The sequence below is a fragment of the Protopterus annectens genome, chromosome 16.part0, assembly GCF_019279795.1.
Source record: "Protopterus annectens isolate FY-2018-M chromosome 16.part0, PAN1.0, whole genome shotgun sequence".
NCBI classification, from domain to species: Eukaryota; Metazoa; Chordata; order Ceratodontiformes; family Protopteridae; genus Protopterus; species Protopterus annectens.
The window spans coordinates 34,117,219-34,189,307 of record NC_056750.1 but is presented as its reverse complement, the minus strand read 5'-3'; positions in this window follow the sequence as shown (position 1 = coordinate 34,189,307).

Below are 72,089 nucleotides of genomic sequence, written 5' to 3'. Positions count from 1 at the left end.
TGGTGGAAATAATAAAGGGAGGTTAGGGAAACTGAAGGACAATTACTGCTACTCCTACTGGCCTAAATTACCCCACTGAACCCCCTTACTCATATATGCTAGCCCTGTCCCTAACCCAAACCCTAACCTAAGCACTGCTTTGCCCCTGCACCCCCTGATTTGGGGTACTGTGCCCCCCTGTTATTTATTTATATTAACGCTTTCCTCCTTATTTCATTAATAGGCACTATGATTTCCCAGTTTTCTAAGAAAAATTCCAGTAAATCACACATTTGGAATCTCTTGAGTATTGAAAAAAATAATGTAGTTTTCATGAAAATTGACATTTTAGACTATAGTAATCAACCATCACAAACTGTATTTACTGCTTATGATACTGTCATGGGGCTGCACTTGGGGTCTGTTTTAATTTTGTATATATTGTAGCAGAAAACTATAATGAAATTGTAGTAATGTTCAGAAAGGGCATAATTCCTGGATTCACCTCATGAAAACTGAATTTCAGTTTCTGGAAACCATTAATCAGTGATCCTGCTCAGAAATTTGGTTAAAAACTGCATTATTACTTTGTAAATTAAATCATGCATGTGTACTGTTTATACACTTTCTTTAGATGTACTTATATCTATAGTTTATGTAGTCTTTGTATCTTTTGTCTCTTATGATTTTGTAACTTGAACACTCGTTGTTTCTTTGGAACATGGGCAAGGTGCTGAAATTGGTCATTTGGTAAAAAACATGAATAAAATAAGTAACAGGAAGATGATTGTATCTAACTGTCAGGGGAATTCTGTAAGGTACTGCGTTTGTGATTTTTTCGTACAAACTACTTGTAATGTTCTTTTATGATAGTACTTTAGTGTTGATTACAAATGGATCGTATTTATGCCTAGCACCCTGTTTGGGTCCAATAGAAGAAGTGGTCTATGACTGTGAGGCATAAATAAAAGGGATCCCTTGAGTTGGGCAGTGTGGAATATGACTGAGAAGCACATAGTCTTGACACATAAACATGATTCCTTCCTTCACAGTACAAACCCAGCTCCAATATCTGGATCTTTAATTTAACAAGTACCATTCTAATTACAGCCCAGTGCAATAGAGTATCTTTGATTTCTTTTGGGGAAGGAGTATTCACACACTGATAATTTAAGATATTATAAAAATAACTTTTGTTTTGCCTTAAATAAGCAGGGCAAAAATGCATGTAATCAAACTACAAAAATTTAAGTCAACAAAACAGCTTTTTAGGAAATAAAAACATATGCACATGCACTTTTATGGTGTCATAATGTAATATTATATTGTTTAGATGAATCAAATGAATATACAGAGATTTAAGGAGCAAGTCAGAAGTATTCCTTACCTATTAAGAAGCTTGTTCCACATATTTAATGTCTCTTTTGACGCTTTTGCATCCGTAACAAGTCATCACTTTTATCTATGAATTAAAAGAGTGGATTATTATGGAATGGACACCTGTTTTGTAAGGCGCTGGTGTCAGTTAATTGGTCATTAGAAACAGACTGCATGCTAAATGGATGGCTGTTGCATAAGGCACTGGTGTCAGTTAATTGGTCATTAGAAACGCACTGCATGCCTTTGCTAAAAGTATTTCGATTCCAGACTTGTGTACTTAGATACTAACAATCGGCTTGTTTATCTACTTAGATACTAACAATTGGACTGTTTGTGTACTTAGATACTAATAATCAGCCTATTTGTATGCTTAGATACTAACAATCGACCTGTTTGTGTACATAGATACTAACAACTGACCTGTTTGTCTACTTAGATACTAACAATTGGCCTGTTTGTCTCGATTACAATATTGGAGCAGAGCACTCCATAGCAGGCCACTTTGCTATGCTAGTAACCTGTTATCGGTTTTCCAGTTTGGCTTACCAGTTTGTGATGTTTTTTATAAGTGAATCAAGCTTTGCTCAGGAGAAAGAACAATCAAACATATTTAATACATTTCATTAGGGCAAATATGCTGGTTTTAGTTGACAGACATAACGGGTGCAAAAGTTCAGACATACCTTTCAAATGCAGAGCTCTGAAACTTGGGAACTTTTAAAACAGGCCATGCTGATTTTTTTTGTCTTTCATTAAATGGTGCTGTTCAGTTTTTATATTTTACATTTCCCCTAAATTCTCAAGCCTAGCTCAGCTAATGCAGCTGCTCTACTTGCGGTATACTGTGTGTCCATTCTCTACATTTCTTTAACCACTACCTCATAGAAATTTTGCTCAACTATTTTTCAGTATCGTTTTCATTTATTTTACTGTTCTGTTTGTGCAAACCCTACAGCCACTTATTATGTTGGTTAGTGTCTGGTAATGCTGTCATGTTTTAATGCATTAAAATACATGCAGTTGAAAGCTACACAAAAGTACTTAACATGAGGCACCTTCTTAAGGAATTTTCCATGATATCTATTTGTGGAGTTAACCGCAAATGAGTAATAATAATATATAACACCACAAATAATTGAGTCACGTCACCAAGGAGGACTGTTAAGAATAATTTAATATAGACAAATTTATAACAACAGCTTTCACAAAAATGCTTCTTCAGGTATATAACAGACATCTGCATCTACCTTCGTCATATATTAACATATGTAAATGTCACATGACAAAAATACATGCAATTATTGGTTCATAACATTTTCGTTAGGCTTGCTTAAAACACACACCATTTCACTGTAAAAATCATCACAGTTCCATAACTGCATATAATCCAATATACAAGTATACGCAAAAATTACTTATCTAATTGTCAGAGTTTAAAAATTGGTTTAATACTAACTGTGCCATTCAAACCTGGATCTACATCTGCTATCATCACATTAATCCAGTGATATTCAATGCTTTCCATTTTAGTTTCTATGCTCCATACCTTCTGCTCAAATATAGTATTTCTGACACCATGAATTTAAATGTCTGCATGATATCATTCATTGTAACATGCTTATAATGAGAATTCATGAGTCTAGTCACCTGATGATATCCCTTAAGGAAATATTTACAATAAATAAATGTATTACAGCCAAACATTCCACATTTTTGACTTGATCTCATTAATAACATTCTTTTTATCCTTGTAACAGGCCTAAAACTGACACTGTGACGGTACCGTATGCACCATCATGACCAACTGCTTCACTTAGTTTAGTTTGAAAGATCATTCTTGGGACAGGAACTCACAAAAAGACCAATGACAAAGGTTGGCGAGCATCATACTTGCAGTGAGGTTTTCCATAAATGTGCGAGCGAGACTGTTGGGTGTGGGACACTGTGAGTAGATAAATTAGTTTTTGGATGTGTTTTAGTCTTTCTCTGTATTTAGTTTTCCATGAAATAAGTCTAAATTTATTTATTTAGAGCAGCAGTTATATTAGCTTAAGTAAGTGAATTCATGTAATGAACTCTAGTGTTATAAGATGAATGGATTTCCATTGTATAGTTGTAGACTTCTCATAAGAACTAACTGCTGCTCTTTGTATTGCAAGGAGGAGCTGAGTCGGGGAAGAAAGCTGTGCTGTACACTCACAGACTGTATTGCAATACTGACGTCATTATGCATGCCCTGCACATGATGACGTCAGGAGTAAAAAATAAAAAAAAAATCCAGAAAATATGAAATTCGGAAATTAAAGGGGCCACGTGGGAATTCGTAGCCCCCAATATTTTGCCCTCAAAATTGTTTTTTTACCAAGGAATTCAGTATGGTTGAGAGGTATGGTAACAACATTTATTTCATAACAAAAAACAGGATGTTCAGAAATATATGTTAAAGTAGCGTAAATAAATTTAAAAAATGCCAGTGTTTCTGTATAATTTCCTTTATGTATCATGCATGTCTGTTACATTTAATTAGAGAATGGATAAACTGTACATCAAGAACTTGATTGGAGAATGAATGTTCTCCAGCAGGGTATTCATGTACAAAAAATGCCCGCTGATGGACGAGTCCACCTCTTCACTGCAGCATATCAAGCTGCCATGGGGCTCAGACTGCAAACCATTATTTTTACGCTCATTAAGCAGCAGTTCTACTCTTTAGTGAACATAAAATGTAAAGCAAAAAAGGAGAGAGGCTGTGTGTGTGTGTGTGTGTGTGTGTGTGTGTGTGTGTGTGTGTGTGTGTGTGTGTGTGCATGTATGTGAGAGAGAGCGATTGAGAGAGTGAAAGAGAAAGCGAGACTGATCTGGTGTGACTGAATGCATGTATGAAAGCAGAGGAGACTGTGTGTGAGAGAGATTGAGAGTGAGAGCAATCTTGTGTGACTGAATGTGGGTATGAAAGCAGAGGAGATTCTGTGTATGTGTATATGTACGTATGTTTGTGAAAGTAGAAGACACTGTGTATGTGTGTATGAGAGAGAGAATGGGCTCTATGTAAAATTGTTGTGTTTTACTTGTTATGGTGCAGCGGTAGCATTGTTGCCTCACAACAAGAGGTTCTCCCATTCATTTCTCAGCTGGAGTTCCAGGTTGCGTGCAATGCCCAGGGCATTATCATGAATGTGTGTGCTGGCAGCCCTGGAAGCATGGCTCCCACATCTAGCACTCATCGCAGCTATAATGGCTCCCACATCTAGCATTTATCACAGCTGTAACAGGCATTTGTCAGTGGGGGCATCCAGTATGGCCATCTGGTGGAGGATGCTGGCTATGCACTGGAGCCGTGGATGATGACAGCCATCAAAAATGCACACCCACCTACACAAGAATGCCATAATGAGGCACATGCACAGACCAGGATCATTGTAGAGTGTGTGTTTGGGATACTCAAGTCACGGTTCCACTGCATTGACATATCTGGTGGAGCCTTGCAGTACCCTCCAGCCAGATGTGCATACATGTTCATGTGCCATGCTACACAATATGATCCTGTGGAAGCAGCTGCAACAGGAACAGCACGAGGAAGAGCCACACAGCCCACCACCATTGCCAAGGTCCCAACGGGCACAGAGGGACTCATAGGAGGAGGCCCCTGAGCCTGCTCCCATAGGCAGATGAAGGCTTGCTCAGTATGCTCAAGCCTTGGCAAAGAGGCAATGCATAGCACACACACTGACACTGTAGGGACCCCAGGGATTGACACCTCTCTCTGACTCGCACACACAGTAAAATGGATGACACAGACACATCACATGTAACTTACCACGTATATTCAGTGTACTGTGTGCATCCAACATAGGCGGCCCTCAAGCACTGTCCTCATAACTGCCACAAGCACAAGGTAAGTCAGTCTTCATAACAATAAATGAATGGAATAGTATGTTCTGCTAGCATATCTATGGTAATGCTGCATGCACGCAAGGGAATGGGGTGACCTACTGAGATAGCAGCACACAATAGACAGCTATGTGGGCCAGTAGGAAATATCTGGCCAAAACTGGCCTCCACACACTATGCAGTAGTACCCAAGGTGGCAAATCCCACTGCAGTATAGGTGTGGGGACAACTAAGTGGGGGGGGTCATAGGTCACAGGTATGAATGTCAGGGTGGGGGTCCCTTAACCACCCCTCACACCCACACAGCAAGTCAGCTGTAGAAAACCACAGAGAAATGTCTGGTAAAGGCACACAAATGGTGGCAATGTTGAATTAACCCCCTACAGACTCATACAGTGATAGCACAGCAGGACCCGCAGTTACAGTAAGGCTATGAAGGGTAAGAAGTCTGAAACTCAAATGTATGCCAGTGCAATCTGACCTGAGCTCTTTACTAATATGGCACCAGTCCCCAAGACAGGGGACTATAGTATGGTAAATGGAACCAAAATGTAAAGCAAATACCACCACAGTCTGTGCAAATGTGTATAGTGGACAGGTGTGCCCCTCCATATACCCACACAAATGCAGTAACATATATGTTTGCATGGAAATAGCAGCATAGCACACATTGGCAGGGCCATATCAATACACATGAAAACATGTTGCCTGTCCACAATATACAGCGGTCAATGAGCTATGTGTATGTGTGGTTAATACTGTCTGGATCTGGCCAGCATGTTCTCCTGGCAGTTGTCTTGTACTGCCCTAGGTACAGTGCTGTCTTTGACAATGCCATGTGCAAATAACTGCAGTGCCAACTATTATGCATGTCAGTGACACCCACTGCTCTGCCACTGACATATCTGGAAGTCACAGTGCTACGTGGAATATGGTACACATATTACTGACATCTTAAAGGATGTGTAGCAGAGGTGCCAAGGCTTTTGTGAATATAAGTGCTGTGTGGTACTGTTGCCAGTGGTCATTTTCAATAATCCTTTTTCTCATGTTTGCTTTTACAAATAATGGACATGCCTGCACAGGTAAATACACTCTGTACCCACAACCATAACTCCCAACCTCTGACAGCAAGATGTCTGGACAAGGGCAGAAAGATAAGTGGAACAAAGCCACAATGATAGGCATGTGTTGTAAATATCAGCCTTACATACTGAGAAAGTTGGTAGGGTGAGGGGTTTGCAGTAGCGGGAATGGACTGAAGGTTATATATTCTGAAACAATAATATCTGTATTATTTTGTAACATCACAATTCAGTTATGTATAACTAACTTGCTATAAAAACACATGTGTACATAGAAAGAATGAAACCTCTAGCCAAACACCTGGACAACCTGCCAAACAATGTACAGGTCAGAGGTATGCACACACAAGGATATGACATCTCAGGTTAGAAAGATACCACACAAGCAGGAGATCCCTAGCCAGTATATCACCAGGTTGCTGGACTGTTTACACAGCTCTGTGTCATTACTACACAGCCTGTAGCCACACCTCACAAATGGCCCTGTTGAGCAAGAATTTACATAGCTGCCCTCATAATATTGGTCTATGCATCATACAACTAGTGTTCCTCTGGTAAAGCACTGTGATGATCTGAGGATATCTGGCACTAGGTAATGACACAATACATTGCAGTTACAGACTACAGATATGTCAGAAAAAAACAAGTATCTTGAGGAAACTCCTGTGTACTCATGAGAAGTATGGCTGTAGCACACAAAATCCTGGACTGGAGTACACCTATCTCTGGAATGGAGTCCCATCCTAAGTCTAGAACATCACACTAGGCATGCTACTACACTTAGAGAATCACAGGATATGTTGGAACTCACTTCTGAATATATGACTGTATTGTGTTCATTCATACAGACAGCTATATACACCTCAACTGTCCCCACACACACACACATCAGGCAGGATTACCCTCAGCTAGCTGTAGGTGGCCCATATGTGATACATCTGCATCATGTGCATCAGATAGACACACATATATATGTGAAACAGATAACATATGCCAAGCATACACACACACACACACACACACACACACATGGATGTGGGGAACTGAGAGACAGACAGTGATACAGAGAGAACCACAGGGGGACACAGACACAGTGAGTCACACACACGGATGCCCTGAATGGCATACAGTGATGTCCTGCTGTGGACAGTGGCATCCCAGTTGTAAACAGTTGCACATGCCAGCATAAAAGGTGGGCCCCATTGTGTAACAGTACTGAGGTTGAGTTTATAATATCACATCACCTGCCTGTTTATGTGTGTGTCTCCATAGGTCCAAGTATTAGGTGACTCTTCCCATTCAGTACACTTCACATTGCCTTATTTCACAAGATCTGCTGCTGTCATTCACCTTATTTATTTATTTATTTATTTTACATTTGTTAACTGGGAAAGTCCAACTTGGAATTTGCCAATTTTCAACGGAAGCCCAGAGAGAAATGCTCCAGACACATGTCTTTGTAATGTGGGTGGAAACCAGAGCACCCAGAGGAAACCCACATGAATGCAGGGAGGACATCCAGACTCCACTCAGAAGGCACACCAGTCGAGAATTGAACCGAAGATCCTCTTGCTGTGAGGTGACAATGCTACTGCTACACCACTGCACCATCCACAATGATGTCATTCCCCTTATTCTTACCTTTGGCCAGTTGTCAGCCCAGTATGCTCCATAGTGTGTGTGATAACTGCATAACACTTTAGTACAAATCACTCGATAGACAGGGGTTCTAATCTCAGATCTGGCAAATGAGTGTGTGTGTATGTTTGTAAGAAGTATTTTGATAAGTCTCACACCCACTGGCCTACTTTATCAAGCCTGCTGATGTCATTCCCCTTATCAGCACCTTTGGCCAGTTGTTAGCCTGGCAAGCTCTGTAGTGCATGTGATAACTATGTAACACTATAGTACAAAGAACTAGATAGGCAGATCTGGTAAATGTGCGTGTGGGCTATACATGTGTGTGTAAGTGTGTATGTTTGTAGGAAGAAGTATTTTGATAGGTTACCCACCCACTGCCCTACTTTATCAGTCATGCCAATGTCACTCTCTTTATAGGTATATAGGTGTGTACTAGGCGAATAGCCCTGGAGTCATTACAAGCCTGGCCCATAGACATGCCCTGCCATTGTGCCACCTGAAGTTGGTTCCCAGTGCCCCCATCAAGTAGAGTCACTGGACTGATCCCTGGGGTGAACTTTCTCTTACCCATCCACTCATCAAGATCTCTCTGCAACAGGGTCATCTAGGTGCTTTGCTTGACATGTATGGGAAGTCTATTCCAGGGCACTTGCAGTCTCTGGGTGAGGAATCTGTCCCCCCAAGCATATTGTGTTGATTCTGGTAATGAAGTCAAGGTCCCTGCAGTGTGTGGTGCAGATTGATTGGGATGTGTTTAGATGTAGCATTTGTAAAAGAGCTGGGTCAGACTTGGCTTTGCAAGTCAAGCAGAGATTGCCTCTAAGTAGGTGATATGAGACAGAGAATAGCTGGAGTCCTTTGAGTCTGTCTGTGTAGGACATGAATTGAATGCCTAGGATCCTCATTGTGAGGTACTTTTGTGGCCTCTCCAGCTGTTGCAGGTGTCTACTGAGGTACATGCCAAATGGGCCATGATATGTGATGATTGGTCTAATGAGGGAAGTGTACACAGAGACAATGACCTCTTTCTTCCTGGTTGCAAAACCCTTGGTAATGACATGTGTCACATGGAAGGATTTCTTGACCACAGTGGCAATGTGGTGGTTAAAGGAGAGGTTGCTGTCAATCTGTGACTGCAGATCTCTGATAATGACTACAGTATTCAGTGGGCTCCCATTGATGTGGTACTTAGTGGGAACCGAGTTTTTCCCAAAGGGGATGCTGACACATTTTTTTGGTATTGAGCTTAAGGCCATGATTCTGACACCAGTTTTTGGTCTCAGTGAGGCCTTTCTGCAGGATGTCAGTATCACTTGGGGAGTTAGTAATAGCTACCAACTTGCAATCGTCTGCGAACTTTGTCAACCAGAGTACCTTTGTGTTGGCCTAGACTTCAGAGAAGTAGATATCAAACAGAAAAGGACCCAGGACCAAACCCTGTGGGACTCCAATCGTGGCTTTTCAGCAGCCTGACTTGGATTCAGCTACTTTCACACTGCGGGTTCTCTCTGTGAGATAGTTTGCAACCCACCTAGTGATATAGGGGTTGATGCCTAGCTTATTGAGTTTTTCTATGATTCCTGTGTGGGGAATGGTATCAGAGGCTTTGGCCAGATCAAGGTAGGCTGTATGAACCACCTTGCCTTCATCCACAGCTCTGGTGACTGACTCAAAGAAGTTGACCAGGTTGAGTAGGCATGATCTACCCTTCACAAAACCAAACTGTGTGGGGTCCAGAGTTTGGAGATTCCCTATATCCTTGTCTATTAGGTCCATGGTGATGCATTTCATAGCTTTGCATATCAGACTTGTCATGCTAACGGGGTGATAGTTCCCAGGGTCTGTAGTCACTCCTCCTTTGTGGAGAGGCATGACTGTAGCAGTGTGTCATTCAGTGGGGACAAAGCCTGAGGTGAGGCTATGATTGAACAAGGCACACAGGTGTGGTGCCAGTTCACTATGTAGTTCATGTAGAACACAGCCAGGGATATTGTCAGGTCCCATAGAAGCTGTATTCTTGGCCTTGGACAGTGCTATTTTAACCTGTGCAGCAGTAATACTAGGTGCCTGGCAATCTACTGGTATTGTGATTGGTCCTTTCAGGGGAGAGGAGGTAAAGTTGGCACTGAATCTGTCAGCCAGTTTATTGCCAATATCTGTTGGCTTGGTATAGGTGGTATCATTGTGCAGTAGCTCAGAGCAAATCTGGGTATTGCTGTGGAGATCCTTTACATAACTATAGAAGGCCTTGTAGTTGTCTTTACTATTTGCTGCAATCCTGTTTTCATAGCTAGCTTTAGAGGATTTGATGAGAGGTCTCAACCTTTTGTTGAGGTGGATAAGGGAGTTTTTCCAGTCTTGGGACTTCACCTTATTCTGCATCAGTTTCTTTTTTCGGTTGTAGAGTTTGTTTATGGCAGGGGACCACCAGATTGTCTTCCTTTTTTTGGAGGAGAGCATCTTGGTTCTATTAGGTATGGCGAGATCCATGCATTTGTTTACGTGTTTGTATAGTGTATTGGTGTATGATTTGGCAGTCATGCAACTCTTCTCTATTTGCATGGGTGCCATGAAGTTAGCCACCTCTGTTTTTAGGAGCCCAAAGTTAGCTTTGGAGAAGTTTTTCATAGTGGTTACCTTTGCAGAGTGGGAGGGATGTGGATTTCCAAGGTGAGTAGCTTGTGGGAGGGGTAGTTGAAGTCACTCAGTATGAGAGTGTTAGGTTAGACCCTAATATTCTCCTGGGTGCTTAGGAATGTGGAGTGTGAGTCTTGGGACATGGTTGGGGACCTATAGCAGGCTATGACCTGAATCTCTGTCTTACCCAATGTTAGTTGCACCTGAAGTATCTCTGATACGTTATGTTTAGCTACCAGTCTAGAGGTGTGTGCATCCTTTATGAATATGGAAATACCACTGCCTTTGGAGCTTCAGTCCAAGTTCTTGGGCCAAAAGGTGTGGAATGAGTTACAGCCTTGTAGTGCAGGGGTGCTTTCTGCTGCTTTGAACCAGGTCTCTGTTACAGCACAAATGTCGATGTTCTCCATTTTAATGGGTGCTTCGAGTGAGTGCATTTTGAGATTTACACTTCTAGCATTGAGCAGCATGACCCTCAGATTGCATTTGTTTTTAGCTGTTATGGTGGTAATTTGGTCTTTGGAACACAGCCTAAAAAAGGCACTATAAGGGTGGCAAGAGCCTTGGCCATTATCCAGAAGCCCAGGGGTAACAGATGCAGGCCATCTCTGGCAAAGCATTAAGGTGTGTCAATCATATCATCCCAGGCAGACAGACACTGGATCCCCTTGGAATGACACCAGAAACTTAGTCAGTTGTTGAAATCAATCATTTTCTGCTTGTACTGTGGTATCATTCTGGGTGATGATAGGATGCTGCTCAGGGCTAGGGTTATACCCACCTAGACTACATAATCCAAGAGCTACTCCATGTCTCTTTTTATGTAGTCCAGGGAGGTACATCGCAGGTCATTCACACCTACATGTACAATGACAGAGCCATATTTGTACCTGTTATTGTGGGACCTGAGTGCGTGCATTATGTAGTGGATCCTGGCACTTTACAGGCAGCTGACTGTTACTTTCTCCTTATTCAACCTAGTGAGTGGGACATTGGTGTGCCTCACCATCGAGTCACCTATAACTAGTGTATTGGGCATGCTGTTTTTCCATAGGGGCTTTGGTTGAGTGGCACACTGTTTAGGAGAGTTATGTGTCTCAGTATTGGTGTTGTATTGTAGTGGTCTAATGCGTTTCTGCCTTGGAGGCCTCTGCTGTTTGGGTAGAGTTGTAATGAGAATCTCCGTGAAGGTGGGTGTGTGGTTTGTGTTTTTATGTGAAGGCAGTGCTGGTGTGTGTTTTGGAGGGCTATGTTTTCCATGTGGTGTGGCGCAAGTGTTGACCTTCTTCTCTTGATCAGCTATTCTGGTCTTGAGTGGAGAGTGTATGGCTTCCAGTCTGGATATATAAGTGCATCTTTCACAAGTCTGAGTTTTGGCAGGTAAGAGGAGAGGGTTGTCAATGTACAGGAGGCAGTTGCTACATTGCCTCAGGATGCCCAAGTTCACCAGATTAATAGGAGCAACCACAAGGAACTGATCTTTAGACATGCCTGGAGGGGTGGGGATTAATAATAAGTACTGAAGCTGTTTCCTTGTAGAATGTTTAGTGCTGGTAGCACTTTTGTGTGCTACAATAATTGCTACAAGAAGTCTGGTAAAGTGGTAGACTGATAAGCTAGTAAAAGTGCAGGAGGGGAGAGAACTAGCAGATCTAAGGGAACAATTGAAGAGCAGACTTTTTGGCACTGCTCAGAAGCTTACAAATAGTCCTGGACACATCAGAGCTGTATCTGGACTAGACTAGTTACAGGAAAAGCGGGAAACTAGCTTAGACCTTTTTTTTAGCAAACTATATGTGGTCTGTGTCGCTTAACACTACCCATGTATGTGATATTGTTGCCAAATTGGCCACAGTGAGGGTAGTGATACACGTCAGCATCATGCATCATACCTGACTGAAAAATCATGCTGATACAATGTCTGATGCACTATTACTTGTCCAGGCTTGTAGGAGCAATACATGACTCCGCATCCTATTTCTGGTGGGTTATCTCACCATCCATGAAGGCATTCAGAACATTACATGTTGTAACAGGTAGTGTGTGTTATGTCCCATGCACATAATCTATGTGGGGCATGTCATGTATATGTAGTAGTACAGTACATCAAGGTGGAAACGTAGGTTTACTAATCTATCTATTGCCAACTGTGTTTATGTTACTGTGTGCACATCCCCTGTGTCAGTCCTTACTATGTGTATGCAAAGGATATACAACTTTGTCTCCCTGTTCCACTCAGTGAACTCAGGAATACATAACACAAACCTGTTATACACATTATCATACATGCCTTCATCAACTGTTTCAGGGTTGAGTGTATGGGAAAGAAATGGCAGGGCCAACAGGTTTTGACATATGAATCTGTTGCAGTTAATGTAATGGTTATGCTTGTGGGGGATCTGCTGACAGTACTGCACTAACCTGTTCTGGTTGAGCCTGTGGTAGTACACAACACTGAGCTGACTTGTTTGAAGGCTAACTGTCTGTGACAAAGGGTATGTATGGAAGGTCACACTGTCTGACAACATTGTCCATCACACACTGTTGTATGCATACACACATGGTACATGTACATATAAAGCTGTACCTTGCCTATGACACGGTCGGTGTATTCCCAGTCTGCCATACCCCCTCCTGGGAATGTCTGCAGGGCCACAGCCTGCAGACACACAGACACCTGAAACACAGACAAAATACAGCATGTCAGACTACATTCAGTCAGTGGTACTAACAGCAATAATGCATCCTGGCTAATAAGGTACATACACCTGTATGTGTACCCATAACAAATGCAAGCAGGCAGCACCTTACATAGTATTACATAGCTACACTCTACTATATTCATCCTGTGCATCAGACCCATATTAGAATGTCCCTGCATCGATGGTATGGATGACAGGGATGTGGCACAGGTATCATCATATGCACAAGATGTGACATGGGTTTGCCACAGGCCTAGGCTGGGCCATATGGTTGACATCATGTGTGTGTGTTTGGATAGGTATCCAGTAGATTGGCTGCACAGATTGTACTATGTGTGTCTAGAGGTGACCTGCCTGTGATATTGATATGTGTGTGTATGTATGTATGCACATAGTCATGCCATGTGGCTGCCCTACACAGGGGTATGTTTGGACAGCTGTGTACTGTATATGTCAGGGTGTCCAAGTCACCATCTCTGGCCACAGACATGGGAACTGGTCCTGCCAGGGGTATCACTGGCACCACCAGGCCAAAGGCTAGATGCAGCACTACTTCCTGATGGTGACTGCTGTCTGCTGGATCTGTCCCCCTGACAGGACTGGACAGGACCATGTGGCCATGGTCTGCTCTGGTGTGATACAGACAGCAACCCCCCTTCAGTAGTGCTGGTGTCACTGCCACTAAGGGAGTGTGAAGGTGCATGGCCTCATAGACTCTCAGCTGTTGTTGGTGATGACCTGTGTCCATGTGGCCAATGCCCATCTCCCACCACATGCTCTAGGACAGACATGCCATGGTTAAGGATTGCCAACATCTCACCCCACCTTCTATTCATGACCTCAGTATTTTGACTTGTGGCCTCAACAAAGTCATGCATGTCACCACTTAAATCAGGGAGAATTGCATCCACCACCCTGATTATTTGTGTACTGTGGCATTCACTATGTGCCTGTGCATCCATGACAGCCCGGAACATGTGTCTGGTGACTCCTTTTGTGGAACTTGCGACAGTGACCTGATGAGCAGCATTCATTCTGCAAGCACGCCTGTGTGGGACCTCACCTGCACTCTGGCTATAGCCAGTGTCTACACTCACACCTACCAAAGTCACCACACTAGCCTGTTCAATGGCACCACCTGCGAACTGTCTATCATCTGTGGTCACTGGTGACGGGGTATGTGTGGGCATTGTCACTGTGTGCGGGGAGGGTGTGAACAAGAGTGGGATGCCAATCAATGGCACAGATGCCGCCCCTGACAACCCCACCTGTACCTCACTATTCCTATCATCATTGTCAGAGTATACAGAGATAATGACATCAGTTTCAAAAAGGGGGGACCCCAAACCCCATCACCACCTGTGAGGGGAAGACAGATATGTACATTAATGCCTGCACTTTGACATTGGCAAGTACACACACACACACACACACACACACACACACACACACACACACACACACACACACACACACTTACAGGTGAGGTGGCACAAATCTGTTACACAGACCACACATTACCCAAATGGTGACATGCATGAAACACGGCCCTCGACATCATGCATTGCAGCCAGTTTTACTACTTGTAACTAACAATATAGAGCTCTGGGATAGGTGATTAGTGTTAGTATGTGATGGCATTTCCCCAGCACAGACTGAACCCATGTATGCATCATTGATGTTCACCTGTATAGCACAGTGGAAAGTATTACAGAACATACCTCACAGCTGTACAGATCCTCGCAGGATGTGTAGTGCTTGGCTCATATGTTTGCTCTAGTTCTTACAACCCCTGTGTTTCTATGATACATAACTGAGATGATCTGAGGAGTGACATCACTGATTAATGCAATACATTTGATTGTCAAACCTTCAGACCAGCAGTGAATGTATAGTCACACAATTCCTGTTACACCACCAAACTTCTAAGCTTACAGTGGATATGATAAGTGTACACAACCCTGTTAACATGCCATGTTCTTGTAATATACAAGATGAAAAACTCAAAACAAACTGCCACGTAGACTAGAATCCAAATAGGTCCAGAATTTATTAAGACAAATAATCCAAGGTAAGCGCTTTCGTTTGGTAGCTATCACCAAACTTCTTCAGACAAAGTAATAGAGCAAATACAATCCAAGTTATACTACAAGAACACACTCTACCTCATTAATCAATTAAAATAAATTAAAAATCATACCAAGTTTTAAAAAGACATATACCCTGAATTATACATATAAATACAAATACATACCTAAATAATGCAAACATTTTTATATACATATATTTAAATAATGTAATGAAATGTTTGATATATATATATATATATATATATATATATATATATATATATATATATATATATATATATAAACCATAAATATACAAGATGAGACCACAATAATGCATTTAAATATGTTACCCACAGTTCATGTGACATATGACCTGTGCAATCCAATTGATAAACACGTGTGTTACATGTAAAATATAATGACTGCAATATGTACAGTATGGTGATTGCATATGTGTGCACACCCTTAAAATTATACTTTGTTGAAGTACCTTGTAAGTGACTTACAGCATTCACTCTTCTTGTGAAGGTGTCTATCAGCATGGCACATCTTGACTTGGCATTATTTGGCAACTCTTCCAAGCAAAGGTCACCCAACTCTGTCAAACTGCATGGGCAGCTCATGTGCACAGCCCTTGTCAGGTCACACTGGTGTTTTTCTATCTGCTGTAGGTCTAGGCTGTGGCTGGGCCAGTCCATAACCATGAGTGTGTTCAGCTGGACCCATTCTTAGGTAGCTTTGGATGTATGCTTCGGGTCTTTGTGATGTTGAAAGCTGACACTACCCCATCCTCAGTGTTCTTGCAGACACCTGATGAATTTTGGGCAGATATGGGTGTTATTTGGAAATGTTCAGAATTTCCACCTCTGTGACTACAGGCTCTGTTCTGTCTCTGGAACAGCATCCCCACAGCGGGCCACTGCCACCAATGTGATTCACCATGGGGATGTTGGTCTTCAGGTTATGAGAGGTGTTGCTTATACACCACACATACCTAATGGTATTGTGGCTGTGAGGCCGATCCATAGTGTCATTACACCATAACACATTTTCACACATGCCTTTGGAAAATGTGATGTGCTGTATTGCAATTTTTATCCACCCCTGGATGTTTTTTGGTCTGGGGAAATAATTCCATTTTCTGACCATAGCCCATAGGCCAGACATATACAGAATATGGGAGTGTATTCTCACATGTAGTACGCAACACCAGCACCTGCAAGAGATTCCTGAAACTCCCTCAGTTTTGCTGTATGTCCCCTGGCAGCCTCCCTGACCAGGTCTTGGCATGTCTTGTCATTATTTTTGGAGGGATGTCAGGTTCCTTTCAACAGCACTGCTGTCCCATATTCAATCCACCTTTTGATGACTGTCTCCACTGGGTTCTATGGTGTATGCAATGCTGTGGTAATGTTATTGTACCCTACTCTTGACTGATACCTTTCAAATATGAGATCCCTTTGCTGCTTTGTAAGCTGTCTGCAAGCCATGGCTGTTGCTGTTGCTGTTGCAGGCAACTGAGCAAATGTCATGATTATCTCACTTGGACAGCAGACTGTTATTTGGTGTTACTCAGAGTGCCTTTACTTGATAGCAGGTGTGTACCCAAGCAGACTGCATGCTGTCAGTAAAGCACAAGCTGCTGCAATAACATATTATTTGAAGGGTATGCACACATATGCATCCAGCTTATTGTCAGGTTTGTATACTCCATATTTGGTGCCCAATAGATTGTTTGGTTTTACAGGTGAATTGTTCATGTCATGGGTCACATTACAGTTTGGAAAAGTTGTGGACTGACATATTGTGGTCTCAATTTGTATATATATCACAAACACCTGGTATCTTAATTGGGGTGTGTACACTGTTTATATCTACTATATGACAGTTACATTTCACACATGTCCCTACCTCAGGCTGTTTGTCCCCCCATTTTGTTGGTCTCTGTCCAGAAGTCTTGTACTGACAGGTCATGAGGTATGCTACAGGGATGTTACATTCTCATCAAATAGACCCCTGTGGTGACCATTGTGATGCAGTGCAGTTAACCCCAACACTAGTGAACATGCACATAGAGCAATATGGCTATGAGTGACAGTTGTGTTGTGTGCATGGTACATTGCATGGTCTTCATATGCCTGGGGTATTGGCAAACCAGAACAGAACAATTGCATACTCACCAGCTGCAGGCTGCCATCCCACATGCAGACTGGAGGGACCTAGGTAGTTGCGGGAGGGTAGTATTGTCAGCAGACCCACATGTGGCATTGGTACAGGATGGATGCAGCATGTCTGCACATTTACAGTACAACCCCCAATACTACACAATTTGCTGTCCTTCACCATAGATATGTGCATGTCTGTGCATTAGAAAACCCCATCCACAATTGCAATGTGACCTGACACATGCATGTAGATACTCTACAATTGCAAGTATGTCTGCTACACTAGTCTAGTAATCTACACTGGGGCCTTACCTGCACACTCGTCATCCATTGTCTGGGTGCCATCCACCACCAGTATGTGGGGGGTCTGTACTCTGATGTTGTACTAGGATGGGTGCCTCAAGGTACCTGAGGAGATTCTCGGTGGGTGTCAGTGGGGTTGCATGGCTAGGCCCACACCTGTGGCTGTATGGTCCCTGGCCACTGCAGCAGCCATTTGCTGGGGATGGCGTATGACGTCACTTTCACGATGCCGGACCTGTTCATATGTACATGCCTGCAGGCCAACATCATTTAACCTGTGGACAACGTCATCCCATAGTCAGGCCCTCTCCTGCAGATGTTGCTGGCTCCAGCCAAACATTATGGCATGGTTCCGTAGCATGGCTTCTATGATTATATTTGTCTCAGCTGCTGAGAAAGTTGACCTTTGCTGATGCGACATTGCACCTGGAAGACATAAGGAAGACACATCACAGGACCACATACATTTGGCAACAGTATGTACAGAACCTGCACAGCTACATTGAATACCAGTAGCCACCACTCACAACCACACCATACCCCTGTAATGTATCAGCACTGTATCTACTTGCATTGCACTGCTGGTCCTGAAGTGTCATATTCCCCCCAATGAGGGCTAGTTAATTTTGTAATACTGTACCTCTCATTCATGTCTGTGTAGAGGGATGACATTGGCCATCTTCCATGCGGATAGGGTGTGGATGGTGCCAAGGCTTGGTGTGACTACAGTGTGTAATGGAGCTGGGAGAACATGCCTGAGTTTATGTAGGATGCAGACAGGGATGTTATCAGGTCCTATGGATACTTACATTTGTTGCCTTTCAGTAGGCAATATGTACCTGCCCACTGGTGATGAGTGGAGGGGTGTGGGTGCTGTGCATATCCACCTATAGTGATGCTGAGCCAGGGGGTGACGTTTGCCCTAAACATATCTGCAGCAGGTTGGCTATAGCTATGTTGTGTGTGCATGTGGTCTGATTGGCCACCATTACAGGGTGGGTTGGTTTGTTGCCTCAGAGGTTGCAGACATATGTAAAGATGGCCTTGTGATTGGCCTTGGTGGATATGTTCAATTTGTACTCATAGTTAACCTTACAGTACTCCACCTGTGACCTTATATGCTTGATCAGACAAAGGCTGACTTGATGCCAAGTTGGTGCATGCTCCAGATTTGCCCTGTACATCCAATATAGGGACCAAGTCTGTGGTTTGTGTTTTGCTGCTGTCCACCACAGGCATTCAACCTACCTTGAGGGGGTTAAGGGGGTTAATGTTGTCCTGTCAGTATTGCTAAGGCCATAAAACTATGTAGGTGCCCACATAGTATTGTGTTGTGGACCTGGGCACAGCTGCTAGTTCCAGCATATGGAATGCCCTTCGTGTGGGCCTTGCCCATTTCCCTTGCCTTTATGGGGGACATTACAGAGGTGTGGGGACTACAGCTTCACAGACAGTAGGTGGAAATACCTCACAGGATAGGACATGTGGAGAAAGCCCAGTAACATGCGAGACAAAGCTCCAGATTTTGGTACAGATTGTATGTCATTAATGCTGTTATACACATGGAGCGTTGCTACATTGACAGGGTTTGTCTGAACATGCATTTACTGGGTGACTTGACATCTGACAGTGATATCCCTCTGACATACCTCTCAACTGTCATTTTTTCCGCAGACTGGCTGGATGTTTGCCTATTATGCTTGGTCTGTTCCTCAAACAACATCTGTTTTTGTGGGGGTTGGTAGGATAATGTGAGGACTGTAGTCAGTAAGTGTTGACATCCATTGGTGTTCCAGACATCGTATCCTTCAGGAATGTTATGTTACAACAACACACGTAACACCAGCTACTGTTTCAGTTTGTAACCCCATTATGTGTGATATGTCCCTCTTTCCATGTTGTTCAGATGTCCTGCACTACAAGGTGCAGAGGTATGGTATATCATTAATTACCAACTGCACTCCAGTTATCTTGTCAATGACCTGGCAGACTCCTGGCCATGGTATGTAGTGGTGGCCAGGGTTATGGGTCCACACCCTGGTAATTCTGTGGAAATCAGCACATATGACAGTTATGTTTGTCTGGCCATTGTGAACAGACTGCCAAGATTGTGTAGCAGTGTTGTGTGTATATATTTGTTGGGTTGGGTAGGGAGAGTAACAGATGTGAGTGCCATACATCTTTTACCTATCTGACTCTGCATGCTGCTACAGCTGCTGGTGGTCTGTCAGGTCTGTATGCTTGTAGGGGCTGACTGTGACATGTCCTGTAACACCTCAGGATTCCCAGTACACTGTGAGTTGGGGCAGTATATGTAGGGGTAATGTGTGAGTGGCAAATGGTATGTGGTTGCTCACACAGTATTACACTGTTGTGTTCAGTTTGCTTACTGGTATGTTACTGTGACTGTGGTGCACTTGTTTGGGGGTATGCACTTACACACCAGTGTCTGTTTTCCACTAGTGTTACATCCCTGTACTGCCTGTTATATTTGCTAATGCATGTGTACAGCTCCAGAGCTGGACCTGGGTAGTGTTATATCAGTCTGATTGTAGTTTGGACATTGCTCGGTAGCTCAGTGTAGTTTCCCTAATGTTGTGTTATGTCCACATATTCATAGGATGTCCAGTTGTCTGGCCAATATCTTTGGCCTGATCCCCATGACTGTTATGTATTCATTACACATCAATGGGATGATGTGGGGATTGAGGTCAGTAACTAATGAGAAGCAATTGAGTCCTGAAATTCTGATATTTCAGTCGCTATATGTTAGGACATACACTGTTACTACATGAACTTTGTCAGCTTATCTACTGACGTATTTTGGACATGTCCCTATTTTCAGGCCTTTGTCCCCCTACTTTGTCAGGCTTGGTCCAGATTCATTGCACTAAGGGGTTCTGAGCATACCTCTCCACTGACAGATTTTTCACAGAATGTCCAGATGTTTGGACCATACTTCTGTTCAGTTCCACAATGTATTTCTATTTGTCTGGTAAATCACGGTGATGATCCAAGGATTTATGTCAGTAAATAAATGACATGACATTTAAGTATCGTCATATCCTTTAGTAATTGTCTGCTGAAACACACATTGTTGATGTAACATGTCTTCATTTGTAACAGTGATTTTTGAAATATGTCTGTATATATGGCCCTTACCCCCTTTTACAGCATTTGTACAAGTTCCTTGCACTAACAGGTTGACAGGGATGGTTCTGAGGTATAACTGCACTGCATGTTAAATACATACACAGACACACACACACACACACACACACACACACACACACACACACACACACACACACACACACACACACACATATATATATATATTTTTTCTTCCTTTATAATTTTTCATATATATGTTTCATCATATATATATATGTATATATATATATATATATATATATATATATATATATATATATATATAGGTGTGTGTGTGTATATCTATGTACAACACACAAAAGGTTCCACAAACCTTTCTCCCTAATGTTGTATGCCTCTATTGCATGATATGTTTGAAAAAACAACATTAATTCCTAAAGCTCAGATGGTGTACTGGCACATTCCTCTGACTGTAGTGGTCAGGGTCATGGGTTCAATACTTGGGACTGTGTTTTTTTTTTTAATTAATGTTAAATTACCTAAATGCAGGATATGTTTGTTAAAGCACTACAAATCCTCACAGCCCACATGGTGTATTGGCATTTTGCTGTGATTGTAGAGGACAGCATCCTGGGTTCGAGACTTGGCAGGCCTCACTATTTTGTTGCTGGGCAGAACAAGGTCTGATGGATGCAGACTGATTAAGGCATGTTTAAGCATACAAGTAGTAACCCACAGCTGGGTGTGGGTAATGCTGGATTTACCCATGGTTGGTGTTGTTTGTTCAAGAGGGTGAAGCCCGAGTGACCAAACAAAGCCATGGGTAAATCCAGCATTGCCCACACCCATCCATGGGTTATTGCTATTATACAATGACATTATTTAAGAAAAACAATACTTACCTTTCTTAAATATTGTCATTGTATAATGCCTCTGTGCTGCCCTTCCATGGTTTTTCGGTGTCTTGGGGCATTTCTGATGTACTGCACATGCGTAAGGGACATGTTCCCATGCTTACACAGTACATCAGTGCTGTGCAGAGGTAGCAATGGAGAAAGGAAGATCTCCGTTGCTTTTTTAAAAATATTTCGGTATGTTATATGAGTTGAAGAATTCGTATATCATAGCGAGATGTATTTAAAAAAGCAACGGAGATCTTCCTTTCTCTGTTGAAAGTAAGATGTCCTTTGTATTTTTTATGATATTTTGCTATGTTATACCGGACCTTTTTCCATTAGTATACTATCAGAGTTACAATGGGCACTTTGGTTGGGCTGGCCAATTAACATACTCATTTTTGTATGTTAATGGCCAGTCATTGTATAATATAAAATAATATTTACATACACATTATAATTTTATGTTTACCTTCCATGACATCCCCCTATGTGCTTTCATTACATTATATTCTTGTGTGACTATACTGTATGGGACGTGTGTTTATATGGGGGTTTTCACATCTTTTCTACACTGACATCTCACTTTTGGAACTGCTACACTACCCTGATTGACAAAAAAAAAATAGTTGCTACATAATTTAAGTTTACTAAAATAATTTTAACACTACTTTCATGTGGGAAAATAAGTTTCCTGTCTTGGGACTCAAACCACAAATGCCTGCATGTAAAGCTGTAACTCTAACCAGTACAGTATCTTGGCTTGGAAAGTTCATCTATTTTCATTTAGCGCCTATGGGATGTTTAAGCTATGCTAAGGAGATGGCAATAATGCACACACCCACTTAGCTACACTTAAGCATTCCTTCGGGTATTACAAATAAGTATATATTATTATTATTACTATTATTATTTTTATTATTATTATTATTATTATTATTATTATTATTATTGTTATATTTTAGGTTATATGGTTGTGTATTGTGGTGTTCTGACAACTACTTGGGATTGTATTAGTGAAATACTGGCATTGATTGGGCTTTCAGGCTTCTATGTGTGTTTCACGCTGATGCATTACATGTTCTCTATCAACTTTGTGTGTTTGTAGGGGCTGTGCTTGTGCTTTTTAACTTTTGGAGGATTTATCCTCTGTTATGTGTGGATTTGCACACATTTCCTGCTTTTGCAGGATCCAGAGGTGCCGTACAGTGCTTTAGCAATACAGGGAGTGTGTCACAGAAGCTGTGACATACCCCCTGTATTGCTTTGCTCTTGTCATTTTAATTTCAGTGTCCGTGGACAGTGAAATGATCAATTTTACATTTCAGCATCCTCGGACACTGAAATACTGGCATAATATTAGAGCAAAGCTCTAATATTATGCCAGTAAAGCTTAGAAAGTGCCATACAGCACTTTCTGAGCGCAGGGGGTGTGTTTAGTGTCTGTGCACTGCTCAGACATGCCCCTTGCGCTCATACACGGATCATGTCCATGTGGAGAATGCAGCAGTGTGCCTTCATGAATATGCAAGGTGCGCTGTTGTTCTACATGGACTTGGACACTCCATGCAGAATAGCCTTATTCTTGCACAGAGTGTTCCTGAAACCCAGGGATCGTCAGTTTTAAGCTTTGATACATGTAACATATGCCCTCTATTAATATTGTGAAATATGTATGATGGATACATGCTAGTTCTGTTCAAATAGATATTTTTCCTGACATCTTTCATATATACACTTGTTCTAAGATGTCCTTTATTAGATTTCTCTTTAAACATATATCTAGAAAATTAATAGACGCATAGGAGCTAGTTTGTTTGAATTTAAAAAAAAATCTGTAGTATGTGTCATATAGTCTACAAATTCACCAACATCTCTTAAGTTATTATCTTATAAAGTAACAATGTCATCCACAAACCTCTTGTAAAAAGTAAACTGTCTGCAAATTCATCGTGATTAAACCGTATCAGCTGTGGGTGAATCTTCAATATACCACACCCAGTTGTTGGTTATTGCTATAATAGCACATATGTAACATGTAGCTGGTATGACTGGATAACAGCACATATGTAACACATAACTGATATAAGTGGATATTAGCACATATGTGACACATAGCTATGAGTGGATAACAGCACATATGTAACACATAACCGATATAAGTGGATATTAGCACATATGCAACACATAGCTGATATGAATGGATAACAGCACATATGTAACACATAACTGATATAAGTGGATATTAGCACATAGGTTCATAGTACGCCTAGCCAGAATGTGTTGGCTTTCGTCACCCCCTTAGATTAGTTCCCTGTGGGTCTGTCCAGCAGAGCCACTGAAGTGATCTCCGAGGTAAACTTTCTGTTTCCCATCCACTCGTCAAGCTTTCTTTTGAAGAGTGTTAGCGAGCAGCTCTGCCTAATGTAGATTGGGATCTTGTTCCAAAGCATGGGATGTCTCTGGGACAGGAATCTATCTCTCCAGCATGTCCTATTTCTTATTGTGGTGAGGTTTAGATCCCTAGAGCGTGTGGCTCATGGGGATAAGGTTTTCTTTAGGTGGAGCATGTCCCTCAATTCTGGGTTGGACATGGCCTTGTATGTCAGGCAGAGATCCCCTCTGAGTAGGAGGTATGCAACCGAGTAAAGCTGTAATTTCTTCAGTTGAGCTGCATAGGGCATCTGTTTGAGGCCAGTGATCCTCTTGGTGAGGTACTTCTGTGGTCTTTCCAGCTGTTGCAGGTGTCTTGTAAGGTACATCCCAAATGGGGTGCTGTACTCTATGATGGGTCTGATGAGTGATGAGTAGAGGGGCACCCTGACCTCTTTTGATCTGGATGCAAACCCTTTTGTGATTAGGTGGGCCACGTAGAAGGATTTTCTAACCACTTTGGCAATGTGATTATCAAAGGTGAGATTACTATCTACTTGGGTCCCCAGATCCCTTATTATGTCTTCTGTATTTAGGGGACTACCACCTATGTGGTAGTTTGTGTGTACTTTGTTTTTTCCAAAGGGATGACTATGCACTTTTTGGCATTTAGCTTGAGGCCATGATTTTGACACCAGGTATCCATCTCAGTGAGACCCTTTTGGAGGATGTCTGTGTCAACCGGAGAGTCAGTTATAGCCCCTAGTTTGCAGTCATCTGCGAACTTGGTCAGCCATAGTCCTCCTGTGCTTGCCTGTACCTCTGAGAAGTATATGCCGAACAGGAGGGGTCCTAGGACTGATCCCTGGGGAACACCACTTGTAACTGGTTTAGAGTCAGACCTAGCTCCCACAACTCTCACCATGTGGGTTCTGTCCATGAGCCAGTTGGCAACCCATCTTGTGATTTAGGGGTTTATGTTCAGGCTAGTAAGCTTGTCTATAATAACAGAATGGGGAATGGTGTTGAAGGCCTTTGTGAGGTCTAGGTAGGCTGTGTGTACCACCTTTCCCTCGTCTATAGCCTTGGTAACTGTCTCAAAGAAGTCCACTAGGTTTAGGAGGCATGATCTGCCCTTAACAAAGCCAAGCTGGGTAGGGTCCAGTGTTTGGAGGTTTCCAATGTCTCTGTTAATGAGTTCCATGATGATGCGCTCCATAGCCTTGCAGACCAAGATAGTCAGGCTTATAGGGCGATAGTTCCCGGGGTCTGTTCTGGCTCCACCTTTGTGGAGCGGAATAACTGTTGCTGTGTGCCAATCTATGGGTATGTAGCCTGTGGAGAGGCTGAGTTTGAACAGTGTGTTTAGGTGAGGGGTTAGTTAGTCTTTGAGCTCATGTAGTACGCAGCCTGGGACACTGTCCAGTCCCATTGATGCTGTGTTTTTGGCTTTGGAGAGGGCTGTTTTAACCTGAGTGTCTGTGATTTCAGGGACTCTATATTCTTCTGGTATGGTTATGAGCCCTTTTGGGGGTGTGAGGGGGTGAAGTTTGTGCTGAACCTGTTTGCCAGGATGTTGGCAATATCGGTCGATTCAGTATATTTTGTGCCATTCTGCACTAACTCCGAGCAGATCTGAGAGTTTCCACTTAGGTTCTTGACATAGGTAAAGAATGCCTTGTGGTTATCTTTGGAGTCCTTGGCAATTCTTCTTTCAAAGCTCGCCTTGGATAATTTTATGAGAGATCGTGGTTTCTTGCTGATACTGATCAGGGATGTCTTCCCTTCTTGAGATTTTACTCTTTTCTGTACTAGTTTCCTCCTTCTATTGTATAGCTTGTTTATGGCAGGAGTCCACCAGACTGGTTTCCTTTTCTTGGAGGAGTGAGTCTTGGTTTTGCTTGGGATGGCATGATCCATGCATTCTTTTAGGTGCCTGTAGAATGCATTAGTAAAGGATTTTGCAGCTTGGACAGTGTTATCATTCAACATGGAGGCTTTGAAACTTTCCACCTCGGTCTTAAGTAACGTGAAGTTTGCTTTCGAAAAGTTTTTCACGGTGGTTTTCTTGTCCGGGGGTGGGGGCGGAATGTGGATATCCAAAGTGATTTGTTTATGGTCAGATCTAACCAGTGAGGGGTTGACCTCCGGTGTGGAACACCAGTCGCCCATGTTGGTGATGACCGGGTCCAATATGTTGTCATAGTCATAGAGTCATAGATTATTACTAGGCTAACTTCCCTCATGGACCATTTTAAGCCTAGCCAATTACCCCTGTGAGAATCAAACCCTGCACCTTGTGTTTCTAAGGTAAGCACCTTAACCATTACTCCACCTTCCCACCCATTGTCACCTCTGGTGGGAGTGTTGACCAGTTGAACCAGGGCATTTGAGTTTATAAATTCTAGGAAATGTTGGGCAAGGGAGTTAGTACTTGAGTAGTTCTCCCAGTTAATGTTTGAGTAATTGAAATCACCCAATATTAGGGTGTTTGGTAGGACCTTTACGTTTTCCAGTGTTTCCAGAAATGTGGAATGGGGGTCCTAGAACATGGTGGGTGATCTGTAGGAAGCTACAGTTTGAATTGTAGTTTTGCCCATTGTTAGTTGCAAGTGGATGATCTCTGAAGCATCGTGCTGTCCCACTAACCTGGAGGTGTGGGTATCCTTGATAAATATGGATACGCCCCCGCCTTTTGTATTTCGGTTTGGGTTCTATGGTCGAAATGTATGGTATGAGTTGTAGCCTGGTAGTGCTGGGGTGCTCTCTGGAGCCTTAAACCAGGTTTCTGTTACTGCACAAATATCGATTTTCTCCATACTGAGGAGTGCCTTGAGTGTCTACATTTTGAGGTTCAGACTTCTGGCATTGAGTAGCATTACCCCCATTTTTTTGTTACTTGTGCTATTTACGGTGGTGGGTTTGTCTTTTGAGCCTTGCCTAAAAAGGCACTATGGGGGTGGCAAGAGCCTTGGCCAGTATTCGAAAAATGTAACATAGGTAACACATAGCTGATATGAGTGGATAACAGCACATATGTAACACAACCGATATAAGTGGATATTAGCACATATGTAACACATAGCTATGAGTGGATAACAGCACATATGTAACACATAGCTGATATGAGCTGATAATAGCACATATTTAACACATAGATGATATAAATAACATATTGTAATATCACAGAATTAGGTTACCATACAATTAAGTTACTAGGAAAGAATACATTTTCTCAGAAAAAAAAGTGTCAACCTTCATGTCACGCTTTTGACAGGAATAAAATTCACTAATAACACTAGATGAGTGAATAAGTGAGGGGCATTTAGTGAGCACACTTGCAGCATGTCTGAATTTGAATATGAAAGTAAATACCAAATATATAGCAGGCCGAATCATCATATCTATATTTTGTGATTCTGTGCTTATATGCTCAATGTGACAGAAAAAGCTGGGACACATAGTTCATAGATTAATTTGAAAAGTGAATAAAGCAATTGCTGCAGTTGTTTTGATTAATTAAAACATAAACAAACAGGACTTTTTTCCTGAGAAATGGTAACCAGTAGACCAGACCAGTAGATTAATGATAAGATTTGTATCTTACAGTGGGTCACTCTTAACATCTGGTAACTGTCTCTGTGGTGCTTGCAGATTTACTCCATATTTTCATTGTTTTTCTAGGTGTTCTTATTTCTTTTCACTTTCCAAAACTTGCTGGTTTATTTTCTATGCTATATTTTTTGTATATGCATATTTATATGTATATCTCTGTGATCACAGCAGCCACCATTAGAGCAAGGGGTCCGAATGGAGAGATGATAAAATCAACAAGCAAAAGAGAGTAGTATTGGTGGAAGTGAATTTATCCTCAAGTCTTGGTGAGTATTTTCATGAGGTGGACGCTGTTTTTACAACATCTCACCAAGATGACACTGATATAGACTATATTTTAAATAGCATATATAATGGACAGACGCAGGTTAAACAACAAAAAAGACAGCTGAGTGCACAAGTCCAAGGATAAAAAAGTGTGCAATCTTGGTAGGCACACTGGTGCCAGGACTGGAAAAAAAATGACAGTTTAGAATCCTCAAAACATTGAAACATTCCTACAATGGGGTTAGGCCAAGCTCAGGGGGAGGATGATCCCCCTGTTGTAGAAGGTAGCAGTAGTCTACAAAAAACACCAAAACTGACAGGCCAAAGAAGAGTCATAAAATAATAGAGTGATCTGTTGAGGATAGGAAAGAAATTATATATTATTACTATTATAGAAGAAGCCCAACATTTCCAGATGGAAGATATTCAAGAAGATTAAGAGAGAAATTAGAGGAAAGAAAAATACTTGCACAAGAAAAAACTGTCATAAGCTTCAAATGCAAAATTGTGTTCATTGCTACAACAGATTACTGAAAAACATTATATAGACCACGAAATATTGGGCTGTTTGGAAAAAGAAGCAACCAAGGAAGTGTAAAAATATAAAGAACAAAATCTAGAGATTTTTGAAAGGTATAAAAAAGAAACATGGACATGGGAAAGAAAGAGAAATCTGATATGGTGTAATATTTATGCAAAGGAGAAAACCAAATTAATCAATAGAAAAGCAGAACCAAAAATATTTGAAGAGAAATAGAGACAAAGATATGGAAAATTTCACACTGCAAAAAACAAGACCACAAAGGGAGAATGCAGAACAGAAGAGTAGTAAAGCAGAAGTTAAACAAATAGAAGCTGAAGTTATGGAATACCTGTGAGGTGAAGGATTTAGTGTACAAAGCCTTAAAACGGGTTATGGCACACCATGGTGGAACAATGAGTCCCCAAATTAAGAAAAAACAGGAGGAGCCTGAGGCATCTGAAGAAGAAATATAGACATAAGGAAGAAAAAAAGATTTAATATGGTACAATATTTATGCAAAAGAGAAAACAAAACTAATACAAAAAAGTAGCATCAAAGATGTTTGAAGAGAAATACAGGCCAAGGCATCTGGACATGGAAAATTTCACAATACAAAAATTAAGACAACAAAGAGGGAAAGGATTAAAGAGGATTAATAATGCACAGGTTAAAGAAATAGAAACTGAAGTAATGGACAGAACAATTTGTCTCCATATTAAGGATAAACAGTTGGAACAGTAAGCATATGATTACTTGCCACATGAAGATACCCTGCAGCCTTCAGTAGGAAACCAGTACAAAAGTTCAGCTGGGGTTACACAGCAAAGGAAGGAACAGGAACTGTGGCAACTCTGATGCAGTCAGTGTTGTGGAGTGATATGCCAGTGAGCTCCCATATGACAGAGCAAGAGATGATGCAGGATGCAGCTGAATAGAATATGTCAAAGGAAGATATTCTGGGGCTTTCTGTAGAATGCTGACAGGGAACAAAGAATAACGAATGTTATTAGAAGAAAATGATCTAAGGGAAGAGTTGCTTCATTTAATAGAGATAGATAGACATATTAAGATTAATGAAAGAAAGAAATTATAGAAAGTCAATAAGACCCCAAATGTTAGAAGTCTGATAAAACAAATGAATGCAGTAATTAGGACTATTAACAGAAATTCATGTGATTTAACAGAAGTAAATAGGATATATTACTGGGCAGCTAAATTAATAAGATAGTCTTTCCACAAAAATAAAGGGCAATATGGGAAAGGAAGGGGAGAAATCAAATGCCATCATGGAAGTATTGAATAGACAAAACTATAAAGCTATTAAGACAAGCAGTGTCACCGTTACAAGAAAATAGAAGAGGGAACAGATAAAAAATGCTTTGAAAGATAGACATGATAAAAGCAGCACACAGTATTAGAGCAGAGCAGGATATGTTGTAAATTATTGCAAAAAATAAACTAACAATATCAGCACAGGCAGAAAAACTTAGACGATATGGAAGTAAATATAATGGGAAAGTACAAAATAAGCAATTCACTGATGACCAAAAAAGTTTTATAAAGAATTGGGAAACAAAGCAAAAGGAATAGAGATCCCCCCCCCAAAAAAAAAAAAAAAAAAAAATATATATATATATATATAGACACATTTTGCATAAAATATGTATGGTGACCCTGTGGAAAATAACAAACATGCTGAATGGATAGAAGTGAACGAAATGGTAAGAAGTTCAAATATACAAGACAAAAGACTTGGAGAAATTAAAACCAAGTTTACATATGATGTGAAAGATCTAGTATTGAAAATTCAACTCAGGTAATGCCATTGCATGATGAAACAATGAATACCTTAATTAAAGAGAAACAGGTGGAACAGGAAGTATCTGATCAGTTGCCATGGTAAATATGCTCTTGAGCCTTCAGTAGGAAACCAGCACAAAAGTTCAGTTGGAGTCGCACAGCAAGGAAAGGAGCAGGAAACAGTGACAAATCTAATGCAGTCAGTGTTGTGGAGCGATAAGCCAGTGATTTCCCAGAAGAAAGGGCAATGGATGACATAGAATGTAACTGAAAAGAATATGTCACAGGAAGATGTTCTGGAACTTTCTGTAGAATACCTCTGCAAGAAATGGGGAACAAAGAATGTGCTCTCAGAAGAAAATGATCTAAGGGAAGAGTTACTTGATTTAATACAATGGATATATATATTAAGAATGATGAAAGAAATATATTACAGAAAGCCAATAAGACCCCAAATGTTAGAAGTCTGATAAAACCAATGAACACAGTAATCAAGATTATTAAAAGAAATCCATGTAATATAACAGAAGTAAATAGGATATATTACTGGGCAGCTAAATTAATAACAAAGTCTTACCACAAAAATACAAGACAGTAAGGAAAAGCAGGGGAAGAAATCAAATGCTATTGTGGAAGCATTAAATACAGAAAACTATAAAGCAGTTATGACAAGAAGTGTCACTGTTAGAAGAATATAAAAGAGGGAACAGATCAACAAAATATGATCAAAGCAATGTGCAGTATTAGAAGAGACCAGGATCTGTTATACAGTATTGCAAATAATAAACTAAAGATATCAGCACAAGCAGAAAAACTTAGAAGATATGCAGATAAATATAAAGGGAAAGTACAAAATAAGCAATTTATTGATGAACCCAAAAAAGGTTTATAATGAATTGGGAAACAAAGCAAAATAAATAGAGACACCACAAAGAAATATATACATTTTTCAGAAATTTCTATGAAGACCCTGTGGAACATAACAAAGATGCTGAATGGATAGAAAAAGTAAAAGAAACAGTAAGAAGTTCAAAGGTACAAGATATGAAATGGGATGAAATCATGCCATAGAAACTGAAACAAAATTAAGAAAAGCTCCTAACTGGAAAACTACAGGCCCAGATACAGTACCTTACTACTGGTTAACATCTTTACACAAAGATTTAGCCTTGAGTAAGACTATATGTGCATCCCGAACAGACGCCAACCTGGTTAACAATAGAAAATGATACTCCTCCTTAGGTGTGAAACTGCAGTCTGTCTTAAAAACAACAGAACAATAATTTCCCTTCCAATGATGTATAAACTATATACTGGAATTGATGCCAACAGAGGTTATAGTCATTTACAAGAAAACTCAATTATGGTAATCGAAAAATGGGTAACAAAAGAAAGTCAAATGTAACTAAGGCTCATTTGTTTTTAAATAAAGTCCTTATGGAGAATTGTAAGAATGGCAAGGATGGCATGGACAGATTAGCGGAAAACATTTGACTGCATCCCACATTCATGGATAAAGGAGTGCTTACAGAGTGTAACATGCACCCTGCATTGGTCAATTACATTACAGTGGCCATGAAACGGTGGCAAACCACTTCGCAGCTAAGCCATGGTAAAAGACAATTTTTTATTCCAGGGATAGAAATTCAAAGGGGGATATTCCAGGGTGACTTTGTCACTGCTGTTCTTTTGTTTTGTCCTTAACCCAGTAAGCTATCTACTTAACAGATTAGGTCATGGTTACAATTTGGCACCCAGAAATCAACAAAATATAAAGACTTCTCAACTTCTTTTTGTGGATGATTTAAACCTATATATTTTATCAGATGAGCAAATGAAAGCACAACTGCAAATGGTCAAACAATTTTCAGATGATAAATGAATGTCATTTGGTCTTGATATACATGCAAATGCAACCTTTAAAGCAGGAAAACTTGAGCACCAAGAAAATAGCCTGGGACAGGAATGTGACATAAAAGAACTTGAGCAAGAGGGAGTGTATAAATATTTTGGAACTGATGAAGGATCAACAATAAAACATGAACAAATGCAAATAAAATTCAGTAAGGAATGTTTTAGAATGCTAAAATTAATGCTGAAAACAGCCCTGACATCTAGAAACAAAGTCCAGGCTATAAACCATTTTTCTCTTCCTGTCCTTACAGTTTTGGAGTGATTGAAAAGCCCCAAAAGATATTGGATCAGTTTGACAGGAAAACAAAAAAAATGCTTCATGCTTATAAAAGAATTTATAAAAATCAGTGTATAACAAGATTATATATTCTCAATTCTGAAGGAAGTATGGGCCTCCTTGAAACTGAGTACATGTACAAATCTGCAATTGTAAGACTCCATACATATCTGCTGACCTTTTCAGATCCAAACCTAGTGAATGTTTTAAAACACAAAGAGAACATGTTTAAGATGACTTACCTGCTTAGTTTAGTAGAAGTGTATCAATGCCAAGCAGGAATGGAAATCAAACCTGAAGCAGACAAAAATCAGGCAAAAAAAAAATACAAAACAACAAAAAAGAAAGAATATAAGGTGAAGGATCAGATGAGAAGGCAAGAAATGTGGAAAAGGCATAAATATAGTTGCAAGTACAACTCCTGTAACAACCTCATGATGATCAGGATCTGATGCAGGAATGTTTAAGGACACATGAATTTAAAGCAAAAGATGAATGGTTAATATTGGCAGCCCAGGATAGCGAACTGCTTACACTTTGGTTTAAAAAGTCCACTAAACATGTGGGAAAAATAGACAAATGCAGAATCTGTAAAACCAAACTGAAAACAGTCATGCATCTTGTTGCTGGGTGTGATACACTAATGGTAGAGGGCCTGTATACTGAAAGGCATAATAACGTGGCAAGGCTGTTGCATTCGGGATTGTGCAAACATTACAGTATTGAAATAGCTAAGAAGCACTGGAAATGTGAGCCACAAAGCACAGAGAATGATGAAGTTTATATCACATGGGATCACCCATTACCAACAGTTCAAAAAATAGATGCAAGAAAACCAGATATAGTAGTCCATGAAAAGAAGATAGATGTAACATTGATCATTTAAATTGCTACAGCCAGTGATTACATGTCCGATGTACAGAGAGAGACACAAAATCATTAAATATCAGGATTTGCAGGGAGAAGTGAGGGCAATGTGGGGGAAGGATACCCAGACAGTTTCAATAGTAGTAGGAGCAATGGACCTCATGAATTTACAGTCGTAGTTAGATATGCTACTGATGAAGTTCTGATGTTCTGATGTAGACCATATACATTGGTTGAAAGCGCTTAACGTTTGCTTCAGTCTTTTGGCGTCTTTTTTTAAATTTTGGACAAATGTACTTTTAGCCTCATCTAGCTGTGTTTATTGTATCCTGTATTGAGTCGTGTATGGTACGTGACCGTTGGATGTTTATACTGTTGTCCTGTGGCATCCAGTGGCGTTCTGTGTGGATTAAAACCATTTTTTTAACCTTGGATTCTTGAGACGACTGGTGGAGTGTTTTTCGCTTATTGGTGAGATCGGATTTTTCATATGCTACTGATGCATGTAACTTCATATAAATTGCAGATGGAGTCAATTCCTGGCACATTGTGGGTGCTACGAAGAGCATGAGCTTTAATTATACTTTGACTTGGGAATGGGGTCCATTCCCATCATAGTATTAGAAACCCAAAATACTTGGAGAAATGAAACCAACTCTGAGATTCATTAATGCTTACACTGAATGTACACTAAGTGTACACCATTCTGAGTGGTGAGCAGACAGCACAAGTGTAACTCACACCTTCTTCCTCCTAATTTTAGTTTTCCTGCTCATTTTCTACAGCCTTAAATATTGAGGGGGATTCATAAAGGTTACCACCGAGTGTAGACCACGTGTTCACTTAGTATAATCTTTTTGAGTGATTATAAGCACAAAAAAATGTGGTTGGGATGTTCTTGAATACAGATCATGTACACTTAGTGTACACCTAAAGAAGGCGTTAATGAATCTGGCTCCAAATCTCCTCTTTCATGTACTGTGGTCTCTAGTTAGAACCCCTCAATCAACGTTCACCTGCACCTTGTTAATACATGTAAAACAATTAATCTACTACTTTTCTAGCACAAAAATATTCCCTTTTCTCTGACACTCCACCAGAACTGCAATGGCGAAAAGAATTCTACTTCCTCAACTCAAATTTATCCTCAAGCTAATATCAGCAGTCTTTACTAAAATCTCCACCACTATTTAAACACTAGAAAACAAAATATGTAGAGTTATTACATACTCCCTAACAAAAGAAGCCCAATGTATAACATTGAAAGAGGTAAAATAGCTTCCAGCTAACCAAAGAGTATACCTGCTCCTAGGATCACAACTATTCAAAATCTGAAAATACTCACCCACCTTTAGCCTCCAAACTAATAAGATATATCTTTACATATACTTAAGAAACTTGAACCACTCAAGCCCTAAAGCACAAATCCCAGACTCCAAGCGGCTTTTATCTGACCATGCATTCTCAGTTTTTAGGACCAAACTGTGGAAGTTCCTCCCATCTTAAATTAGTAAAATCACATTTAGTAAATCAAGCAGACTACATCTATTACCTGTCAGGTCACATCACTGAAGTCTACTTTAACTCTTCTTTGTTCTAACTCAACCACTAAGATCCTGTGCTCCTTTTGACATGTCTAATTTATTTTATTCTAATTTCTCAAATGTCTGAAACTTTTGTACATGTTGTAAATTAATACATTGCATTTACGATGTATATTGGCCAGTAACATTAAAAATCAGTCAGGAAGATGTGATCTGCAAGTAGCCTTTGGCCACCTGCCCATTCTGCTTGTTTCACCATAGCAGCAACCACATTGATCAGATGAGGAAGATTATCAGATCTCCATTTCTAATAAGCAATTACATTTTAAGGAAGAGAAAAGGTAGAATGTCATGAAGCACCTAATATTTATAAGAAGGGAAAGAGACAGTGTTTATGAATACCATGAAGGAAGGCTATTTTATGAAGTTCAGGGTATCTAGCAAATAAGATGTCAGATAGAATGTTATTGATCTTTTCTGAAAAGAATCCATCCATCCTAGAGAAGCTAACCACTCATTACTCTAACTAGATTCTGTTAATGCCTGTGCAGTGAATTCACTAGGATATCCCTGTGATAGAAAGAGATAGAAGAATATCATCCTAAGGAGGGGGAGTGGTATGTTCCTTAACAAACTATATCAGACTATACTTCAAACAGATGAACAAAACAAAAAAAAAAAGTGTTTTGGCTGGGGGGGGGGGGGGGCAAGCCCACGGTATTCCCCCAAACACAAACAAAAAATGTTTAAATCATAAACATTTAAAAACAAGCAAAGCAAAAACTACATTTGCATGCGGGCAGGCTCCCTCACACCCCTTGTTATTTCATTATACCAACTCAATGATTGCACTACAGCGGTAAAGGAGTAAATGTCCATTCCCCACTGTACCTCAAGTCTTGTAAATCCATATACCAACAATGTTCCAAAAGTTAACTTTTAAACTCTTTAGTTTTTAATAGTTTGAATGCTAGAGGGCAACCTATGTATATGTGTGTGTGTGTGTGTGTGTGTGTGTGTGTGTGTGTGTGTGTATATATATATATATATATATATATATCTATATATATCTATATATATATATATATATATATATATATATATATATATATATATATATATATCTATACATATATATATATATATATATATATACTTAGTCATTGTGTTTTTGTTTTGCTGTTGCCTTATTCCAGCATGTCATTATCTAATAATGTTTTTCTTAAAATTTTAAGCATTTTATGTTAGAAAGGAAAGCATACCTTATAGATGTGTCTTTTTGTGTGGTCTAGGGGAGATTATTTTCTTGTGAACTGTGGGAGGAGCTGGAGAGTTTTTTGTTTAATGTGTGTGTGTTTCATGTAAAAAGTTAAAAATAGCTGCACGCTTTCTTGGGATAGTGGCTAGAATGGACTACAGTGTTGAAGTTTAATTGTATTTATTTATTTATTTATTTGTATTTGTTTGTTTGCTTTTCATACTTAATTTTCTTGTCATTCTCTTATTTTATTACAGTCTGTTTTGATTTAAAGATTTGTTTATGTAGTTTTAAGATATTTAGTTGGGTAAGAAGACATATCTTTTTCCTTTGCAAAGTCAAGTTATGAATGATTAAATATAAATTGTGAGAAAAGCTGACATTTGCTCTTTGTGTTAACGTTAGTAAGGCTTGGAAACATCTGCTGGAACAGATTGATGTGTAAGGAACCATTATTTAGTCTACTTCTTATTTTATTGAAGAATGTTTTTCTTGGAGTTTTGTTTCTTTTAGTGAGTTTTAGGGAAGAGATGCTTGTCAGTTATGGGATCAGCTGGTAACTGGTCTTTGATTTTAAGATAACAAGTACAAAGAAAGTTTTAAGGTTATTTTTACACATAGCTGATTAGATTACTGTCTAAACAATTTTTTTTTATTTCTGCATATTTACCTGCCTGACCACCTGACTAGATTATGGCATAAGCAAATCTTTTTTTGCATATTTACATTGTTGTATTAATGTTTTCATTGCAAAGCTTCTATTTAAAAAAAATTCTTACATCTTTCAAAATTCTAGGTTACTGCAGAATGCAGCTTGTATTTTCTTTGTGTGTGACATAGAGGAGATTTACTGTTTTGTGAATTGTGGTGGGGGTTAGACTTTTTTTTGTTACAGTAAGAAAGAAAACCAGTTCAAGATTTTCTAGAGACAGACTACCTGAACAGGCATCCTTAGAGAAAATCTTTTTTTTATAGGTTCATATGCGATTACTAAGCTAACAACCCTAAAGGGGCTTTTTAAGCCTAGCCATGCTTCCAAACTATATTTGTGAGGTTATGATACCACTTATTTTTATAAGATGTATAACTTGGGTATGAGTTGTCGAGCATTAACCAACTTTGCCTTTATAACAGGGACATTGGTAGTAAACCAAGGTGTAAATTTACTATTACCGATCCACTCATCCTAGTTGTGCTTGAATAACTGCATGGAGGAACTCTTCTTCACAGGGATGGATAGCCTATTCTAGAGAAGGGGTAGTCTCTGAGTCTCATACCTCTCCCTAGAACATGTCTTATTTATGTTACAGGTGAGGTTCAGATGCCTAGATTGAGTGTTTCTGATGTTACTTGTTTTACAGATGTACAATAGGTCCATAAGAACCAAATCAGAGGCTGCTTTGAAGGCCAGGAGTAGATCAAGCCTCAGTAATCTGTAGGAGACAAAAAATCTGAGTAGAAGGATATGGCTTTTTACTGAGTCTCTGTAGGGCATGTTTTGTATATCATGTATTCTTTTTGTGAGGAACTTCTGACAATGCTCCTGTTATTACATATGCTTGGTCAGGTACATACCAAACTGGGCATTATACACAATGATTGGTCTGATGAGGGCTGAGTACAACGGAACAATGCCATCTTTGACCCTAGATACCATACGCTTGCTTATAATTAGAATAATTTCCTTACTACTGCAGACACATGATGGCTGAAGATGAAGTCAGTACTCACATATGTTTTCCCAAATCATTAACCACAGAGTCAACTCTTAGGAGTATATTATCCATGCAGTAATTTCCAGAGGAGGTTACCTTTCCAAAACATAACATGATGCATTTCTTGGCACTGAGTTTTAGACCATGACTCTGGCAGCACTTATCAGTCTGTGTCCAGCCTTCTTGGAGAATGTTTGTGTCGTCAGGGGACACTATGACTTCATCTGATTTGCAATTGTCTGTGAGCTTTGTCATCAAGAGGCCTTTGATGTTGCCCTTGAATTCAGAGAATTAGATGCTAAATTGGAGTGACTCCAGCATCAAGCCCTGGGGGACTTTGCTATGACTGGCCTATTTATAGAGATAGACTCATGTATCCCGACTTCTTGTGTCCTATCTCTGATCCAGCTGTCTGTGCAGCAGGTGATACAGTGATTTATACCTAGTTTTATGAGATTGTCTAAATGCCTGAATAAGGTATTGTGTTCAATGCTTTGGTAAGGCACCATTTTGCCCTTATCCATTACTTTGGTGACTGTTTTGAAGAAATCCACCAAGTTCATAGGTTGTAGGTAGGTTCATAGGTAAGTATCTAGGCTGGCCAATTTGTTGTAGGTTCATAGGTAAGTATCTAGGCTGGCCAATTTGTTGTAGGTTCATAGGTAAGTATCTAGGCTGGCCAATTTGTTGTAGGTTCATAGGTAAGTATCTAGGCTGGCCAATTTGTTGTAGGTTCATAGGTAAGTATCTAGGCTGGCCAATTTATTGTAGGTTCATAGGTAAGTATCTAGGCTGGCCAATTTGTTGTAGGTTCATAGGTAAGTATCTAGGCTGGCCAATTTGTTGTAGGTTCATAGGTAAGTATCTAGGCTGGCCAATTTGTTGTAGGTTCATGGGTAAGTATCTAGGCTGGCCAATTTGTTGTAGGTTCACAGGCAAGTATCTAGGCTGGCCAATTTCCCTTTTTGTGCTTGGAATACCTATTTGGTTATACACTGGCCTTACCCATCTCATCGTTGATGATTATTTATTCATGAGAATAACTGGGAGCCTATCACCGATAATTTGAGGGGGCCTGCGCATAGGATAAAGCATTTAAAAGCTGCCACTGTACATTAGTAGTACAAGGGGCAGTCCTGGAGTAAATTTTCTGTTTCCCATCCACACAGCTAAGTTGTGGTTGAATATAGACAGGGATGAATTTTGTTTTATGTGGATGTTGAGTCTGTTCCAGAGCAGTGGTATCCTTTATGAGATACACCTGTCCCTCAAACCATTCTGTTGATGTTGAAGAAGAGGTTTGGATCCCTAGACTGAGTGTTTCTTATGCCATTTACTTGCTGATGTGCAGCAAATCCAACAGTAATGGGTAAGAAGATGCCTCCTATGCCAGACACAGGTGACGTCTTAGCAGTCTGTTAGATACCAAGTATAGCGACAGGGCTTTGAGTCGGTCCATGTAGGACATGTTGTTTAGGCCTTGTATGCTTTTAATAAGGTAACTTTGAGGCCACAGTCGTGCAGCAGTTAGCATTGTCATCGCACAGCAAGAGGTTCTCCTGTTCAATTCTCGGCTGGAGCGCCTTCTGTGTGGAGTCTGCATGTCCTCCCCATGGTCAAGTGATGTTAAAAAAGACATGCAGGTAGGTGCGGGTGTGAATGGGTGTGCCTTCTTTGAAGGTTGGTCATCGGGGTGCACCTCAGCACCATAAAAATCCATTGTCAATCATTAGCAAACTGGAGTTCCACTTTGGCGACCCCTAACTGGGAAAAGCCAAAAGACAAGACCTCTGTGGCCTTTGCAGTTGACGCATGTGTCTGGCCAAAGTGGGCATTATATTCAATTGATTATCCAGCATGTAACATAGGGGACAGTTCCTAATTCTGTGAGTTTGTTTACAATGCCTAAGTGGGGTATTGTATCAAATATGTTAGCCAGGCCAATGTTGGCAGTATGTACTGTTTTGTCCTCATCCATTACTTTGGTGAATTTTCCAAAGAAACACACCGACTTGAGTAGGTATGATCTGCCTTTGCCAAAGACAAACTGGGTTGGATCTAGTGTCCAAAGGTTTTCTATCTTATTATTAATCATATCCATAGTAATTATTTCCATGGCTTTGCTTATGAGACTTGTCAAACTTCTGAGGCTGTAGTTCCCAGGGTCCATTGATGGGGTCTATATTAAAATCTCGAAGTCTGACAATATCGAATATGATATTGTCGACACGAGAATACCGAAAGTGCACTACATCGAAAGTTTAAATGGAAAATCTCCATGGGGGAAATTTCCATTTACTTCAATGTTGTGCGTTCTCATAGTTGGTATATTTAAGTAGGGGGGTGTGGGGTGCAGGGGGGCTTGCCCCCCTGACTACACACTATTTAGTTTTTTTTTTAATTTAGTTTTGTTTTGGTTTTGATGGTTTAAGACTTTAATCACTAAAGTTCAATCTTTAGTAATTCGAAGTTTTAAACCTTTGAGATTATAATAGAGACCCCCATTGATGGACTGCCTTGTACAGAAAGATGACTTTTCAGTCCACCATTCACATGGCACATAAGCTGGCTGGAGGCTGTGGTTAAATGGTGACTCCAGAGGTCCAGACAGGTCATGCTTCAGGCTATTTATGAGATATCCTGGGATATTATAGGGCTCATCAATGCAGTGCTGTTAACCTTAGCGAGTGCCTTTCAGATGACAGTTGGGGTGTTATGTTTGATGGTATTACTTGGGAGGTGGCCAAGGGGGACAAGGGATAAAATTGGAGTTGAATTTGTCAGCCAGCAGATTTGCTGTATCCTTTGGCTTTCTGTAAATGGTTCCATGAACAATTAGCCCTGCACACTGCTGTGTGCTGCCCTTTAGATTTTGGACATAGCTAAAGAAAGCTGTCTGGTTGTCCTTGGCCTGGGAGGCTATCTTTAAATCAATGTTGGCTTTGGTAGATTTAATTTGCTCTCATTTGTTTTTCTAATCTGATGAAAAAATTGTTATCCAGGTGGGCATTGCACTTCTTAATTTTAGCTATAACATTTTTCCTTTTGTTGTACAACTTGTTTATGTTTAGATAGCACCAGGGAGTTTTGCTTATTGTGTTTGTTCTAGGCTTGTTTCTGGTAGGCACAGCTGTCTCTGTCCATCTGTTAACATGATTGTACGGGTATTCAGTGTACAATTCTGCATAGGCAGCTGTGCTCCCCAGGTTTGGTGATGCATGAAATTCTGTTGGGTAATCACTTAATAATAGGTAGTTTGCCTTAGAGTAGTTCCTAACTGTTGCACAGTTTGCCAGGGTTACAGCATTAATTTGCATTTCAAAGAAGACAGCTTTATGGTCTGACCTTACAAGAGTAGATGCTACTATGGGTGTGTGTGTGTGTGTGTGTGTGTGTGTGTGTGTGTGTGTGTGTGTGTGTGTGTGTGTGTGTGTGTGTGTGTGTGTGCAGAATTCTTCCATATTTGAGAGTTTCTGATTCAGTAAGTTCACACCTCTACTGGGCAAGTGGACTAACTGGTCCAGGATGTTTGCATTTACAAAGTCCAGGAATTTCTGGGCCTGAAAGTTTTGGGTCATGTCAGATTCCCTGTTTATAGAGTGGTGTTAAAGTCCCATATGAATATGGTATTGGGTGGAGTGAGAAGTATCTCCAGTAGGTCTAATTATGAGCTATGGGTTTTGTGGCTCATAGACAGTGATCTATAGCTTGCAAGTATATGATATGAGACTCTACCTATGGCAATTTGGACATGGTACTTAAGTATGTCAACTTGATTGACCATACATTGTTTAAAAATGCTCAGTTTTCAATGGAAGGGTTGTGCAATGGGCTGACCTCATTTGTTGCCCCTCACTTCCACAGGGGTCACAGCCTGCAAGCAACCTTGTTCACCTGTCCTCAAGCATGAGTTTCCAGGAGAAAAAGCACCCTCACCCATCCCTCACCCTGGTAGAGGTGAGTATATTGTAACTCTTCCCTTCTCCTACTCTCTGCCTGGTTCCTGTAGTGTCAGGGCCACAAACTGAACCCCTGGAACCTAGGGCTGCAGTCAGTGTTATGTCATTTGGGACATAAAGACAGGCATCCTTCCTAGAATAGCAACCACAAAGCACGTAGATCCAAGAATTTATTAAAACAGAGAAAGCTCTTGAGTGCCTTGACCCACTGGCCTTTAAAGAGTCATTAAACAAGTTTAAAACACATTCTTAAATATGCACATCAATTAACACATTTAATAAAACAATAAGACTCCATCCAATCCAATAATCCCAACAATTATAACAACAACTTCCAATTACAATCTACATTTAGACTGGTAGGTGTCAGTGTTCCATACTTTTAAAATAATCACAGTTTACTTGTATGACAATTTGCTTTTTAAATCAGAACCATATAAAATTTTAACCTTTTCCAAACTAGTGCCTTTTAAACCACTATAATCCCATCCATGATATAAATTAAAATGAATTGCTAAAGGGCTTTCCATCTTCTTATTTTTTATATCCCTCAAATGTTCCTGCATTCTTATTTTGAAAGCCCTTTTGCTCTCCCCTATATAGAAAAAATTACAACTACATCTTAGGGCATAAATAATGCCCTCTGTATTGCAACAATAAAAATCATTTGGTCTGTGGACAACATTATTAATTTTACTAAAAGTTTTAACTACATATTTACAAATTGAGCATTTGCCCCATGATACCATTCCCATAACACCAAGTCTAATGGGAAGTGATACTTTTGGTGTAGAAAAGTGACTGTGGATAATCAAATCCTTAATACTATGGCCTCTCTTGAAAGAAAGGAGAGTTTTTTTCATGCAAAATACGCACAAAATCCTTATTTCTTAAGAGAAAGCCCCAATAATATGTAACAATATTTACAATTTTTGAGTAAAACATTATATGTAGTAACAAAATAAATATCTTTACATAAATTTGTTCCATGCATATGTCCACCAAAACTCCCTCCTCTATCATGTTGGACCATATTGAGTTATTCACCTGCATAAACCCTATCCAAAGCTTCCAAAATAATTTCCTTACTATATCCACTTTGTTTAAACATACATTTTCAACAATTCCTCTTCAATAACCTCAATACCATTCTCTAGTCAAATGTGGTAGGTAGTGACTTCTACCATTTAGGAAATGGTTACTAAATTCAAATTTTGTATGGACCTTCGTATAGATCCTACCATTTAAATGACCCTCTAATGCCACATCTAGAAACACTACCTTATTGCCTTGTTGAACACCATCAAACTGTAGGCCAAATCTATTCTGTTGCAACTCAGATATGAAAGAATTTAGTTAATTTGGTCACCATCACAAAAAAAAAAAAAAATCATCAATAAACCTAAAATACTTAACCGCTTGATTTTTAAAGAATTCTAAATTATATAGCAGTTCCCTAAAACATACCAATTTACATGGGTGGGGACAGCACATAAGAACCAAAGAATTTTAGGCACATTAGCCTGAGCAGTATTCTATATAAATAATGGTGACTTTAACTGAAATAATTTACCAAGGCAAAACCTATCATAGAAAGGATGAAATTATACAATTTTTTTGAGCAGCTATATTCTCAGATATGTTACAAACAAAATCTACTATTTATATTACAGGAAAGATATCAATTTTTAAGTCAATTAGATTTCCCAAAACTTAGCTAAAGTCAATACATCTCCTTATAGTACTGTTAACCCAACCAGAAATTCTGAAAATAATTAATAATCTCAAACTGGGTAAATCCCCTGGACCTGATGATTGCACTGCAGATTTTTATAAAAATTTTAGTCAAAAAATCTAAAAATATTGCAGCTGTTCAGTTATATAAAAGACAATAGTAATTCATATCTATATCTCAATAATTCTAAAACAATCTTTATTCCCAAAGTGAATGCTGAGACTACACTACACTAAGAGCACACTAAACTACAGACTGATTTCTCTTATCAGTATAGATATTAACATTTTTGCTTCACTACTGGCTAATAGATTGAAACCTCTATTAGCAAATATAATTTCACCTATTCAATCTGTGTTTCTTCAGGGTAGACAAACCTGTGACCACACACTAACATTGCATACACTGATCATACTTTCTAAACAATATAACAACTCACTTTTTACACTCACACTTGATACTTTTAAGGCCTTTGATAGACTCACCTTAGGCTTTCTTTTCTCAATTATGCAATATTTTAACTTATTGCAAGTCTTTATTAACTTAATCAAAGTTCTCTATATCAATGCCCACACAACTTTGGATATAAATAAAATCACTTCCTCTCCAATTAAGATCATTAATGGATCAAGGAAAGTTGTTCCATTATCTCCATACCTATTTAATATATCTATATCTATGTATATCTATATCTATCTATACATACATATATATATATATATATATATATATATATATATATATATATATATATAGAACCTCTCTTCCTTCTTATAACACAAAGAACTTTACACCACATCCCTAAAATATGCAATACATGGGTTGCATTAATGACCTTTGTTGATGATTTAGATCTCTACTTCACTTTGCCCAATACTTACTTACTAAAATACTACATTATATTGGCATATTTTCAAAATTTTCTAATTATAAACTAAATCTGACTAAACCTTCTACTTTCTCTTAAACCTAAATTATAATTTAATTAACTACTTTCCAGAGGCTGAAATTAAATTAAATGACTCATTGAAATATTTGGGCATATCTTTTTGTCACAATCCCAATTTGTTCTACCAGAACAACTTAATGGAATTATGGACAGCTGTTGAACAAGATATTCTTAGATGAAGTAAACTAAAATGTCCTTTGCTATTGAAAGTTGCTATCATTAAAATAAATATATGACAAGGGCTACTATTTTAATGTAATGCTTCTAATATGATAATACAAAACATTTTGTTAAGTATAAATACAAATTTATCCAAATTCGTATGGACACCCAAGTCAGTTAGAATTATTTACTGAAATGGACTTATCTTAAAAACTTGGTGGTTTGGCCTCCCTGACTTTAAACTCTATTATGATATAGTCTGCTCTAGTAGAATCATAACAATATTGGGTTATAGCCCAACTAAGAGTAACTGGAGTCCTACTTGGGTTAAAGGTTGCTACAATCAAGTAATTAACTGAAAATACAGTCGTAAAGCTTTACCCTTTTTTTAGCAATTGGAGCATTGGAAGCACCAAAATGCATAAGTATTTAAAAAACAAGATAATATTTTTACAAAAAAAAAATTGACTCACTAAACCTAACAAATTCATTCAAAATTCTACAGCCAATTCATCTTAACCCAAATTTTAAATTGAATACCTCAATGCTAGATAACAATCCTTTACTCAAAGAAAAGAGTGTAATAGACATTTATATTCAGTGATTGAAGGAGTGCTTTGAACCTCACAAATTTTGTCATATTTAGAAAAGTAAAAATAAATTAGCTTAAACTTCTTTCAAGACCCTAAGGTTAATGACAACAACATAAATGTGTGCAAAGCATTGTGGAATGTGCTTACCTTGAAAAAATGATATTGAATATGTATAAGTGAATTGTATCTATTAAATATCAAGATGCTATTCTCTATTCTAACTATTGAACTAATTTAAATCCAGCAATTCAAAATAGTCAGAAAACCCAATCTAGTCAATTAACTTTAAAATGAATTCCCTTTAAAAAACTTATATGTACTCAATTAATGATTGTGAACAATGCATATTTAACCCCAGATATCCTCACTATATATTATTCCACATCCTTACCAAAATACTCATACTGTAAGTTCCAAAGAGCTGATATACTACATGTCTTTTGGAGCAGTACATGTTCCTGTAAACTATGGTGCTCTTTAAAAGTCAGGCTAGAGAAAATGGGCTATGAGAAAACCTCTGTGCCCTGGCAATTTGCATTCTTACATATCCCTCCCTCTGGTTAAATGAAGCAAAAAAGACATGTTTTAATCACCCTTTTTTCACTGATTAAATTATACATTTCACAAAACTGGCTTGACAGATCAAAGATATGATGGGATGGTTTCAAACAAGTTGTGATTAAGTGCATAACAGCATACAAGTTAATACATAACCAAAGTAAATGCTCCTACTACATACACCTTTGGAGTGTACTTGACCATATATTACAATAAACCTACATATTTATAAAATAGCTATAAATTAATTGACAAAGTAAGGAATTCTTATTAAATATCTTATTTTTGTGTATTATTTCATTGTATTAATTTGATATACAAAAAATGTATACACGCATTTAATACTTTTTGTATATAGTTCTTATGTTATCTATTATAATGTGTTAAATATTTTACCTGTTTGCATTAATACTCATTATATTACTGACAAAGTGTTTAGTTGTTATATAAACGTTTGAACATTTTAATAAAGATATTGGAGATATTGGGGACCTACTAGTGTTTGTTATGGAACACTGTCATTTAATTAATTGGAGATATTGTCCTTTGAATTGTATAAACCTTTTTTAATTGATGACATCCGTACTTGAAGGGCTGGCAGTGCGTGGTCTGTATCTGTACCTTGCCAAGGCATTTGACACTATCACACTAGAATATTAAGTACATTAAATGTCATGGTGATACTGCTTCAATGAGAAAAATACTGGATAAGGAACAGGATAAGCACGGCAAAGTGGATGTCATTTACCAGTGCAATCCCACAGGGTTTGAAACTACTTTCTTTTGGATTATTGATCTCACACGGAGATGTGTGTAAATGGATTACTTCAATTAAAAGATGCTACTGTTTCCTAAGATGGTTTACAAAAAAATACACACCTTGTCCATTAACAGTGACTTCACCCTTAATGTTAGTAAATGTAGGATCATAATACTTGGCAAAAAGGATATCAATCATAATTACAAAATAAATGGCTAGATCATAAAAAATGCACCATTATTAAATATCTAGGGATTGTGGCAGACAACTATCTAAACTGCAGTTTGTAGCCATTGTAATTCTTAGTCTCCACAGAGACACCATTACATAACTTTATGCCTCACTGATCTGACCCATTACTGAAGGTATTTTTTTAAACACACCTTTATTGAATTATCACTTGTGACATAGGCAAATTTACATTTATACAAAAGTAACCAAACTGTAGTAACACATTAACAAACACTATACTTCACATATATTGCTACATATCATATAACCTAAGCAACATTACATAAATTATTACATTTCTGCCCCTTATTTAAACAAGAAACATATTTATTAAAGCATTACTTGCAACATAAGCAAACATATATTTATATAAATGAAATAGACCACACTGACACACTCCCAGTTGCAAACATTATACATCACTTATGATCTACCCAATGATTTTCAATCAAACATTACATAGCTTGTTTAAGTCCTACCTTATTTTAAACCTCATTCTTCTCCTGTATGTATTGTTCCTACAATTCCCTTTTTTTTCCTAAGTAGTTTGCTCCTACCCTTTGTTAAACATTTCAGTTCTAGTTGTTTTATACTATATTCACTACTTCTAATATAGCTAGTTTAAATTTTGATTTCCATTTTCTAGTAATGGCTTTTTTAGCAGCCACCATAATTAGACAGAGCAAGGCCTTACCATGTCTAGGAATTCCGATTTTGTACTATAGCTCAGAAAAATCATCTCCCTCATCACACCAATCCATCCACCCAGGATCTCCAGCAGTGCATCCCACAGGGAATCCTTAAAGTCTGCTAAATATGTTCCCAAGTATCTCTTTCTTCCCTATCACACTTCCAATGTTTGCTATCTGCCTGAGGAATAATTCTCTGGAGTCTACTTGGGTTATAAAATATCTATGTAAACATTTTCAAGCAAAAATCCTAAATCTTCTAGATTTTGTTGCATATTTGGGAGACATACATATATCCTCCCATTGTTTCTTTGTGAATTGCTTATCCAGTCTCTTCCCAATCCTTTCTAACCTCTTCTGATTGATTCTTATAGTTATCACGCAATATTTTATATGCTCTACTAATTATTCCTTTTTTAATGGTAGCTTATGTTCTACAATCTGATAAAAACTTTACCAGTGCTGGTCTTTTGCTCTTTGCCTAAAGTATTGATAGATTCTGCACATTTCAAACAAGCCACCTGTATCAATTTGAAAAGTTACTAGAGCATTCATATTGTGGAAATACTTTTCAGAAAATCTTCATAAATTATCATTGTATTCTGTTCTTTTAAATTATATGAAGACTGGTTTGTAAGTTAAAGTCTGATCCACTTTTACTTGAAAGTCTATGGCTGGAAATCATCACCCGGGGGCTTAATACCAGATTGGAGAATGTATTTCTAATGTTATCAATTATCAAAGCAAAATGCTATCAGATATATTACAGGATATGCTTGTCTTTGTAGTTAGAACAAGTCATCTTTCAAACATAATAGTTATACATATATGGTTGACAAAGTATATTAACATGGGTTATAACATTAAGCTTCTTGAAAGCCAGAAAGTCAAAAGTTGGGCAGTTGAACTTAACCAGCCTAAATGCAAGAATACAGCCAAGTCAAAGAATAGGACAGTGAAAATGACTTGTCTTAACTTGGTTTATGTCTCAAAGCCTACATTTTGGCATCATTTTCCACATATTTTTTACATTTAAGTTAAATAAGTTTTTTGTTTCACAGTCAAGTCTCCCTGTTACCAATTTAGGTTGCCAGAGCTGTTTATTTTTTTATTTTAAAACTTTGCATTCTTTGCTCCCTCAGTAAAAAACACGGGTTTATGACAACTTCAGATACCTGAAGATTTTGATGAGGATGATAGCTGAGTTGAGAAAAGTTTTAGAAAAAATTACTTTCCCAAATCATGCTATCTTATTCCAGTTTTTCCCATTAGGGGTCACCACAGTGGAACAACAGTACACAGAATGATTGGCAGTGGAGTTTTACAGTTTTGAGTTGCCAGCACATCTTTGGGAGGAAACTGAAGCACCCAGAGGAAACCCACGTGATCACAGTGAGGACATGCAGACTCCGCAAACATGTCACCTTAGCTGAGAATTGAATTGGAGAACCTCCTGTTGTGAGGCAGCAATGCTAACCACTGCACAGCATTGCTGCCAATTTTCCAAATCATGTTACAAAAATGCTAATATCTCATAAACCATAAGGGCTTAGAGTAAATTCATAATTAGACTGGTTTAAAAGGTTTAACTGTCAATCAGTCCTGATTTTTTTATGTTTTTGTTTTCTATCCATTTAGCCAATTTTCACCATCAAGTCTTTCCCAGATGCCCTATTGATGCATTCCTTCCCAGAGGTAAAGGCCCGTCAGCCAATTTATTCATCTTGAGGGTGAGAGTCAAACACTGCTGTGGGTTCAGAGATTTTTGTGCTATAGTCACTAACCTGCCTGTAGTGGTTGTGATGTCCACGTGTCACTTAAATTTCATGGACACATGCATGCTTCCACACATTATCATCCCCGTTTGCGTTATGTATTATTAGGCAAGCCACTGACATCATCTTCTGTCCAGTAGAAGAAACCATGAGCTCTCTCTCAATGTGGGAAAGCTAACATCAGCTGTTTTACTCCCATCTTCCTATGCCAGCTCATATACTAATTGGATTTCAGTTGACTGTGGCATAGTCAGAGTTTTATACCTTTATTTCATGGAGCAGACAGTTTTGTGTTTCATTTTAAATATGCAAATGTCAAATTTTTGCATCAGTGCAATGGAAGTATTTCAGTAACCTTACCTGCCAGATCCATGAAATTGTCAGCTTCATGGTGATTTCCTGCAAGTTACCTATGCTTGCCTTTTCTATTTATTTACAGAAATAGGAACATTTATCTTATGTTCCTCAATAGTATTTGCATACAGCATTCAAGATCTCTCAAATCATAGCAGCTGTTTTGAAGTATCAAAAGCAGGTTTCTTCATCTTATGTTTCAGATAGCATCATGTAGTGACATGTACCTCAAATGTTTTTCATGATATGCACACCGATATGCAAGTATTGCTAATAATCATAATTATATCCAAAGACAATTAGTTTAAGAGAATGAGCTTAAAATTTCAAATATTGAATCAGAGGTCACATGCCCTCAACATAAGTGTTCATGGAGTAAGATAAAGATCATATATGATGTAATATACAGCAGTTTAACCTAACTCAGTACTGGGTTATGATGTAATAGCAGCATAACATAAATCAATAGTGAGTTATGATGTAATATATAGCAGTATAACATAACACAGTAGTGGGTCATGATGAAATATATAGCAGTGTAACATAACTCAGTACTGGGTTATGATGTAATATATAGCAGTGTAAAAAAACTCAGTAGTGGGTTCAAAAGACATATTGCTTAAAACTTTATTGTCTTCCAAGAGACCACACACTGAAACATAATATTTTTCACAGAAGAACTCAGAAACTTTTGGGTTACATTACATCTGTTAAAAAGACTCAAAAGACAAGCTGACCACAGTAGTCACACATAAAACACAAGCTGACCACATTATTCACACATAAAACACAAGCTTACCACAGCAGTCACAGACAAAACACAAGGTGACCAGATCAGTCACACATAAAACACAGGCTGACCATAGTAGTCACACATAAAACACAAGCAGACCACAGCAGTCACACATAAAACACAGGCTGACCACATTAGTCACACATAAAACGCAGGCTGACCACAGCAATCACACATAAAACAAAGGCTGACCACAGTAGTCACACACAAAATACAAGCTGACCACAGCAGTCACACATAAAACACAGGCTGACCACAGCAGTCACATATAAAACACAAGCTGACCACAGTAGTCACACATAAAACATAAGCTGACCACTGCAGTCACACATAAAACACAAGATGACCACAGTAGTCACACATAAAACACAAGCTGACCACAGTAATCACACATAAAACATAAGCTGACCAGAGCAGTTACACATAAAACACAAGTTGACTACAGTAGTCACACATAAAACATAAGTTGACCACAGCAGTTACATATAGAATACAAGCTGATCACAGCAGTCACACATAAAACACAAGCTGACCACATTATTCACACATAAAACACAAGCTTAGCACAGCAGTTACACATAAAATACAAGTTGACCACAGCAGTCACACATAAAACACAAGCTGACCACATTATTCACACATAAAACACAAGCTGAACACATTAGTCACACATAAAACATAGGCTGACCACATTAGTCACACATAAAACACAAGCTGACCACAGTAGTCACACATAAAACATAAGCTGACCACATTTTTCACACATAAAACACAAGATGACCACAGTAGTCACACATAAAACGCAGGCTGACCAAAGTAATCACACATAAAACACAAGCTGACCATGGCAGTCACACATAAAACACAGACTGACCACAGTAGTCACACCTAAAACATAAGCTGACCACAGCAGTTACACATAAAATACAAGCTGACCACAGCAGCCACACATAAAACACAAGCTGACTACAGTAGTCACACATAAAACACAAGCTGACCACAGTAGTCACACACAAAAATTAGCTGACCACAGTAGTCACACATAAAACACAGGCTGACCACAGTAGTCACACATAAAACACAATCTGACCACAGCAGTCACACATAAAATACACGCTGACCACAGCAGCCACACATGAAACACAAGCTGACCACATTATTCACACATAAAACACAGGCTGACCACAGTAGTCAGAGATAAAACACAGGCTGACCACATTATTCACACATAAAACACAGGCTGACCGCAGCAGTCACACAAAAAACACAAGCTGACCACAGTAGACACACATAAAACATAAGCTGACCACAGTAGTTACACAGAAAATACAAGCTGACCACAGCAGCCACACATAAAACATAAGCTGACCACAGTAGTTGTGCATAAAACATAAACTGACCACAGTAGTTACACATAAAACACAAGCTGACCACGTACTTACACGTAAAACACAAGCTGAGCACAGTAGTCACACATAACATACAAGATGACCACAGCAGCCACACATAAAACACAAGCTGACTACAGTAGTCACACATAAAACATAAGCTGACCACAGCAGTTACACACAAAATACAGACTGATCACAGCAGTCACACATAAAGCACAAGCTGACCCCATTAGTTACACATAAAACACAGGCTGACCACAATAGTCATGCATAAAACACAAGCAGACTACAGTAGTCACACATAAAACATAAGCTGACCGCATTATTCACACAAAACACACAGGCTGACCACAGTAGTCACACATAAAACACAAGCTGACTGCAGTAGTTACACATAAAACACAAGCTGACCACAGTAGTCACACATAAACACAGGCTGAAGACTGTAGTCACACATAAAACACAAGCTGACCACAACAGTTACACATAAAATACAAGCTGACCACAGCAGCCACATATAAAATATAAGCTGACTACAGTAGTCACACATAAAATACAAGCTGACCACAGTAGTCACACATAAAACACAGGCTGACTACAGCAGTCACACATAAAACACAAGCTGACTATAGCAGTCACACATAAAATACAAGCTGATCACAGTAGTTACACATAAAACACAAGCTGACCACAGTAGTCACACATAAAACACAAGCTGACCACATCAGTTACACATAAAATACAAGCTGATCACAGCAGCCACACATAAAATACAAGCTGACCACAGCAGTCACACACAAAATACAAGCTGACCACAGAAGTCACACATAAAACACAAGCTGATCACAGTGGTTACACATAAAACACAAGCTGGCCACAGCAGCCACACATAAAACACAAGCTGACTTCATTAGTCACACATAAAACATAAGCTGACCACAGCAGTTACACACAAAATACAGTCTGACCACAGCAGTCACACATTAAACACAAGCTGACCACATTATTCACACATAAAACACAAACTGACCACATTAGTCACATATAAAACATAAGCTGACCACAGTAGTCACACATAAAATACTAGCTGACCACAGTAGTCACACATAAAACACTAGCTGACCACAGTAGTCACACATAAAACACAAGCTGACCACATTATTCACAATAAAACACAGGCTGACCACAGTAGTCACACATAAAACACAGGCTGACCACATTATTCACACATAAAACACAAACTGACCACAGTAGTCACATATAAAACATAAGCTGACCACAGTAATCACACATAAAATACTAGCTGACCACAGTAGTCACACATAAAACACTAGCTGACCACAGTAGTCACACATAAAACACAAGCTGGCCACATTATTCACAATAAAACACAGGCTGACCACAGTAGTCACACATAAAACACAGGCTGACTACAGTAGTCAGACATAAAACACAAGCTGACTACAGTAGTTACACATAAAACACAGGCTGACCACAGTAGTCACACATAAAACACAGGCTGACCACAGTAGTCACACATAAACACAAGCTGACTACAATAGTCACACATAAAACACAAGCTGACCACAGTAGTCAACATAAAACATAAGCTGACTACAATAGTCACACATAAAACACAAGCTGACCACATTATTCACACATAAAACACAGGCTGACCACAGTAGTCACACATAAAACACAGGCTGACCACATTATTCACACATAAAACACAAACTGACCACAGTAGTCACATATAAAACATAAGCTGACCACAGTAGTCACACATAAAATACTAGCTGACCACAGTAGTCACACATAAAACACTAGCTGACCACAGTAGTCACACATAAAACACAAGCTGACCACATTATTCACAATAAAACACAGGCTGACCACAGTAGTCACACATAAAACACAGGCTGACCACATTATTCACACATAAAACACAAACTGACCACAGTAGTCACATATAAAACATAAGCTGACCACAGTAATCACACATAAAATACTAGCTGACCACAGTAGTCACACATAAAACACTAGCTGACCACAGTAGTCACACATAAAACACAAGCTGGCCACATTATTCACAATAAAACACAGGCTGACCACAGTAGTCACACATAAAACACAGGCTGACTACAGTAGTCAGACATAAAACACAAGCTGACTACAGTAGTTACACATAAAACACAGGCTGACCACAGTAGTCACACATAAAACACAGGCTGACCACAGTAGTCACACATAAACACAAGCTGACTACAATAGTCACACATAAAACACAAGCTGACCACAGTAGTCAACATAAAACATAAGCTGACTACAATAGTCACACATAAAACACAAGCTGACCACAGTAGTCACACATAAAACATAAGCTGACCACAGCAGTTACACATAAAATACAAGCTGGCCATAGCAGCCACACAAAAAACACAAGCTGACTACAGTAGTCACACATAAAACATAAGCTGACCACAGTAGTTCACATAAAACACAAGCTGACCACAGTAGTTACACATAAAACACAAACTGACCGCAGTAGTCACACATAAAACACATGCCGACCACAGTAGTCACACACAAAATACAAGTTGACCACAGCAGTCACACATAAAACACAAGCTGATCACAGTAGTTATACATAAAACACAAGCTGATCACAGTAGTTACACATAAAACATTAGCTGACCACAGCAGTCACACATAAAACACAAGCTGACCACATTATTCACACATAAAACACAAGCTGACCACATTAGTCACACACAAAACACAAGCTGACCACAGCAATCACAGATAAAACACAAGCTGACCACAGTAGTCACACACAAAACACAAGCTGATCACAGCAGTTACACACAAAACACAAGCTGACCACAGCAATCACACATAAAACACAAGCTGACCAGAGTAGTCACAGGACACACTGCTGCTCTAATCTATATTGCCTTAGGACATACATTTGCTAGGTTATTTTGATGTGATAAGTCTGATAGATAACAAACACTTAAGAAGATTGACTTGCGTAGTATGGGTAAAGTTCTACAAAGTTTAGTCATCCACATCAGTAATAAATAAGGCTTCAGAGGCACTGAGATCTTCTAATGTGGACAGTGCTAGTGAAATAAATTGCTATAATTAGTAAAAGTTCTAGAAATGGGTGTAGCAGGTAAGGTTGCTGATGTATTACTGTTGGGAAATGATTTTGTAGTACCCATGTAAAATATGATGTTTGAAAATTCAAAATTAACATAAAACTGTCAAACTCAGGTTGGGAATGACAGTGTTGTTCATTTAAGCGGTTATACAGAGAGGCTTAATTAAGGAGAGTGATATAACTTGGTGCAATTACAAGAAATGAAGGTGAAAGGGTCAGCTCTTCTTAACTACAGAAATATTATGCAAGTGGAAACAAATCAGGAGTAATTAGAGAACCTGAAGTAAGACTTCAATATATCCCAGAAGCTCAGAACCACGGCAGGTTTAAAACTGACGTAGGGCATAATGACAGGGAACGTAGTTAATATGTTTACAAATAAAAAAGAGAGCTGTGGTGTGCAGTGATAGGACTGTTGACCTTAAGAGGGAGCCAAAATAAATCGAGTTTAATGGTCAAGTCTCATGTCATGAAATGAATGTTATTTATTTATTTATTTATTTTTACTTAAAAAACATCGCAATCATTGCAGTTAGGAGACTTTAGAAAATACTGGTTTGAAATTAAATTGTGAACTGCATATAAATAAGGTTTCAGCGATACTTAGGAATCCTAATGTGGACGATGCTGCTGAAATAAATTCTGCACGACTGAGAGGCTTTTACTTCTTAACCAGTGTGAAAACAAAGAATATTTTATCCAGTAATAACCCTTTAAGACCAATATTTTAAAATGCCAAATGCTAAAACAGGCAAATGGAATATTTCAAAGACAGAAATGGCTCCAGCTGTAAAATGAATGATGTTTTGGCAAAGGGGACACCTTCGATCTACTAGGAAATGGGAGCTTGGGGAGGGAATGCCTTCATACCCCCCATACATTTATTTATTCTAACTCCAAGGTCACACACTATCAAAGGCAGAAGAGAAGGTGGTTTTGCTGGAAAACCAAGTATTCATTTTTGCCTAGTTGTTAGAATAAATAAGTATCAGTAACCTGAAATTGAAGCTCCTGTGATAGGGGTAGGGTTGGACTTGTAACCCCCGTCCTGCAAAACCTTTATTAAACTTATACTTAGAGTAGTTTCACGGTTTATTCAGGATATATATCTATATCTATATCCCCCCCCCCTCTCTCTCTCTCTCTCTATATATATATATATATATATATATATATATATAAATATATATATATAAGGGTAACGATATATATATATATATATATATATATATATATATATATATATATATATATATATATATATATATATATATATATATATATATATATATATATGTATATCATAGGTTCATAGGTAGGTACTAGGTTATTGGCCCTGGGGCCTATATAAGCCTAGCCAAAAAAAGGTTCCCTGGCTTTCGCCACCCAAGAAAATTGTTTTCCTGTGCCTCTGTCAAGCACTACAACAGACGTGATCCCCGGGGTGAATTTTCTATTTCCCATTCAGTCATCAAGATTTTTCTTCTTATATATCATCAGCCCCCTTCTTCCCATTTTCTACATGGGGTGGGGGTATCGTGTTAACTGTCGCCATCTCTCTCAATTCACTGCCACACTCCTGCCTTCTTCGACATTCATGCCTGACTGTCCCAGGTCTTTCACACAATCCATCCACCTCTTTGCTGGACGTCCTCATTTCCTCTTACCTTCTTCCTGTCTGTCCCAAATCTTCTTCACCAGATTGTCTTCTGCTTTTCTGCACATGTGTCCAAACCGCCATAATCTGTTCTCTTTGATCTTTTCTGCAATTGAAGCTGCTTTGACTTCTGCTCTTATGGCCTCATTTCTTCGTCTGTCCCATAGTGTGCATCCTACCACCCTTCTCAGGCACTTCATTTCCATCACCTCTAACCTCTTCATCTGCTCTGCTTTTACTGCCCAGGTCTCTGTACCATACAGTAGGACTGGTCACACCACTGTTTGTACACCTTACTTTTCAGTTTCTTTGGCATTCTTCTGTCATAGACTACATGTGACACACTATGCCAGTTGACTGAAGCTCCTCTGATTCTAGGTTTCACCTCTTCATTCAGACAGACTTCCCTTCTCCTCAACCACCCATCCGAGATACTTGAAGATATTTACCTGTTCCACTATCTTCCCTCCTATATCAATTCTTAGCTTCTTTTAATTTCCCCAGTTGTCTGCCATTACCACTGTCATATCTGTGCTCAGTTTCATCCCATGTGCCTTCGGTTTTGCATTTCATTACTCTATATTTCACTGGAGTTCTTGCTCAGAGCCTGCCTGTCATGCCACACCATCTGCATACAGCAGCTGTGTTGATTTGTCCCCTCCATCCTGTTTGCTAATGTAGTCCATCACTGGTATGAACAGCAGTGGGTTCAGAGCTGAACCATAGTGTACACCCAGTCCCACTGGGAACCCCTCTGCGAGGCCAAACACTGTTCATACTTGAGTCATTGGGTCCTTGTACATAGCCTGCACTAATTCTACCAGTGTTTCTGGGACTTCAAACCACCACAGTACTGCCCAGATCAGCTTTCTTGAGACCTTTTCATATGCTTTCTCCAAGTCTAGGAAGGCCAATTTGGATTCTTTCCTCATCTCTAGCTTCTTGTCAGCTATCTGTCTCACTGCAAACATTGGGTCAGTTGTGCAGCATCCTGATCTGAATCCAAACTGCTCATCTCTCACCTTACTTTCTACTACTCTGCATATTCATTCGATCACGCTCTCAAGAACTTTCATGGAGTGGGTCAGGAGTTTGACACCTCTGTACCACCTGTATTTGTGAATGTCTCCCTTTGTTCTTGTACACTGATACTACTGTACTTATTCTCCAGTCATCTGGGATATGCCTTTCTCTCCACACTGCTGTGAGTACCCTCAGGAGCCATTTCTCCCCTATCTCACCAAGCATCTTTATCATCTGCTGTGACCTCATCTGAGCCTGCTGCTTTCCCTGCTTCATCTTCCTTAGTGCTGTTCTTACTTCTTCTAGGGTGGGCTCCTCTTCTTCTCTCAGTGTAGGCTGTTTCTGGGGTAGTACAGATTCTGTGGGGTTTTCTTCATTCTCAAGCGGCTGGAACTACTCCTTCCATCTGCCTTTGATGTGCTGTGGACTGAGCAGGTTGCTGCTGACATCCTTTAAGAAGGCTATCTGACTAGATCTTTATCCTTCTGTCTTTGCCTTGCAACCTGATATAGTTTATTTGTACTACCTAATGAATAACTTTCCAGAAGTTCGTACAGTGCCTCTAATGCCTTATTCTTTGCTATTGCAACTACTTTCTTAGCCAGCCAGTATTCCTTCCTAGTCTGGTTGGCCTTATCTATCTGCCATGTTTTCCTGCATTCCTTCTTTCTTTTGATGACTAGTGTATGCATTTATACATATCTATATCTATCTCACTTTCTCTCCATATATATCTATATCTATATATATGTATGTATATATATATATATATATATATATATATATATATATATATATATATATATATAGATATATATACACACACACATGCACACACACACACACACACACACACACACACACACACACACACACACACACACACACACACACACACATTTGTTTTTTTGTTTGTTTTAGGATTTAACATGTTGCATGCCATCCCATAGCTAGTATTGGGAAAATTCACTGTATAGTAGGCACCTCTTAAATGTCCAGATTTTTGCAGAATGCCTAGATTTTTGCTTCATATTTGCAGTGTGCACCTCATAAAATATCTGGTTTGCAAATCATGGAGGACTGACGTTTCTAATAATGAGACACATTTGAATTTTAGACTTTATGTCTTTCATATTTATTCATTTTAGTTCTTACATTGTTGGCCCACATCGCAAGAAGTGATTTTAAGGAGACACTAATAAAAAGTCATCAGTGAAGAGCATTTCATGCCAAATTAATAGCAGAGCTTACTTTAAGAAGGAGGATTTTAGAGGTTATCCATAACAAATGGCTATCCTTCTCGTCCTTGGTGCCTACAATAGAGTGAATTTTCCCAATAATACCTATGATATGGCTCACGCTTGCAATAGTTTGCAGGCTTGGCAGAAGTGTCACCTGTGTTATGGCATGATATATAAAGTTAATATTCATTCAGTCATGGCATGATATAATAAGCGAATATTGGCTCAGATATGGCATGATATATAAAGTTAATATTGCCTCAGTCATGGCATGATATAAAAAGTGAATATTGGCACAGTCATGACATGATATATAAAGTTAATATTGGCTCAGTCATGACATGATATATAAAGTTAATATTGCCTCAGGCATGGCATGATATTAAAACTGAATATAACCTCAGTCATGGCGTGATATTAAAACTGAATATTACCTCGGTCATGGTGTGATATTAAAACTGAATATTACCTTAGTTATGGCATGATATTTAAAGTGAGTATTGCCTAAGTCATGGCATGATGTATACTGTGAATATTTTCTCAGTCATGGCATGATACATAAAGTAAAGCATCTATACAAATCAGTTCAATTCACAAATGACATACAATTCTTTACAAAATTTCAGCTAACTGTGCTGGCATATGTTACAAATCCACTGCCCTTTTTCTCCTGACATGACTGGCAGTACCTCCCTATTGTCAAACATGGCATGATATGTAAAGCGAATAATGTAACCATTAATGACCAATAATTAATTAATAATTAATTATTGACCAGTAATGGCATGATATGTATAATGAATATTAACTAAGGCATGGCATGATATGTATAATGAATATTAACTAAGTCATGACATGATATGTATAATGAATATTAACTAAATCATGGCATGATATGTATAATGAATATTAACGCAGTCATGGTGTGATATATGAAGTAATATTACCCGAGCCATGGCTTGATACATAAAGTGAATATTACCAAATTTATAGCATGATATTTAAAGTGAGTTTTGGCTGAGACATGTATATAAAGTGAATACTGACTCATTTATTGTGTGATATATAAAGTGAATATTAACTCATTCATGCCATGATATATTAAGTAAATATTGGCCCAGTCACAGCATGATATATAATGTGAATATTGGCTCAGTCATGGCATGATAGAGTGAATATTAGATCAGTTACTGAGTGATGTATAAAATGAATATAAACTCAGGTGTGGCATGTAATATAAAGAGAATATTAGCTGAGTCATGTCATGATATTTAGAGTGAATATTAGCCCAGTGATAGCAAGATATATAAAGCGAATATTAAATCAGTCATGGCATGGTATATAAAATTAATATTAGCTAGGCATGGCACGTAATATAAAGATAATATTAGTTGAGTCATGTCATATTATATAAAGTAAATATTAACTCAGTCATGCCATGACATATAAAGTGAATATTACCTCAGCCATGGCATGACTTATAAATTGAATACTGTCTCAGTCATAGCATGATGTGTAAAGTGAATATTGACTTGGTCATGGCTTAATATATAAATTGAATATTGACTCAGTCATGGCTTGATATATAAATTGAATATTGCTTCAGTCATGGCATGATATATAAAGTGAGTATTAACGCAGTCATGGTGTGATATATGAAGTAATATTACCCGAGCCATGGCTTGATACATAAAGTGAATATTACCAAATTTATAACATGATATTTAAAGTGAGTTTTGGATGAGACATGTATATAAAGTGAATACTGACTCATTTATTGTGTGATATATAAAGTGAATATTAACTCATTCATGCCATGATATATTAAGTAAATATTGGCCCAGTCTCAGCATGATATATAATGTGAATATTGGCTCAGTCATGGCATGGGATATAAAGTGAATATTTTCTCGGCCATGGCATGATATATAAACTGAATATTGCCTCACTCAGGTCATGATTTTTAAATTGAATATTGGCTCAGTCATGGCATGATAGAGTGAATATTAGGTCAGACACTGCGTGATGTATAAAATGAATATTAACACAGATGTGGCATGTAATATAAAGAGAATATTAGCTGAGTCATGTCATGATATATAAAGTGAATATTAGCCCAGTGATGGCAAGATATATAAAGTGAATATTAACTCAGTCATGGCATAGTATATAAAATTAACATTAGCTAGGCATGACACGTAATATAAAGAGACTATTAGCTGAGTCATGTCATATTATATAAAGTAAATATTAACTCAGTCATGCCATGACATATAAAGTGAATATTACCTTAGCCATGGCATGACTTATAAATTGAATACTGTCTCAGTCATAGCATGATGTGTAAAGTGAATATTGACTTGGCCATGGCTTGATATATAAATTGAATATTGACTCAGTCATGGCTTGATATATAAATTGAATATTGCCTCAGTCATGGCATGTTATATAAAGTGAATATTGGCTTGGTCATGCCATGAAATATAAAGTTAATATTAGCTCAGTCATGGTATGATATATAAAGTCAGTATTGGCTCAGTCATGGCATGATATACAAAGTGAATATTAGCGCAGTCATGTCATATATAAACTGAATAATGTTTCAGTCATGGCATGATATGTAAAGGTAATATTAGTTCAGTCACAAAGTTAAAATTGGCTCAGTCCTGGAATGGCATATAAAGTGAATATTAGCTTGGTCATGGCTTGATATATAAATTGAATATTAACTCAGTCATGGAATGATATATCAGGTGAATATTCGCCCATTTGTGGCATGATATTTAAAGTGAGTATTGTTTCAGTCATCTCATGATATGTAAAGTAAATATTAGCTCAGTCATTGCTTGATGAAATATGAATATTAAATCAGTCATGTCATGATGTATAAAGTGAATATTAGTTTAGGAATAGTATGATATTTAAAGTGAATATTAACTCAGCCATGGCATGACTTATAAAGTGAATACTGGCTCAGTCATAGCATGATGTATGAAGTGAATATTAGTTTAGGAATAGTATGATATTTAAAGTGAATATTAACTCAGCCATGGCATGACTTATAAAGTGAATACTGGCTCAGTCATGGCATGATGTGTAAAGTGAATACTGGCTCACTCATGGCATGATATAGAAGATGACTATTGGCTCAATCATGGCACGGTATATAAAGCGAATATTTTCAAGTCATGGCATAATATATGATGTGAATATTGCCTCAGTCATGGCAAGATATATAAAGTGACTATTAGTCCAGTAGTGACATGATATGTAAAGTGAATAGTAACTAAGTCATCACATGATGTATGAAGTAAATGTTGACTCAGTCATGCCATGATATCTAAAGTGAATATTTGCTCATTAATGGTATGATATATGAACTGACTATTAGCTCATTCATGGCATGATATATAAAAGGAATATTAGCACAGTCACGGCATGATATATAAAGTGAATATTAATTCAGTCTTGACAAGATATATAAAATGAATATTAACTCAATCATGGCATAATGTATGAGGTGAATATTATCTCAGTCATGGGATAATATTTAAAGAGAATATTACCTGCGTGAATATTAGCTCAGTCATGGCTTGATATATAAAGTGCATATTGGCTCAGTCATGGCATGATATAGAAAGTGAATATTGGCTTAGTCATTGCTTGATATATAGAGTGAATATTAGCTCATTCATTGTGTGATGTATAAAGTGAATATTAGCTGAGTCAAGGCATGATATTTAAAGTAAATTTTAACTCAGTCATGACGATATAAAAAGTGAATATTAGCTCAGTGATATGATGTAAAAAGTGAATATTACCTCAGTTATTGCATAATGTCTAAAATTAATATTTGCTTAGTCATGGCATGATATATAAAGTGAATATGAGCTCAGTGATTGCGTGCTATATAAAGTGAATATTGACTCAGCCATGGCATGATATATGAAGTGAATATTGTAGCAGTCATGGCATGGTTTATAAGGTTAATATTGGGCCAGTCTTGGCTTGATATACAAAGTGAATATTGACACAGTATTGGAATGATATATGAAGTCATGGCATGATTTTTCTAGTGAATATTGGCTTAGTCACTGCATGATAGATAAAGTGTATATTTGTTCAGTCATTGCATGATGTATAAAATGAACATTACATCTGGCATGACATGATGCAAAAAGAGAATATTGGCTCAGTCATGTCATGATATGTAAAGTGAGTATGGGTTCAGTCATGAGATAATAGAAAAAGTGAATATTAACTCAGTCATTCTGTGATATAAAAACTGAATATAAGCTCAGTAATTCTGTGATGAAAAAAGTGAATATTAGCTCAGTCCTAACATGATATATAAAGTGAATACTAACTCATTCATGGCACATAAAGTGAATATTACCTCTGTCATGGCATGATATATAAAGTGAATATTATCTCAGCCATGGGATGATATTTAAAGAGAATATTATGTCTGTAATGGCATGATATTTAAAGTGAGTATTGGCTCAGTCATGGGATGATATATAAAGTGAACCCCATCTCTGTAATGGCATGATATATAAAGTGAATATTAGCTCACTCATGGCTTGATATATAAAGTGCATATTGGCCGTGTCATGGCATGATATTTAAAGTAAATTTTAACTCAGTCATGACATGATATAAAAAGTGAATATGAGCTCAGGGATTGCGTGCCATATAAAGTGAATATTACCTCAGTCATGGCATGATATATAAAGTGAATATTTACTCAGTCGTGGCATGACATGTAAAGTGAATATTAACTAAGTCATGGCAGGATATAAAATGTGAATATTGGCTCAGTCATGGCATGGTTTATAAAGTGAATATTGGGTTAGTCATGGCATGATATATTAAGTGAATATTAGCTCAGTCATTGCGTGATGTATAAAGTGAACATTACATCTGGCATAACACGATATAAAAATGGAATATTGGCTCAGTCATGCCATGATATGTAAAGTGAATATTAACTCAGTCATTCCATGATAGAAAAAGTGAATATAAGCTCAGTAATTCTGTGATGAAAAAAGTGACTATTAGCTCAGTCATAACATGCTATATAAAGTGAATACTAAGTCATGGCACATAAAGTGAATATTAACACAGTCATGGCATGATATCTAAAGTGAATATAAACTCAGTCATGGCATGATATATAAACTGAATATTTGCTCAGTCATGGGACAATATATAATGTCAATATTGGCTAATTCATGGCATGATATATAAAGTAGCAGTCATGGTGTAATATATAAAGTGAATATTACCTCTGTCATGGCATGATGTATAAGATGAATATTATCTCAGTCATGGGATGATATATAAAGTGAATATTACCTCTGTCATGGTACAATATTTAAATTGAATATTAACTCAGTCATGGCATGATATATAAAGTGAATATTAACTCAGTCATGGCATGATGTATAAGATGAATATTATTTCAGTCATGGGATGATATTTAAAGTGAATATTACCATGGTGTGATATTTAAAGTGAGTATTGGCTCAGTCATGATATGATCTATAAAGTGAAATATTGACTCAGTCATTGCATGATATATAAAGTGAATATTTTTTCAGTCATGGCATAGGATATAAAGTGAATATCGACTTTGTTATAGCAGTATATATAAAATGAATATTAGCTCAGTGATTGCGTGCCATATAAAGTGAATATTAACTCAGTCATGGCATGATATTTAAAGTGAATATTACCATGGTGTGATATTTAAAGTGAGTATTGGCTCAGTCATGATATGATCTAGAAAGTGAAATATTGACTCAGTCATTGCATGATATATAAAGTGAATATTTTTTCAGTCATGGCATAGGATATAAAGTGAATATCAGCTTTGTTATAGCAGTATATATAAAATGAATATTAGCTCAGTGATTGCGTGCCATATAAAGTGAATATTAACTCAGTCATGGCATGATATTTAAAGTGAGTATGAACTCAGTCATTGTGTGATGTATAAAGTGAATATTAACTCAGTCATGGCATGATATAAAATTTGAATATTGGCTCAGGCATGGCATGATATATGAAGTGAATATTAACTCAGTCATGGGATGATATAAAATGTGAATATTGCCTCAGTCATGGCATGATATATGAAGTGAATATTGGAGCAGTCATAGCATGGTTTATAAGGTGAATATTGGGTTAGTCATGGCTTGATACCCAAAGTGAATATTGACTCAGTATTGGAATGATATATGAAGTGAATATTAGCTAAGTCATGCCATAATACATAAAGTAAATACTGGTCAGTCATGGCATGACAGATAAAGTGAATATTAGCTGAGTCATTGCCTGATGTATAAAGTGAATATTATCTCAGGCATGACGGAATGGAATATTAGCTCAGTCATTCAGTGATGTAATAAGTGAATACTAGCTCAGTTATGGCATGATATATAAAATGAATATTAGCGCAAACATTTCACAATATATAAAGTGAATATTAGCTCAGTCATGGCATGATATAAAAAGTGAATATTGGCTCAATCATGGCATGATGTATAAAGTGAATATTAGGTCAGTCATGGCATGATATGTAAAGTGAATATTGGCTCAGTCATGCCAAGATGTTTAAAGTGAATATTGGCTCAGTCATGGCATGGTAGATAAAGTGAATATTTACCTCAATCATTCCATGATGTAAAAAGTGAATATTAGCTCAGTCATTTTATGATGTAAAAAGTGAATATTAGCTTAGTCAGGGCATAATATATAAAGTGAATATTAACTCAGACATGGAATGTTATTTAAAATGAACATCACCTTTCTCATGGCATGATATTTAAAGTAAGTATTAGCTCAGTCATGGCATGACATATAAAGTGAATATTTGCTCTGTCATGGCATGAGATATACAGTGAATTTTGGCTCAGTCATATCATTATATATAAAGTTAATACTGGTGTAGTAATGGCATGATATGTAAACTGAATATTGGCTGAGTCATAGCAAGTGAATATTGGCATGATATTTAATGCAAATTTTAACTCAGTCATGACATGATATAAAAAGTAAATATTAACTGAATAATAGCATGATGTAAAAAGTGAATATTAGCTCAGTCATTGCATGATATTTAAAACAGATACTACCTTAGTCATGGCCTGATATTTAAAGTGAGTATTGCATGAGTCATGGTATGACAGATAAAGTGAATACTGGCTCAGTCATGACATGATATAAAAACTGAATATTAATTCAGGCATGGCATGATGTATAAAGTAAATATTACCTTAGTCATGGCATGATATTTAAAGTGAGGATTGGGTCAGTCATAGCATGATATATAAAGTGAATGTTAGCTCAATCATTGCGTGACATAAAAAGTGAATATTAACTCAGTCTTGGCATTACATAAAACATGAATATTGGCTTAGTCATGGCATGGTATATGAAGTCAATATTGCAGCAGTCATGGAATGGTATATAAAGTGAATATTGGGTCAGTCATGGCTTTATATACAAAGTGAATATTGGCTCAGTCCTACAATGCTATATAAAATGAATATTGGCTTAGTCATGGCTTGATATGTAAAGTTCATATTAGCTTAGTATTGGAATGATATGTAAAGTGAATATTAGCTCACTCATGGCATGATAAATAAAGTAAATATTGGCACAGTCACGGCATGATATATAAAGTGAATATTGGCATGACATGGCATCATTTTAAATTGAATATTGGCTGAGTCATGGCTTGATAGATAAAGTGAATATTAAATTAGTCATTCCGTGATGTAAAAAGTGAATAGTAGCTCCATCATGACATGATATATAATGTGAGTATTGGCTAAGTCATGGCATCAAATATAAAGTACATATTGGCAAAGTCATGGCATAGTATGTAAAGTGAATATTAGCTTATGTCATTCTGTGATACAAAAAGTGAATAGTAGCTCAGACATGACATGATATATAATGTGAGTATTGGCTGAGTCATGATATCATATATAAAGTAAATATTGCCAAAGTCATGGCATGGTATATAAAGTGGATATTGGCTCAGTTATAGCATGATATATGAAGTGAATATTGACTCACTCATTGTTTGATATATAAAGACCCGCAGTGCTGGTGCTGCAGTAGCGTTGTCGCCTCACAGTAAGACGCTGTCTGGTTCGATTCTCAGCTAGAGCATCTTCTGCGTCGAGACATGCGTGAATGGGCGTACCTTCGTTGAAGGTTGTGCATCAGGGCTGGTAACTCGGCACATAAAAATCAACTACTAATCATTAGTGAACCGGAGTTCCGCTGTGGCGACCCCTAACCGGGAAAAGCTGAAAGACACAACAACAACAACAACAACATTGTTTAATATATAAAGTGAATATTACCTCAGACATGGCATGCTATACAAAGTGTATATTACCTCAGTCATGGCATGACTTTTAAAGTGAATATTGTCTCAGTCATGGCATGATAGATAAAGTGAATATTGGCTCAGTCATGGCATGACAGATAAAGTGAATATTAAATCAGCCATTGCGTGATGTATAAATTGAATATTAGTTCGGCTATGGCATGATTTATAAAGTGAATGTTAACTCAGCCATGACACGATATATAAAGAGAATATTAACTAAGTCATGGCATGAAATATGAAGTGAATATTAGCTCAGTCATGGCATGATATATAAAGTGAATATTACCTCAGTCATAGCTAATGTATAAAATGAATATTACCTCATTCAAGGCATGATATAAAAAGTGAATATTGGCTAAGTCATAGCATGATATGTAAAGTGAATATTATCTCAGTTATGGCATGATATATAACATGAATACTAGCTCAGTCATGGCATGAAATATAAATTTAATATTGGCGCAGTCATGGCATGATATATAAAGTGAACGCTGTCTCTGTAATGGCATGATATATAAAGTGAATATTATCTCACTCATAGCATGATATCTAAAATGAATATTATCTTAGTCTTGGCATGATGTTTAAAGTGAATAGTGGCTCTGTCGTGGGATGATAGATAAAGTGAATATTAGTTCAGCCTTCACATGATTTATAAATTGAATGTTAACTCAGTCATGGCACGATATATAAAGAAAATATTAACTAAGTCATGGCATGAAATATGAAGTGAATATTAATTCAGCCATGGCATGATATATAAGGTGAATATTACCTGAGTCACGGTGTGATATCTAAAGTGAATATTAGCTTGGTCATGCTATTTTATGTAAAGTCAATGCTGCCTGAGTCATGGCGTGATATAAAAAGCAAATATTATGTCAGTCATGGCGTGATATACAACATGAACACTGGCTCAGTCATGGCATTATATCTAAAGTGAATATTAGCTTGGTCATGCTATGATGTATAAAGTTAATATTGGCTCTGTCATGGCATGATACATAAAGTGAATTTTGCCTCAGTAATGTCATGATATTGAAAGTGAATATTCTTTCAGTCACTGCATTATAAAATCTCTATATTATCGGAGTCATGTCTTGATATAGAAAGGGAATATTAACTCAGTCAATGCATGATGTTTATTTATTTATTTATTTATTATTTATTTTACATTTGTTGACCGGGATTGTCCAACTGAGCTGAAGAGCCCTTTTTCAGCGGAGGCCCGGGGAGAAAAGCTCCAACATATTATACAACTTCCATTATAAATTAGCATTAAACAGTAATGTTACAGGATTATTACAAGGCATTAAGTAGCAATACAGTGATATACAGTGTCAGTAATCAGGAGTATAGCATAACTATTTTAAGATGTATAAAAATAAATATGTCATTAAGATGAGTATAGTTTTTGGGGTAAGTGGTTAAAAAAACCCAGTTTTATCATGATGTAGTTGCATTAAGGCAAGACAATTACAACAGAATGTTTCTCTGAGACAATTTGCTTAATAGGTTTTAGAAGACAGTAGAAAGAGTAGTCAAGGAAGATTAGAGAGAGCTAGTGAGAAGAGTGAGTTAAGGGCAGAAAGTAGGTTAAGGTATGAGAAGTAGGGGATGTTAAGTTGGGAGAGTGCAGTGGCAGGACCAGTGACTTTTAAAGTGCTATTTGGTGGCTGTCTTAAATTATTTAGGATGTGTAAGGGTCCTGATTTCTAGTGGGGGCCTATTCCAGGAATAGTGGGGTGACAGCTGTACATCGTGCATACAAATTTAGACTTGGGTTTGTAGATTTGTAGTAGGTCTTGGTTAGAGGTTCGGAGTGGTCTGGAGTGAGAATAATGGGAGATGAGAGGGGACAGTGCTGGGCAGTAGGAAGGCTGGTATGGGATAGAGTGGATGATCTGGAGCTGAGCGAGAAGAAGCTGGTGGGGTAATTCAAGCCAGTTTAGGTATTTTAGAGAGAGACAGTGATGGGATTTGTAGGTTTGTTGGGTAGCAAGTCTAGCTACCTTGTTGTAGGTAGATTCGAGTTTGGTCAGGAGTGCTGAGTTAAGATTTGTGAGAATTTGAGAGTTGTACATTAGACTGGGTAGAAGGTAGGTGAGAGAGAGTAACCTTGGCTTCAGAAGTAAGGAATTTCTTGCTACAGTAAAGGAGCCCTAGTTTTGAATGAGTCTCTGTGATACAGTTATTAACATGCAAGTCGAATTTAAGCTGATCATCAATGGTTACGCCTAAGAGCTTAGTACTGGATTCTACCTGAATGGGAGTGTTACTAAGGGACTGTATGGAGAAGGAAGTTTTAATATTTATGAACGTTTTAGGCAGGAAGAGTAACAGCTTTTTTTTTAGGGTTAAGGATGAGCTGGTTGTTGGAGATCCATGTTTCAACTAAGTTAAAAGATGCCTGACTAGCTGAGAAGAGCTTAGAGGGAGAGTTGGCTGTGGTGATGACTGTAGAGTCATCTGCGTATTGCACTAAAGATGACTTAGGACAGGAGGTATAGAGCTGATTAGTAAAGATATTAAAAAGTAAAGGCCCTAGGATAGACCCTTGAGGTACACCCATTTTGAAAGGGAGAGGAGGGGAGAGTGCAGAGTGCCATCTCAGTGATTGGGATCTATCAGTGAGCTACCTGGAGAACCATGCAACAGTATCAGGGGAGAAGTTGAGGTTATGCAGTTTGTACATCAGAAGAGTGTGAGACTAAATGAATATGTATAATATATATATATATATATATATATATATATATATATATATATATATATATATATATATGGGTCTACTTCATATGACCTAAATTTCATTTGACTGAAATTCATTTGCCTGAGACCAAAACACTGAAAGTTCAAAAGACTGAAAACTAATTTGACTGAAACTCATAACACTGACACATTAAAGTAAAAGGTGAACACTGGCTCTGTCATGCATGATATCTAAAGTGAATATTACCTCAGTCATTGCTAATGTTTAAAGTGAATATTACCTCATTCATAGCATGATTTATAAAGTGAATATTACCTCAGTCATGGCGTGACATTTAAAATGAATATGACCTCAGTTGTGACATTATGTTTAATGTGAGTATTGGCTGAATCATGGCATGATATATAAAGTAAATATTGACAAAGTCATGGCATGGTATATAAAGTGAATATTGGCTTAGTTATGGCATGATATATGAAGTGAATATTGACTCGGTTATGGTTTAATATATAAAGTGAATATTGCTCAGTCAAGCCATGATATACAAAGTGAATATTACCTCAGTCATGGCATGATTTTTAAAGTGAATATTAGCTCAGTCATGGCATGATATCTAAAATGAATATTAGCTCTTTCCTGATATGATATATAAAGTCAGTATTGGCTCAGTCATGGCATGATATAAAAAAGGAATATTATCTAAGTCATGGTGTGATATATAACGTGAATACTGGTTCAGTCATGGCATGATATCTAAAGTGAATATTTCCTCAGTAATGCCATGATATAGAAAGTGAATATTCTTACAGTCATTGATTTATAAAATCTCTATATTAACTGAGTCATGTCTCGATATAGAAAGTGAATATTAACTCCGTGAAGGCATGATGTTTAACTGAGTCATGGTTTGGTACATACAGTGAATATTAGCTCATTCATAGCATGTTACTTAAAGTGAATATTAGCTCTGTCATGGCATGATACATAAAGTGAATCTTGGTTCAGTCATGGCATGATATATAAAGTAAATATTTGCTCAGTCATGGGATGATACATAATGTGGACATTGGCTCAGTCATTCCATGATATACAAAGTGAATATTAGCTCAGTCATTGCATGATGTATGAAATTGAATATTAGTTCAACCATGGCATGATTTATAAAGTGAATGTTAACTCGGACATGGCACAATATATAAACTGAATATTAACAAAGTCATGGCATGAAATATGAAGTGAATATTAGCTCAGTCATGGCATGATATATAAAGTGAATATTACCTCAGTCATAGCTAATGTGTAAAATGAATATTACCTAATTCGTGACAGGATATAAAAAGTGAATATTGGCTAAGTCATAGCATGATATGTAAAGTGAATATTATCTCAGTTATGGCGTGATATATAATATGAATACTAGCTCAGTCATGGCATGAAATATAAATTTAATATTGGAGAAGTCATGGCATGATATATAAAGTGAATGCTGTCTCTGTAATGGCATGATATGTAAAGTGAATATTATCTCACTCATGGCATGATATCTAAAATGAATATTACCTCAGTCTTGGCATAATGTTTAAAGTGAATAGTGGCTCTGTCGTGGGATGATAGATAAAGTGAATATCAGTTCAGCCATCACATGATTTATAAAGTGAATGTTAACTCAGTCATGGCACGATATATAAAGAGAATATTAACTAAGTCATGGCATGAAATATGAAGTGAATATTACTTCAGCCATGGCATGATATATAAGGTGAATATTACCTGAGTCATGGTGTGATATCTAAAGTGAATATTGGCATGACATGTCATCATTTTAAATTGAATATTGGCTGAGTCATGGCTTGATAGATAAAGTGAATATTAAATTAGTAATGGCATAATATTTATAGTGAATATTGGCTCAGTC